Below are 72089 nucleotides of genomic sequence, written 5' to 3' on the forward strand. Positions count from 1 at the left end.
ATCAACCCGTCGGGCGGGTTCAGGGACAATGGGGAGCGCTCTCCCTCATCGCCGTGCAAGCAGCGTGGCGGCTGCGGTGGCAATGTCGGCCCACTCGAGAGGGGCGCGGGCATGCAACTCTGTGACAAGAACTCAATCATATGAGGGCGTCGCCGCAGCTCACAGTGATACTAGGGCGTACTTCCATAGCACCCCTTGGAAAACAAGAGATGATGAGGTGACAACGCCCAAGTGATGACAACTCAAGAGTGAATATAGATGAGCCAATGAACTTTGAGACGTGCAGGGGGTTAAAATATAGGTCTTCACTCTTAGAAAAATTTACACCCTTTGGGGCTTGTCTTGTCCCACAACAATAATCATCTGGCTTGCCCGCGTTTCCTTTCTTTAACGCTGCGAGCCCGGTACTTCCCAGTCACGAACGGCATGCGCGTTATCAGTGTGACGCAGCATTCTCGACAGGAAATTAGCGAGTGCCGAGTTTTCAGGAAAGGAAACGCAAGCAAGGCAGATAACGATTATTGTTGTGGGATAAATATACACCCCAAAGGGTGCAACCGTTTTAAGAACGTTGATGCACTCTTAAGCAAAATTACACCCCTTTGCCCCAATGATAATCGTCATGTCTTGTCTGCATTTCCTTTCTTTAACAAGGCGAGCCCGGTACTTTCCAGTAACGAACGGCATGCGCGTTATTAGCATGACATAGCATTCCTGACAAGAAAGTAGCGGGCGCTCCATTTTCAAGGAAGAAAACGCAAGGAAGGCAGATGACGATTATCGCTGTGTGGCAGAGACACCCCCCAAAGGGTTACCTTTGGCTAAGAGTGTACCAATAGCTCAATCATCTGAGAGCGACCCGCAGCTCACAGTGATCTGGAGCTTTGCCAAACTCGGGCGTGCTTGCATTGTTTGTGATTAGAGCTTGTAGGTACTATCAGCGTGAAATGAAACGTGAATAGCGGAGCGCGTGGCCGAAGCATAAGTGAAGGTGTAGTGCGCGCCGTCCGATCACCACGAATGACAGACGCGCACATCCGATTTGGCCGCAAGTCAAACAAATGGCCGAACGCGCTCGGCACACCAATGCCGGCCACCGTCGCGGCTGCCAGCGATACCGTGCTGTGCAAGTTCGCCGATTGAAAGAACGATGTGGCGCAGAAGCGGAAACCACATGAGCGACTCTATAATGATGACGGTGCAAACTGCTCCACGCGCACCGCTTTTCGCGTCGGCGAACTGTGCGACAATACTCGCCGTAAACCGCAAACTTTAGCTTCTGTTGTCTTTTATTCTTATTTCCCATCTTTCAAATGTAAGAACCACATGATAGGCGAAAATATTTCACTATAGGGGGATAGCGCGGTGCGGCCAAATCGTCAAATGCGTTCTTGTCAATGGTGATGACTGGATGACACACACCACACCTTTACTTATGCTTGGACCACGCGCTCCGCAGTTCACATTTGATTTGACTCTGATAGTACGTCGTCATGAAAGCGTACAGTGGGACAGAACTACACATAAACGCAAAGGGAGAACAAAACACACACACAAGCCTATAGCTATTTACATTTTGGGCCCGTATTCACAGAAAGCTCTTACGCTAGAATTTTTTCCCTCTTTCTAATCCCAATCCCCCCCCCCCCCCCCCCATACCCACTAAAGCGTAACACACCGGAATCTAGTTTCTGGTTCACCTCCCTGCCTTTTCTCCCTCTGTCTTTCTCTATGCTAGAAATGTTCATAAGAGAAAGCTCCAGGTGATCCTGATGCTTCGAAAAGTAGGAGGAGGAGGATGAAAAGAAAGGAAGAAAAGGTAAGGAGGTCAACCAGACGCACCTCCAGTTTGCTACCCTACACAGGGAAAGGGGTTTAAGGGAAGGGAATAAAAAGAAAGAAAAAGGAAGAAACAAAGTGCCCAATCTTGCTGAATAATATTGAGGAAGCTTTAGCTCAGGGGCTCTGATCCAAACGTACGGGAAAGGAGAAATAGCTTTTCTCGGCAACCACTGCTTGTAAACTGCCTTAAGGTGCTTATAAGCTACAATAAAGAGCGTAGTATAAATACATCAGTAACATTTATTTGTGACTTACATGGACCGCAGCGCTAAGCATATTTTGGTTGTAGTTATATGTGACACTATGTTACATTTGTGTTATGATGTAATCATCAGTGTGGTGATCACCTACTTAGCGACTTCGCAGTTCAGGCATCAACGTAGGCCACTCAAAGCACGTCCTTCCTGCCCTCACCCCCCCCCCCCCCCCTCCAAAACATATATATATATACATACGGAGAGATAGAAATGAGCATGTTAGACGAAAGGACACAAGCTAGACGAAAAGGCAGCACAAACAGGCGCAGTCTATGCCGAATGGTTATTGAGTCTCGTAGCGCACTACGTCTTTCCTTGGTACCAGTGCCTGAATTTTAATGACAGGGCTATTTACTCGTGGCAGCAATGTGGCAGTTACAAAACGAAAAATACGGTGCACCAGTTTCCCAATTCTCTTGCAGCCTTTCCTTCGGCAGCATATGTTTCTGCTGCGCGTCTTCTATTTCTATAGTCATTGCATACAAGTTTATTGTAGGCTTCTTATTTCTTTTTCTCTTCCTTCTTTAGGCAAGTGCTTTGAGTAGTCCACGTTGACGCGTGAACTACAAAGCACGGCGGAGTAACGTAAACAGGGACGCCGACGCGCCTGATGAGGCGTTCAGCTTGTGTCCCGGTGAACCAGCCGCTCTGCGGCGCAGTTAATTGATGGCACGGAGATTTGTCACTAGCACTCCGAACTGGACTCGGGAAGCCAACTGGTGACCCTATAACCGGCCTGGCGAGCCGCGGAACCCAGTGGGGCCCTGCCAGAAGGTGCCACCCGGCATTTCACCACACACAGAATCTAGTATCTATAAAGTTTCTACACCCACATACAGAGTTGCGTCGCTATCAGCGGCGCAAGCGAGGAGTCGTGTACAGTGTGCTTTCTCTTAGCTGAATAGCTCTTTTGTTGCCGAGATATGCGCGCATCGGCGCTGTTGCCCGCGTGACGCTGTGTGTGTGTAAGCTAACGAGTGCAGCTGTTTCCCGCCGAAATTCGCTGGATGATGCGTTGCTTTCACACGCATGAAAATCTACTGCTGTATCCGCCATAATGCCCTCCGCCCCTCCCCTCTATAGTAGTGGCTGGTAAACCATGCGATTCCGTACGTCGGTATGATATTACTAGTTACATTGTTTACCAAAAATGCTGAAATGAAAACTGTAAGCTGCCTTGCGCCTACGTACATTCAGCACATCTCTGAGACACAATCTGATGTATGGCTTTGCATGTTTGGGCCTGTTTTCTATCTTGTCTGTTCATGAAGTTAAATTTACGGCATGTTACGGCCAGGGTCGTTGCATGCCTCAGTCGGCATGTCACCAGGAAAACATCCAGAGTAAAAACTGAAGCTTTTAGGTGTGTTTACCATACACCGCAAGCTAGCTAGTTCGTCGACTGGTGGCGGCAGTGCCCTCACTTTGTTAAGAGCACATCGCAAGGCCTCAGGGACACCAGCATACATTTATTTTACGCTGAATCCCTGTTCCAAACAAATCCACTTTTACTCAAGTTATGGTCGTTAATTAGGTAGCAGGCTGGCACACTCGCACAATGTATTTCATATTGTTTTCTAGTTATGGTAGCTGAATGCCCGCTAACACCCTCACAAGCCAATATTCCGCTATTGCGACGTTCCCACAGGGCGCTGGTATTTGCCAGGTTTAGAATATTGTTTTCCGCCTTAACTACGTTATGCGCAAGCTCTTTTGCGGAACGTTGCGGTTAAACTCCCTTCTATACATTTAGTTTATGGTACGGCACCATGAACATAAGCAAGACGTTAAAAACAGAGCGCCGCCTGGTGCCTCGTGCCAAACGTACCCAAGCGAAGACAACCAACCCATTAGCAACCATCCTATTGTTAATATGCGGACGCGTCTCGATAGGCTTACGGACGCCCGAATCGCTGAACAATCTCAGAAACTGGACGCCTTAGGTGCTTATAACTAACGTTTCAGGTGAGCTTAGCTGATTTCAATAGCTACTGGTGACAAACGAGAATGAGAGCGTAGCCATTACGAGAATTCACGCTAAAGCGAGAGTCATGGGTGCCGTTATGTTCGACAACGCGGTTTCTTAGCGTGCGCAAACATTAAGAACGTTAAACTCGCCAAATAACGTTTGTTGTTATAGCTCACGTAAACCACTAAAACCGAATAAGGTACTGAGCATGCGCAGTGAGGATAACCTTATTTCTTTACGTAGGTAATGACTTACGTTTGGTTGCAAATTCTTTTCTAAAACTGCCTATTGCTTTTACCTCCCTAATATAACAGTGGTGTGTAACTTCGGTCACAGCATACCTTTTCACTCTTTGAAATTTGCTGATCATATCTTTACTCGCTGCAATCGGAATCGAAAAATGCACATCAACGATATACCGCTACAAGTTGTGACCACATCGAAAGCGCGCCATTTGGACGCTTATTGTTTTTATAGCTGAAAGGGTTCTTCTCCTAACGATTGGTTCTCGACTTGACAGCCGCACGTTGCGAATATTTGGCTCGGACATCTAGGGAAAGAATACAGGGAAAGGAGTACCTAGGAAGACAACGAAGAAGAAAGCAGGTGAAGGGGGAGAAAGAGCCCGGTGGAATACTGGGTGCCTGTTATTGCTGGCACATTAGTTGGAACACGTTGGGACACTAGCTGGGAGACATTCTTAAGGAACGTACAGAAGCAAATGCCGCCAGTATATAGACTGCAATTGCTTTTGTACGTTACTTAAAAACATGATCGAACAGTATGGGGATGATCGACTGTACCAGAGAAGGTTCAAACAGTAGCTCACTTTTATTCGCCTAGAATTAAGGACTCAAGATACACGACTAAACAAAACATATATGTTTACATGAAAGAAAAGTACTATGACCAGCACACAGTCTCAATATAGAACATTTGCGAAACCTTTTAATAGAATCTTTGCAGCTTTCACACTTAACAGCTTTACTATGTTCACCGTAAGACACGGGCACTCCTACGGTTTAATGATACGCTATAGCACATCAGCTGAGGCAATTGTGCAAGCACAGAGACGAAAAATAACTGCTCGCGTAGCTGTCGAATTGATGGACCTGAGAATTTAAAACATTCGCGGCCAAGCCGTATAACATCGCGGCATCACTTTCATTTCCGTGTGTGATGTGGAGCCCTCCTGTATATCTTTTTTTTCTGAAAGTTATCCCCACGACACACTGGTGGCGATGGTTGACAGACGGCGCCATATTATAGACATGTTGACTACTATGAGAACTTCGCTAAGAGTTTAAATCTTCGTTACTAGTTTAAACTTCGGTTAAAATAAGGTTCGAATACTTTTGTAATGTTGCCGCGCACGTTTCTTTGTACTCGTGATAAAAATACGCGTACACTGTTCACGCCAGCACGCTTAGTTTTATGCATATATGACGCACCGTTGTATAAGACGCACCGACGAAAATTTCGGGGGGAAAACGCACGTTATAAACAGGAAAATGCAGTATATGACTGCAGCATTGGCTCCTTGGCATGTAGCTGGAGCTCTGAATAGCTGGAATTGTTTATTTAGGCATTCATCGACTACAACCATTTCATGCTCCATCGAAAGTAAACGTACTAAAAAAACCATTTGCTTAAGTTTTAGGAATTAGTTAGCAGGTAATTCTGTGTTCGTGGTAGTTCATTACCGTTATTCATGGCAGTACTATGGTCAAAATGAAAGCTAGTAATTACTTGTTTGTTCTTTTCCTCTGTTACCATGGTAAAAATTGGTCGTGTGTATTTCTGACCCTGCAGTTCTCAAAATATACCCTGAGGAGATATTGCAGCTTCTTATATTGTAGTTTTCTTGCTAGTGAAAACAAAGCCTTAGGAAGGACCTGGAATGCATGAAGTTTAGCCATAAAACAGCGCTTGAAAAATGCCGTGTGACAGCTTTATATATTAAAAAAAAAATGCTTTTACAGCGCAGCTCTTATTGGGACTGGCAGAAACTTTATATGCAAGTTTTTACGGTTTTCTTAGAAAACTAAATCACTCACGAACTTTATATTTCGAGAAAATGTAGGGAATGTTACTAGCAAAATACAAGCACAATTTTGAAGTGTATGTTTTGTTTCGGAGTTAAAGAAAATTGATAAACACTCGTTTTGGCCTATATAAAGGTGTTATATCAAACATTTATAAAGTTTTACCCCTTTCCCTGGGAGGACAAAACCAAGAAAGGAAAGCGCCAGAAAATTCATATTTTGTACAAATGGGGCCACTCTATGGGGGAAGTGTAACGAAAGATTGAAGTGTGGAGGTAATTTATGTGCTTTGAAAAGCATTACCGTACAGTCGCCCTAACCCAATTTTTATGCGTTGTACAAGGCATGCAGTTACTCTTTCGCCAGCCTCCTAGGTAAGCACTGTGAGGCGAGGTGTTTATATTTCATTGGAATAGGAATTCACAAGTGTATAAAACAAGCAGATTGCGAATCCAAAGAAAACACTCGATGAGTTATTTGTAGTCTTTAATTGAAAAGTCCGAATGATAAATTAAAAGGCAATAAAAGTGGAAGGAAAATGAACTTGGCGGAAGTGGTGGCCGATCCCACATCCACTACATTACTTTTGCGATGCACTAGTAAATATGCTACGGTGGCGTCTATTCCAATGTCCGGACTCTAGTGTATTTATCTTTGTGTAATTTTGGAAGTGTTAGGCAACGCCACTCAGGCTATCGTGGCGGTCGTGGAACACCCTTAGACCAAAGGAACCACGTATTACGCGAACTTTGTGAGAAGGCATCTGACCCATAAACCCTGGTATGCTACCTGAAGGTGTCAAGTCCGCCGGACTTGAGACCCTCGCTATGAAATGAATGAGAAGGGGGGAACTGAGCGGCCCAATTTTTGTTATTAACACCAAAGCTCATAAGGCAGAAAATCTGGCGTTGGCGACGCGTCCACACGACGTTACAAAAAGGCTACGAACCAACCGCCTTTGGGGGGAGTCGAACCCATGACCTATGGTGTTAATAAGGGCGAAGTTGATTAGGGCACAGTTAATTAAGATATAGTTAATTAGGGTACTCGAATCCACGACTATTGGTGGGAGTCAAACTCACGATCTGTGGTAATAGCTAAGGCCAAGAAATCAAGGCACAGTTCATTAGATTAAATCAATTAAGGCACTCGAACCCATGACCTTTGGTGTTAATTAGGTCGAAGTTGATTAAGGAACTGTTAATTTGTATAGAGTTAGGACACTAGAACCCACGACCATGGGTGGGAGTCGGGCCCTCGAATTTAGGTGGGAGTCGAACCCACGGCGTTTTGTGTTAAGGAACATTAGGGCACAGTGAATTAAGGTATAGAGTTAAGGCACACGAAACCATAACCTTCATTGGGAGTCGAGCCGCCGACCTTTGGAGGGAGTCTAACCCATGACCTTACATTGTGGCGTAATGTCTAAGCATCACGTTATGGTCCCGTTGCTTTCGCATTCATCCACGTGGGGATAAGTACGTGCCCCTTGACTTTTTGCGAAAGCCATATAGATGCAAGATATTATGAATCCAAGGAAAGCATCAAGTAAGTTATTTGTAGTTCTTATTTGAAAATTACAAATGATATAGAAAGGGAAGTAAAAGTGGTAGGAAAAAGAATTTGCCACTGGCTTGACAGAACCGACCATCTCCTCATTAGGCGTGGTACACACTATCAATAGCTAAAGGAAAGATTAACACCAGCCCGTATTAGCACGATACAAAACGAACAAACAAACCCACCCTGGTTTCTCAGAAACAAAGCCCCGTAGTTCAAGATAAATTCGTCCTGCAAGGTCCGGAATTTTTCTTGAACTACGAGGCTTTATTTCTGAGAAACCCATGCGTGTTTCCTTTGAAGATTCTCGCTACATAGGGGTGGATGTCAATTTTTCCTTTCATCAACCTTTCCTCGTCTTGCGGCAAGTGTGATGCCTTCACATAGCATGCGAGGGTTCATTGGTCACCCGCCTGCTCATAAAGTCCGCCTAACTACATGATGTCATTGGTCAAAAGAATGTTCGCGTGCGTCACCATAGCCTGAGTGACGCTGGTTAACATTCGCATGGACACAAACACATAAATGCTCAAGTATGTATACGTTCGAACAGCCGCCACCGCAGCATAATTGGTAACGCATCACAGGCGTAATGCGAAGGTTATGGGTTCGGCGTCACGTTTCTTTTTCGTCCATTTCCATTTCCCTTGATCATTTCTACTTCTTTCTACTTTTCATTTCTATCAAATAAGATAACAAACAACTTCCCTTATGCATGCCATGGCTTCACTTTCTGTTAGCTTTATATAGTTGCGAATAACGAAAGATGGGCTCCTCGGTTCCCTCCCCCTTCTTTCTTTCCCTTTGTTTAAGTAGGAAACCTGTTGTGAGTAACGAACGGTAAATGTTTACTCTGTGCAGGCTATTGACAGTCTTTGTAGAAAGTTACATATTCATGCGTTGGAGAGTTTCATATTGTCGTTATCACCAATATCTCCCAGAGACCCAAAACAAAAGCGCAAGAAAACCACTTGAAATTGGTCAAAAAAGAGGGAAATCGCAAGTATGAAACATGGCCAGAATTTCACATTTCTGGCTTAAACAGGCGCGCTAAAAATTATTCAACGCATGCTGTTGTTTTTTTCTGTGCATGATGTGATAATTGTATTTAGTTTCTCAGGGACACTCGGGGAACTATGCAAGTCACTTTTTTATATTCGAGGAACCGAAGGGGAAGGTTATGGGCAACGCGTACACAAGGTTCGAAGTCTGTTGGTTAATTACGGCCCCTGATAGGGATTACGTATGCAAGTGATCCTGAGTGTTAAGAGCTTATGGGGGTAGCCACATGGGCTCGTTGGTATGGCACTCTTGGCAACCACATATCACTGTGTCGTTCTCTAATGTGACTTTCTCTGTCTCTGTCGTTCTGACTGCGAACATAAATGGAACACTCTAGAAAATCTCTTTCTGAGGTTAAATGCAGTTGCATAAAATACAGTTTTTGCAAAAAACGGTTCATCAAGTGTTAGAAAGTCTCATATGACTGCTATCAGCTATGTTTCCCAGTCTTCTGGTATAACTGGAGGCTACAAGCTTATACTTCGTGAAAACAGGGATCGTAATGATTGAAATGGACGGCAAAATTGCCCAGTTCTGGCATACTTAGGTGCATTACAAATAACTACTAAGACTTCGTTTTGTTTTTCTGTGCGTGGTATAACGTTCGCCTGGTGACGTCAATGAACTAAATGAGTCAGCTACTTTGTGTTTGGTGACATTATGGGACAAAGAGTGGGTGACGTGTACGTAAAGCTTGAAGTGAAAATGTTAATTGGCACCTCGGCGAAAAAATACATATTCCCGAATTTAAAATAAATTATGGGGTTTTACGTGCCAAAACCACTTTCTGATTATGAGGCACGCCAGGACAGGACTCCGCAATTTTCGACCACCTGGGGTTCTTTAACGTGCCCCTAAATCTAAGCACATGGGTGCTTTAGCATTTCGTCCCCATCGAAATGCGGCCGCCGCAGCCGCGCTTCGATCCCGCGACCTCGTGCTCAGCAGCATATTCACGAATTCAGAAGTAATGAGTGTTCTTTGCGAGTGGCGCACAATTTACCCTATTGCCCTGACAGAACTTCAAATTCCACCAAAATCAAATTTATGGAAAGTTGGTGGAACGCTATTGAATGTCACTGTGCGAAGTTATACACCTGTTGATCAAATACAGCGTTTGTTAAATATTTCGTAATCTTCAGTTAGAAAGTGCCATACGACCACAAATCAGCTGTGGTTCCCAATGTCCCGACATAACTATACGATACAGCAGGTTTACACTTCGTGGAACTGGCAGTCATGGTACGTGCTATGTGAATTGTCACGTTCCCTGCCCTGTAGCAAATGATTATCGAAACTTTATTTTATTAATTTTTCTTCTGTCATACAAAGTTCGGTTTTCTTGGTCTTTAAACGAGGTGAACTAAATAAGGCACGTTGTTTACATTCGCAGAAATAGGGGGTACGTTATGGGTAATGTGTAGACAAAGTTCGAAACTATGGGGAGTAATTACGGCCTTTATTTATTTTATTTCTACTCGAGCGGTTCTCCAGATCATCAAGGCGTGCAACTAACTCGGAAAGCTGGTGACCAGTCCCCCCCAGTGTTAGTTTGAAGTGTTTCGAGTTCGGTTCGCAGGGTGGCTGAGACACTCGCATTGGGTTTTGAGGTCAGTTATTCCTTTGCTTAGGGCAGATATTGTTGTAGCTGTTGCTACAAGCTGATGTTTGAGGCTTTGGACTTCAGAGATAAGCGTTGACTGTCCAGCGGTGAACTTTTGCAGCTTGGTCAAAACAGCATCAGAATCAGGTGGTCCCGGATTCGTTTCAACGTCACCCGACAGTAGCAGCAGAGCGCGAACGACATTGAAACATTCAACAGCAAGACACAAGCAGCGCTGCGGGCTCGGCAGCTGTACCAGGCAATAATTACTAGTTTCTTTAGCTAAAAGGGTGTATCGACCACCAATCTGCAGGACGAAGAGAAACTGATTCAATGCCGGCAGAAGAAGCGCCGCGAAGCACTGCCGCAGAGCACACAGTGGGCCGAAGGTGGGTGTCGTTCTTTTGTGGCTGACTTGTGCGGTGCTGCCGGTGACGAAGGGGCTACCGAAGCAACGTCTTTGGCCCGGAATTCAAGAGGTAGATCCCGTTTGTCGGTGGTGACCGGGTGACGAGCATACAATTCGCCTTCTTGATGTAGCGCTCAGAAGTCTACCGCCTTGCCGGGAGTCTTGCACGTCAAAACCAGCAGGAGAGCAAAAGTGACGATTTGCGCAAGGAACTGCATGACGAAAACAAACGTATTAACGGTCCGTGCAGTGGTACAGCCGCAGAGCCCGTCTACCTCATGCATTAGTAAAATTTACTTCAAATGTACGCGCCGTGGTTGCTCGCTGGCTTCGGTATTGCGCTGCTAAGCTCGAGGTCGCGTAATCAAATGCCGGCCACGGAGACCGCGTTTCGATGGGGGCGAAATACAAAAACAATTGTCTACTTAGATTTAGGTGCACGTTAAACAACCCCAGGTGGTCAAAATTAAGCCACAGTCCCCACTACTGCGTGTCTCATAATCGGATCATGCTTTTCGCACGTAAAACACCATAACTTAATTGTCATTTAGTTCAAATGTACACCTTTATGCAACCTTAATTTCATAGTTATTTGTCCAGAGGCTTACGATATCTTTTTCTTCTATGTAGTGCGACTTCTCAATATGTTTAAACATACGAGTCAAGCAATTACGGCGCCTTATACTTGTTTTCGTCTCTTACGTGTGTTATACTGATGACGTTGCCTAGTGGTCAGTGTAATCAGGCTCGGGAAGTTGTATAAACCACCACATACAGTAATGTAGCCTGGGGTACCAGAACGGTTTCTTATATCGTAGGGTTGCACAGGTGGAAAAAATAAAGGTATTCGCATTGTTGAAATCGTCCCATTCATTACTCATACAAGCCCCTTTTTCAGGGAACTGAAACAGTACCTGATGATGATGATGAGGTGATGCTGTGTTGAAGGTTGACACCTTCGGGCCCGATTGGTCGTCTCGAAGGCCCAGGCTTGGAATTTTCCTGCTTCCCAAGCAAAAGCTCCTACAACTGATGTCGAGAGCGAAATGATGCAGTGCAAACTATGAGATTTCAGTGACAGTTTGAGTACAGTTGCAGCATTGTCATATTGCGTATAATCGGCGACTGTGAATCCTGTGGGCGACTATGTAATGAATTATGCGGCGTCGTCGTTAAAACGTAGTTGCTGTCGTCGACGCCGTCGGTAATTCGACATTGTTTTCCACCAACCGACTGATCCTTGGTGCTTCCTTCATAGCAGGTATGTGCCATGTTTGAGACTGATTACTGTTGCCGTTTACGCTTCTCTTATGCATTAACACTGTTTAAGGCGAAAGACTTAAGTGGTTCATAGCCCCGAGTGTCTCGAAAACGTGGCGTGCGGTACAGAAAGTCATGTGAGCTTGCCTGGCGCAGACACGTGCTCGTGCCACAGCTCGCGCGTTCGTCGTCGTCGTCGTCTTCTTCCACAGCTGGCTCCGATGCCGCTCACCATGTCAAAAAAGGGAAAGTTAATCAAGATAGAGTTAATTCAGGCACTCGAACACACGACCTTCGGTGGGATTCAAATGCTTGGGCTTATGCGGAAGTCGAACCCACGACCTTTGCTGTTAAGGCAAAGGTAATTAGGGCAGAGATAATTAACCTACAGTCAATTAGGGCACTTGAACCCACAACTTTCGGTGTTAATAATGGAGAAGTTAATCAAGGTACAACTAATTAAGGTAGCATCAGCTAATATACTCGAATCCAGGACCTTTGATGGGAGAAAACAATAAGAGGCTACAACGCATTCGAATGAGAATGTCAAGTATGTTAATGAATTTCTCTTAGTGGCGCAGGCTTTCACATTTACCCTCTTTAACGTATGCTTAAGTTTCTGTCATTTTATCACAACGAGAAGAAAAATTTTAATCCTACACCCCACCATCGTGTCAAGAACAACTTGTATGCGATGCTCCACATGATGTGAGCTTCGTCCGCTACAGCATTACTTGTTCTGAGAGTCGGCACGGAGCACAAAGCCTCGCAACCGCGCGCTTGAGCTCTAAATGCGCATTTCTGTGGTGATGTGGGCGCGAGTTTCAGAGGGGCTGGTTGTGAAAAAGGTTGTGTTTATTTGCATATATGGGCGACCGTTAAGCTAGAAGTGACGAGGCGGCGTGATGACAACAAAATGACATCGTAATATTGCCAATTTGCGTAACGGAATGAACGAACGGAGGCACAAAGCAAACCCAGGTCCCCGCAGAGAACTCCTGTCGCAGTAAAGAAACGCATTCGTACACCTGCGATAGTTAATTAGGGGAAACAATAAAAGAATATTTAGACATGTGCACTGCTGATGTAACGTGCTCTCTGAACACACTGAATGCAACCATCTCTGGCGCGTGCGGCCTCAGCTCAAGGAACAGTGTGCTACGAACTGCAACGTTGGTATTCACAATCATGTTACAGCAACGAAATATCGCGTCAGAAATTCAGAAAGGCTTGCCGAGGCATGCCCGCCGTCTGCAGACACGCTCCAGAGCCGAGCTCAACTCAAATAACTAAAGCTGTATGATAAGATGTGGCGTGAGAGCTCGAAGAGAACCTTCATGGTTTCCGATGTCAACTCTCCTATCATGCATTTATACTGACGTTAGCGTCTCTTGATTTGCATTTTTTTACTTATTCTGTAAAGTCATCGTCCACGTGAAGACCATATCTTAAATGTTTGCGCCCGGCGGCGCCCGGCATAAATTCGAGACTCTAGCGCGATTGCAGCATTAGTGTAGGACGGCACCAGCGGCGGTAGCAGCTCTCCTGGGAACATAGAGAATCTGTAAGCATTTTACTGCAAAACCTTGCATGGCTATTTGTCATCGGAGTTGTACTTAGCTGGGTTTTGTGCATGGCTAAAGTGTTCGAGCATGATGTGTATGCGTTAATCTGAACTCCTCTTCTACTACTCACGTAATGGTTCTGCGGAAACCCGCAAGGTGGAGAGAAGTAATAAAAAAATTGAAAATGAGACACACACGCAATTTTAAAGATTGGTACGAAGGAAACCCATATGGTTTCCTCGAAATAAAAGCCTTGCCGTTGAAGAAAAATTCGTCCTATCGTAGCAAGAGCTACGATCGGGTGTATGTGTCATTTTCACTTTATTAATTATTTTCCCTTCACCTTGCGGGTTCCCGCCGAACTATTAGGTGAAAACTCTCGCATTTGCTTCGAATTTTTGATAAAATTGACTTCGCTCATCCGCCTGCTAGTTGCGTCGTTAGGTCAGGTGGTAGAGTGCCTACACCGGGAAGGTGGTGGTGCCGCGTTGGAATCACGTACCAGTACGAATTTTTCTTCAACTGCGAGGTTTTTCTTTCGAGGAAACGATATGGGTTTTCTTTATAGCAATTGCTGCGATTTAGTGGATGTTTCATATTAATTTTATTAACGTCTTCTAATACGTCTTGGTCCAATTTAGTGGCAATAAACGCGTTACTCTTGTACTCATTGCAAATAACCGTCTAATGAAGAAACACGGCATGGGAGAATCCATATATATTAAATATGAAGAATTATTCAATAATTATATTAAACCTTACGTGTTTGCCCATAAGGCCAGAAGTACGAGTCGTGTGACACTTTGGAGTAGCTTAAAGCAATTCGCACTTAGCGGAAGTTGACAGAACAGTAACAGAGCTTTTCTATGCCCGCTTCTTTTGTATACCAAACCACAAAAGGTAAACGTGTACCACCAGCACTCTCATGATGCCTTCGTAAGTTGCATGTGACAAAACTTTATGATACGACTGGTGCATGTCCCTTGTGTGAAATAGGATAGAAGTTTGGTTTTTTTTTTCTTCTGAGTGTGTGTGTGTGTGTGTGTTTGTGTGTGTGTGTGTGTGTGTGTGTGAGAGAGAGAGAGAGAGAGAGAGAGAGAGAGAGAGAGAGAGAGAGGTGATTAGAAGCACGCAGTCCGTGGCACGGACGTCAATAAATTTTGTGTTTGCCACGTAGAGTTGAATGGACTTTCACTAAATCTACATCGCACATAGACTGTACAGAAAATACACCAACACTGGTGTACTGCTAGCTGTCTCCGTTCCACTCCCTGTATGTTGTAGTTTTCCCGTATATTACCGGCTAGACCAGGTATCACCATCTATCTTTCCAGCTCCTCTCACATGAACGTTGCGATGGCGTCAAGGTTCTCGGCCATCATCTTGCTCATGTGTGCTAGCTTATTAAGCTGCATCGCGGCGAGAATCCCATCAAGCTGCGGAGGTCTGTTCGTGCCGCCCGAGAAACTCGTCGACCTGTCGTACAGCTTCAACAACAGGACAATCTTCTGGTCTGATGACGCCGAATTTCGCCTGAATATCTCACGCAAGGGAAGTACGCCTGAAGACTGGTACGTAAAGTGTAACAGTGCTCTCTGCACGAACGTAATTTGTTCAAACATTTACGAACAACTAAAGGCGAATACGGTAAAGAATTGGTATTTTTATTCAGGCAACAGTTAAAAAGAAAAGTGCAGCTTTTCAAACATTACGAAGCTGTGCGAAGTACGGACATGCTAACGGCGTAATTTTTGCCCTAATATTGCGCAGGTACATTGGTAGTCGCATATAGGTCGGTCCTCTGATTGCAATAGAGATGAGCAACACAAATTTGGACATTCAATGTAACGCACCTAGCGGTGCTATTGTCCTAACGTGAACCAATTGTTCTAGCAACGAACGTGTTGTGCTAGAGCTTTGATACAATATCAGTCCAGGGTTCTCTGTATGTTTTACAGCGTATAGAAGCAGCTCAATTAAGCACCTAGCGAATTCTCAAAGCTTCACAGAGCTTTGTTGGCAAGAGAACCACCAACATATACATATAATATGACAGATAAAATTGAATTCAATTTGAATTTTTATTAGTAGGCGCTCTTTGTCATTGGCAAGCCGCTATCGCTATTCAAGTCCCGCTTCCGAACTGGCTAGCAGCTGCTCTTACGAGCAGTAGTAGAGCAATAGATTTCTTATGAATAGAGGCTCTGATCCGAAGTGCATGTATTCAGTTAAGGCTAGATTTTCCGAAAACTAACGGAACTAGCTAGAAGAGGTCTAACAGCGTCAACTGGTAACAAAAGTGCTTGATTTGCGTTGTTTTTACGCGTTTTCTGCTTGGCACGAAGTCATGCACTCAACGCAGGATTACATTATAGCCATGAACATTTCCTTCCTGTTTTCTTGTAATTTTTTTTTTTACACCACTGCAAATTTTTCACATCCGAACCACTACTACCATGGGCATTGGTATAGTGGGGCCCCTTGTTTTTTATGATGCAGGCCTGTATGGCGAAAATTGCGGCAGAAGCCCTTACTATGGATGTCAACGTTATTGCGATTGGCGCTGAAGCCAATTAAGCTTGCGACTCACCGTATTGCTATGGTAGAGACGCGTCATGTATAAGGCGAGTATGCAGCCGGGCTGCTCTCTCGCGCTTCCTCTGGACACGCAGCGTCATTCAGAAGCGCCGCCGCAATGTCCTCAGGTGAAGCTTGTGTGAGTACACACTGAGACAAGTTTGTCTGATTACTATGACGCGGATTAAATGCCACCTAGCACCAGAGAAACTCTGCATTTATGTTCTAATTGAAGAGCTGCACATACTAAGCGGCTCATAAATAACTGAGTTGGCGGGAAAAAGGTTCACTGAAGAACAATGCATACCGAGCAGCACTTACACGGTGACCCATCTTTGCGTCGCACAGGTACATTGAAGAGTGGCGCACACGTAGTGCTCCATACAATGTGACCCAAGTTGATGCAGCAGTTCGTTCTAAATACGGGTCCCTCCGCACAGCAACCCAATCCTCTATTAGAGCATCCATTACCCAGTGACCCAAGCTGGTGGAAAAACAGGCAGACCCAGGAAAGTGCGTGAAGCACCCTAAGAATGCTAATCGCTTTAAATATCTTTCAAGCTTGGATAACTGACGCTGGCTTTTTTGGACATATTTACAAATATGCTGGAAAAGTTGTGACAAAGTGTAGTGCGGCAATAGTGAACTTAGAAGAAAATTATCAAATCTTTAATCCCTCCCTTTAGGCTTGGTGTACTTGTACTGCACAGACATTCACAGTTTCTAATTCCCTCTTGACATTGAGAATAGAAGGTCGGTGGACCTAGCTAGCCTAACATATTCGCGATTTTAATAGATGTTGGCGAGCCGCCACCTGGATTTAATCAACCGGCATAGGACTCTAACGGTAATTGAGAGGAGTGCTCCTGCAGATGCATCAAGCGTTAGGAACGAATCGTAATGCAGCCACAACCAGCCCAACTTCTCTAGTAAGACGCATAACACTGTTGGGCCAAATAAGTACGGACAATCGAAACGGTGTCCAGGTTATCTTTTTTTTTTTCATTTAACGAGGATTTGACACAACGCATATGAGGAATATTTGAAAACTAAAGAAAAAAAAGCTTGCAACTTTGTCAGTTCCTGCACAATGTCTCTACATACATAGTGTTTGACTATGGTGTTAGGCTGCTCAGCACGAGGTCGCGGGATCGAATCCCGGCGACGGCGGCCGCATCTAGATGGGGGCGAAATGCGAAAACACCCGTGTACTTAGATTTAGTGCACGTTCAAGAACCCCAGGTGGTCGAAATTTCCGGAGCCCTCCACTACGGCGTGCCTCATAATCAGAAAGTGGTTTTGGCACGTAAAACCCCATAATTTAACATAGTGTTCATGCCAGTTTGGCGAAGCGAGTTTTTTTTTTCTGTATAATACAGATGCGCCCTTGTTTGTTCTGTTTTTACAATGAACCTCTATGTTAGCCGCCTTCAGCTCGATCGTGTCTATTTTCTGTTTTTAACTCGAACCACCCTTGCTTCCTTCGTGCCCATTTTAGCCTTCGTTGACACCATAAGAGCATGAAGAGACAGTTAATTTCAGCAACTGCTACTTGAACAATCGGTCGCGCTCACGTCCCGATCGAGGAGTGAAGCCACAGTGGCACCTTTTTTGCGTGCTTCACGTATAATGAGCACTGCGGTGCAGTCGATGTGCGTCGCCGCAGTGTGCTGCAGCGCGCGATGAAGTCCCACACCAGCCAGGCTGAGCAGGAAGTTGCGAGATGTCGCCAACCTCCTTTTTTAATGTAGACAAATGAGAAGAATGATGTAATAGAAAAATGAAAAAGAACATATGAGAGAGCATGGCCCACCACGTGAGACAGTTGCGTGGCACGTAGGACACGCGGATTCCGCAAAAGTACTTTCATGCAGGCATAAACACAGCATTTATTTGGACAAGCTGCACAAGTACAACGTGTCTACAGCCAGGCACTTAAGTCTATCGCCTTCTGAAATGGCAGGCCTCGTGTAAGTTTTTCGGCTCATGAGCTGTGCGGAAGAGCTCTTAGGATCTTTGCCCCATTAAACGCCAATCGTCCGGGCTATTGACGACACTGCAAATTGTGTCGTTGCTTGTCGAACAGGAGCAGTTGCAGAGGATGTAATTGACAGTCTCTTCAGCTTATGGACAGCTAATGGTCTTGTAGTTTCGTGTCCCCCTTTCGTCTTCATTTTTTCCACTGGAGCAATTATTAGACTCTTCACCTTGTCATTCAGCTCACGTAGGTGAATACCGGTGGTTAGTTTTTTGCCAGCGCTTTATAGCACTGGCGTGTTATATCGGAGGTATCGAACAAATATGGTTTCCTTGTATAGAAGTAGAGACGTCACGGATGTGCCCCAGGTTTTACCGGGGGGAAACCTTTGTATGTGGGCGATCGCTAAGCCTCAATTGGTTAAGCCCACATGGAGATGTGGAGACTTACTGAAACGTCTCTGTCGATAATAACGAAAGAAGGTCGTCAATATTTTAACGCGACAGCGGTACTATGCAATTTTTATATGAAACCATTTCCTGGTCACTTGAAACAGGGTATCAGTTCATGGGCTTGTGAGTAAAAACCACTAAAGCTTACTTTTTAAGAGACGTGGAGACTTACTGAAAGGTCTCTGTCGATAATAACGAAATAAAGTCGTCACGATTTTTTATATGAAACCATTTCGTGGTCACTTGAAACAGGGTATCAGTTCATGGGCTTGCGAGTAAAAACCACCAAAGCTTACTTCTTAAGAGACGGGCAGACTTACTGAAAGGTCTCTGTCGATACCAAAATAACGTCGTCAAGATTTTTTTATATGAAACCATTTCGTGGTCACTTGAAACAGGGTATCAGTTCATGGGCATGTGAGTAAAAACCACTAAAGCTTACTTTTTTGTCAAAATGCTGAGGCCTTGAACGCTGAGGTATATGTGGACGTCCGTTTTTCTTTGAAACCGTTGACGCGCCAGGGGTTCCACTATTGCTGAAGCCCGGATGTATATATGTCACCAGCATACTGCAAGCTTCACGTTCTGCAGTAAAATCTCAACATCTCCAGTGATCGTAAGGTTCAGCAAGACGGCTCTGAGAACTCCGCCCGGCGGAACGGCACGGCAGCTGAAACTATTAATGGTTTGGCGTCTGTATTTAGTGCAAATAAGGATAATTTCAAACGCACTCAAACATTGTGCCAATAATTTCAATACCCAATAGGATATCAAGAATTACTTCTTGCGCCACATCATCATATGCACGCTTCACGTTGCGAAAAGGCGCCAAATGATATACGTTAGAGATGTATTTCTTGTTGCTGGAGGCCTCGAATTTAAGCAGGCCTCTTTGAAACCTACCCAATTTATTTAGGTATATGTTGCAGCGCTCAAGATACCATGCGAGGCGTGCAATGACTATTCTTTCACCAGCTTCTGACAAAGCTGAGCAGTGGAGTGGGTCGGTAGGAGCGGCGACTTTTCATGGTTCAGAAGTGGTATCAATTGGCTGGGGTTTAATCATTTAGGAACAAGGCCGCCATTTCATGATTATAGCATTTAAAACCTGGACCATGGCCATCTTTGCTTCGGTGGCATAAAGCGGCGTATGCGATTCTGTCCAGCGCAGGCCACAATGTATCCTTGCTGGTGGATGGAGTGCCTCTCTCGAGATACGTCCCTCTCTCTCTCTCGAGGACACATTCATTTCAGGGATGGGTGTAGCAGTAACTTCGCTCAAAATTTATTTATTGACGATGATCACAGTGTCCGCAATGTTCGAGCAGAAATTTTCGGCTGCGTTTATAGGCGTAATTACCGGGTGGTTGGAGGGGGGGCATAGAGGGGCAAAGTATACCATCTCTTCCCCCACTTTTGATAGCGGCAACATTCAGCTGCACGCAGGAAAATTCAACAAAACTATAGAAAAAAAATACACATCTCGTAAAATGATCGTCATCGCCCGACGACGCTTGATGCTTTTCTTCCCGTTTACTAATAGGTCTCTTTAAAAGCAAGAAGCTCTTTAGCACTATTCAGTAAGGTGTGCGTGGTGTGTAGAATTATCAGAAATATGAGAAATGTAGAATATACCACATGTTTCGATATCTCGTAGAATTCAGCTCCCGCGGAAGAAAAGTGATCTTCATTCTTGCAGGTACCAGGCCGACGTCATCGAGCTAGCCACTCATAGCGGCACGCATCTGGACGCGCCACTTCACTTTGCTCCCGACAAGTGGAGTGTGAGCCAAATACCACTCGAACGGCTCATGTTCGTCCCAATCGCACTCGTTGATGTCGAGGCACAGGCGAGCGATAACCCCGTGTACGAGTTGTCGGTTGAAGACATCGAACGCTGGGAAGGAAAGCATGGCCACATTCCTCGCGGTGCTCTTCTTATCGAGAGGACCGGACGCTCTAAGGTGAGGCGACAAAGAATGCGCGAGCAGAACGAAAAGCCTAAAGGAGACAATACGCCGATGCAACTCGAGTAGCCGACGACTTTTAAGTCTGAGACGGTACACGCTGCGAATAAATGAATTTTGGACGACTCGGAAGCTATTGTCTCAAAGGCAGATCCTATTCTCAACGAAAAGCTTTCAGGTCCGTAGAGACGTAAATAATTCTTCATCATAATCAGCCTGGTTACGCCCACTGCAGGGCAAAGGCCTCTTCCATACTTTTCCAACTACCCCGGTCATGTACTAATTGTGGCCATGTTGTCCCTGCAAACTTCTAGATCTCATTCGCCCACCTAACTTTCTGCCACCCGCTGCTACGCTTCCCTCCCTTTGGAATGCAGTCCGTAACCCTTAATGACCATCGGTTACCTTCCCTCCTCATTACATGTCCTGCCCATGCCCATTTCTTTTTCTTGATTTCGACTAAGATGTCATTAACTCGCGTGTGTTCCCTCACCCAATCTGGTCATTTCTTATCCCTTAACGTTACACCCATCATTCTTCTTTCCATAGCTCGTTGCGTCGTCCTCAATTTAAGTAGAACCCTTTTCGTAAGCATCCAGGTTCCTGCCCCACACGTGAGTACTGGTAAGACAAAACCAGCGCGTCATAAATAATTAAGAATTGTTTATTCACTGACATAATGGCCACATTACCGGACTTACGTGGTATCGCACTAAGAGTGGGAGAGGGCGACGACATTTCGCAGCGGTTATGAAACGGTGTCAACCTGTTGCAGCTCGTTTATTTGCTTAACATTTCTGACACTTCTTTAAACACTATTGTAAGCCTACCGCTGGAAAAGCACTTGCTATTTCTTTACTTTTAGCTCGTCACTTTCCTCCTTTTTGGTCCCGTGGAAGCTGCAAAGAAAGGGTAGAGACGGCTAGCAGCGTGAGGCCGATACCCTTGCTTGACGAGCGAAGCAAAATACTTGGTTGTCAGCGGTGGGTGACTATCACGGTGACGGCCCAGAATGCGTAAACGCCGTATTCATCATGCACTGCGCGCACCCTCCCCACTGTGGGAACCTTTTTCTAAGACCGTGGCCAATTGACCGTAGTGGGAAACCTTTTCTCCGCAAGTATTTACTCGGTAAATGTGCGCGAGCCTAAAGTGCCACGTTGGCAGATTTCGTTGATGAATGGCGCGCGAATACTACGCTATCAATTTTACGAAAGATAGTACAAAGTTAAGGCTAACTCACACTAAGCCGACCCGACACCGATATTGGTCTGCCGTCTGTCGGTGAAAGCGTTTTTTCCTTTGTGTAGGCGCCTATGTGACACTGTACAGGTGAAGTCGGCGTCGTGTTGGCCTAGTGTGAGTGAGGCTTTACGAGAGTGGTACAGGGAGATGCTGCATGTCAATCACCCTTGCGCTTTGGTTTGCAGGGCCTTACTGCTTATTAGTTTTTAATTGTGCCCGTTGTGTTGGGCTCTGTTGCCTTGCGCGGTGACTGTCATGCGTTTGCAACTCTCTCACTTGTTGCGTTCTTTTTGTTTGTTGTTTTGAGGGAGAGAAGCAAGCACCTTAAACTGAGTATAAAGAAAGAGAGCGTAGACCAGGGTCAATGCTTGGTTAGTTGGGGGACTACCCGCATGGCAACGCTCCTACAGGATTAGTGTGCTGGCGGACCGCTCTCAAAGCCACTGGGTGGCGATCGGCTGTAAATGTTTGGAGTGGGTCACCGAGAGATAGCAAACGTGGTCCCGTTGCCCCGACCAAGCGCTTCGGATTAAACTTGTGGTGATGTGCACCATCGGTTCTGCCGATATAGGGTCATCCTATGTGTTCCAGTTCCACCTTGCCTTCCTATGTGTGTGTCTTGTAAAAAGTTATAAATACAAATTCTGTTCAAGCTTCGTCTGTGTCTGCTTCCTCGCATCCGAAGCATCCAGCGAACCTATCACCGCTATCCTTAGCACCTGTACTCTTCCTTTGCGGAGACCATCTCTGTCAGTGCGTCTCGGACGCCCAAGTGGAGAAGTACAACCCGTGCCCTCGTGAGGGAAGAAGCACAATTCGGATCATTGCCAGAATAAATTGTGTACTGTAATTGTGTAATATACCGTGTACTGGTATTGATAGGAAATGTCTATATTCGTTTTCTGGCTACATTTAATGCATCTAACCCTTTCTTCAGATTTCACCACTGATGGAAAGTCTGGGAATGAAAGGCTTCTAAGGAGTGGGTTAAGCAAATTGAGACAGGAGAGCCATAACAGTGATCCCCAATGAATTGTTCAAGGACGTGCCGTTGTTCGCAAATGACAAGCCAGAAGATGGTTTGCTAGAGAAATGTTACTGTGAACTCGCCATATGAATATGCTTCGAAATCACCATATGAATACGGAATGATGCATTTTCCTTCATATAAAGTCGTTTGCGTTCAGCGTCGAGCTGCTATAGTTCTCTAGAAAAAAAATTTTGGCGTTTCCTTTGATTTTGGTCAAGGGGAAGTTATTAGCTGTAGAAGGAAATTACACTGACAGTGTAGTGTATAAGCAATTTATGAGAAAATTGTGGTACCATGACTTCCTTTTTATTCACATTTGTACGCCATTATGGCATGTTATGGTCCCACAAATGCGCACGGGCCTACTTTGTGAAGAAGCGGCACACGTGGCCTGTGGAACTTGCAGACCGTAATTTTGTTTGTATTCTGTAAAATGGTCTCTCTGCATCGCAGCACGTCTAAGCACTTTCACCCTTGTGGCCTTTTGTCCCTGGACGTAGCCACTATCACAATTAGCACGTTTGCGTGTTTCCCGTTTTCCCGTGATGTGAAAACCGTCTCATCTTCAGACAAATTTACCGTGCTTCCAAGACATCTTTTCAGAATTCTTATTAGGATTGAAAATTTAGCAAGTGGGTGACAATTTATTTTCAACGAAACAACGCTTTTGGCAGGGACAAGCAAAAAGATCGAAAGGAACATTCGCTGACTACCAATTGAATTTATTACATGTATTGACGCCAATAATTTTAATCAGGTGGCACAACTGTTACTTTACATTTGTGCCATCTGACTCAAATTCTTGCCGTCTGATTTCTGGACGCAGGATGTTTGTGCCCTTGCACGGGTTGCAGGAGTCACGTGGTGGGCTATATTAGCTGCTGCTTAAATGTAACCGAATCAGTTGGTAGTCAGCGCATGCCCCCTCCGCTTCTTTCACTTGTCCCTGCCAAATGGGGTGATGTTGTACATGGTTTTCAAGACGCGTCATTTATCTCACTGCACACGCTCTGTTTGCCCAGCTGTGGCCGAACCGCAATGCTTACTTGGGGATCGACGACGATGGATGGCGGCGTTTTCCGACTGTGTCATCAGAGGCTGCGCGGTTCCTAGTTGAGCAGCGGCAAATATACGGCATCGGATTGGACTCTCCGTCCGCGGACCTGTTCAACTCTTCGGTGACGCACAGGATTATTTCTGCCAATAACGTGTACATCCTCGAAAACTTGGCCGACCTGTCGCGCCTCCCCGCCGTCGGAGCCACGGCTATCGTACTGCCCATCAAAATATGCCAAGCCAGTGGTGCCCCGGTGCGGGTGGTGGCCATCTTGCCGTGAATCGCTCATCACACGGGTGTTATGTGACGCGGCTTTGAGATTAAAGAGGTTCCATTGGAAAAATTCAGTGTGATAATTTCTGACGATGACTATAGGTGTGTGTGCGAATAGTAATTTTTGAGACCGGAGCAAACACAACTCGAATAGTGCCAGAAGTGATGCTAATACAAAATCGAGAACTTTTCTAATACTTTTCGTATAATAAACTGCGATTCCTACCGTCGATCTTCGCGACAAAATTTATTAAAAATGTTAGCAAGGTTCTGTCATTTTACACTGCGCGGTATGGTGCGTTGTTTAAATACACAGATGGAGCTTTAGGAGAAAACATGCAGTTTAGTCGCACAGTAAGGACTCATGGGTAAGTACGAATGATAACGGCTTAACATAAAAAACTTGGACATATAGGGCACTCCACTGCGTAGCTACTATGGCCGCCGATATGAAATTTATCGCCAAATGGGCGAGTTGAACTATCCGAAAAGTGAACAAGAAGTATTCCTATTTATAAACAGTGGGTAATTGATTTGATGACTCAAAACAGGGCAACATACAATTCGTCATGCGAAAATTTAGAATGTTCGCTAATCCATAAAACTAACATTCGTCAAATGTATCAAACGATTGCATGACCTTTAGTAAGTGTTCTTCAGAATATTCACACGGAAGTAATGCACATTCCGTAGCGATTGTGCGCACCGTCTACCGGAATATTACCCGAAACTGGTGCAACGCACAGGAACTGAGAGGAGGAAACGTTAAGGGAGTGACTGTGTCACGCCCCTGTCACCGATGACAGCCGTGTGCACGATTTTTACCGAATATTTATGGCTGTGACATAGGACCAGGTTGTAGGCGCCGTTCTGAGACGCGAAGCACCTTGTTTGGATGCACAGCTACAATATTGTTTATTATCGGCGCAGTTACATTGGTGTCCTGATATAGATGCCGACCACATGTGCTGGAAGGTTTCATTATTTCTTTTTTTTGTGTGGACAGATGACGCGTATAGTCTAGCACCCACTTTTAACTTGAAAGGGTGGCGCTACTACTCTTGTCCAAAGTCGAGATAGGGGCCGACAGATGGAAATGCAGTGTGGAAAAAATGTGCATGCACCGGAGTATACTGCCTTGACAAGCTGGCATATAACCACAGACACACTTATCTTTGTCAAGGATGGCTTTGGCAAGTTAGTTTTAACGCGTTAGTATAGGGACGTCCATGGCGCAGCTGTCAATGGCAGCTATTTTTAAAGGAAGAAACTCAAAAGAAAATGCCTGTCTGAAGAACTTTACCTTTGCCTACACTAGTTTTATTCCACCTTGAATTGACGGACTGACAGACTGGCATGAACTTATTACAAGAATCTAGCCTATAGATGTGAGAAAAGTCATGTAATCTGTTCATACTGGTCTCCTTGAATTGCAATCCATACACGGTGCTATCAACTATGTTAGTCCAGTACTCAACATCACAACTATGCAAGTTTACACTGACTCACTTATTGCACTGAAGCACCCCCAAGTGACTTACCATAATGCTAAAAATTTGTCATGGAATTCGTGGACTCCACAGGTCCTTTCTTCCCAGTATTGAGGTGCAGTGGGTACAAGAGCTTGACCAGAATCTAATACGATGGCAGGCCAAGTGGCTCGAGCACCTGCCTCATGTTGGACACCAGCATACCTTCCGACCGATACCCACCCTCTTCACTAAGCACTAAAATTTAATCTCCGAAGCCACACACGCGCCCTAATTCCCCCGTATGCTTGTTTCCTTACTCGTAACCTTAGGCGGGTGCAGGAAGTATCTCCTCAAATGCTTCGGACTGCAGTTAGCTGGGCTTCGTGACTGACGAAAGACGACCAAGGAAAGTGCCTCAAGTACTCGGCTCCTGTGGCGACATCAGATGCTCGCAAATGCTTTGGCTATCACCTGGAACCCAGATGACCAGACTTAAGATCTTAATAAACGTTGACCTACCCGAAAACTACACCTGTTGGCAGACGGGCAGTAAGTTGGTGGAGACGTTGATGCAGTGATTTTTGCTTCGAAAGCCCGGGAATTCGTGTACTTCTTTTACAGGGAAGCTGTGAGCCTCTCGTTGGTCGGAATTTGTCTTGCCGGTGTCCATGCGCAAAAAAATGTGGGCTGATGCACCCAATCTGCACGATGCGGATTGGGAAGCCTTTATTTTATTTTATTTTAGTCCTCTTATACTGTGCAGGAAATCTGCGCCAAAAAAAAAAAAGAATGTAGACGCAAATTATATTACGGCCAAGCAATGTGCCGGAAAACGTACCCCATTTTATGCAATTTAACACTTTGGCAAGTAATTGAGCGGAGGCTTTCCAGAGCTTCGCGATCCCCTAGAAGAATTTGAGACTTAAAGATTATTTGAGATGTACGAATCCGAACTATAGCTCAACTGTCAACTCCCTTTCTGATATGAATCGCTTTATTACCAACAAATGGGCAAAATAAATCACCAGTAACCACATTGCGGGGCCAACCTGTCAATGGCTGTCATGAAACGTCACAGCGGGATGTTACTGTGCTAAGCAGTTATGTGCTAGGTATTGAGATATCCCTGTATCATCACGGCTCCTTGTAACATCACTAGCAGGCCCTCGGAAGCAAATATGAAAAAAGAATGACTTGCCATCTCAGCCCTGCGAAAGTGGATGTCGGTTTAGAGTAATGGTAGCAACGGTAAGTTAGAGTAATGGTAGTAATGGGAGTAATGGTAATTTCTACAGCACGCTGCCGCAGGTCGCACTGCCGTTTCTTTTTCCGTTTGCCGCTGCTCGTATTGACGCTGCTCCTCGGTAGTCATACGTATGCGTTGCCTAGCCGTGCTGCAACAACAATGAAATCAGTTGCTAGGCTGGTTCTTTTATATAGCAAAGGTTAGTGACGTCACTCACTGCGTAGCAAGCTGCCGTCGCCACGACAGCTTTCGCAACAGTAATGTGTATCGGGAAACGTATGCGGGGAGAGCTACATGCTTCCCAATGATATCAGGAGCGCCTTACCATCTATTATGTGTTCGGATGCTTTGGTGCTTGTTCTTTATTGAAACGAATGCTGTTTTCTGTGATGTAGGTATGATTCCACAAAAAAAAAATGTATGCACTTTTCGCTTAACTATTCTCGGTTCTTGAAACCTGCTTCACCTCCGCCACGGGTCGGCCTAGTATTGCACCACTTCCTGCATCGGCCCACATTTTTTTGCGCACGGACACCGACAAGACAACTTCCGACCAAGGAGAAGCTGACAGCTTCGCTGTAAAAGAAGTACACGAATTCCCGGGCTTTCGAAGCAAAAATCCCCTTAACTCTGAAGAAGTGCTCTACCAACACTCTAAAGCCGCATACCATTACAGCGAAGCTGGTAGCCTCGCGATGGTCGGCATTTTTCGGCTTAAGGTGAAGGCCGCGTACAGTCGTTATTTAGGTAGAGATGTGTGGACTTTGTAAAACAAAAAACTAAAACTTTTGGAAAAAAAATGGATATTTTTTTTCTGGGAATAAAAGGAAAGAAAAAGGAAAAGTAGACAAAGTGCCCAATTTCGCTTAATAATATTAAGCGGAAGCTTTAGCTCAGGAGCTCTGATCTAAATGTATGGGAAAGGAGAAATAGTTTTTCTCGGCAGCCACTACTTGTAAACAACCATAAAGTTGTGATAAGCTACAATAAAGGGCGTAATGTAAGCACATCAGTAACCTTTATTTATGACTTACATGGACCGGTAATTCGCTTGGTGGAATGATAAAGAAATCAGTGACGTTCCACTCTGTGAAGAAGGATGACCAGCGATGCTGTGTATGTGGGCCCCTTAATGGCGAACTGAACTTCCGCCACGGGTCGGCCTTGCATTGCACTATGTTCGCGATCGGCCCACGTATACGGAGTGCTTGACACCTGCTTCACCTCCGCAGTGGGTCTACCCGGTATTGCACTATTTTCGGGATTCTGTGTCTACACACGTACAGTATCCTGGGGGACTAGCCCTTAGCAGTTTGGCTGCAAAAACTACTGACGGTTTCGCCACGTGACTCCTTTACGGCAGCCCTGAGGTGGCAACGCCCAAGTGATGACAACTCAAGAGGGAATATAAATGAGCCAAAGAACTTGGAGACGTGCAGAGGGTTCAAATTTAGGTCTTGATAGTAAGAGCTCAATCATCTGAGGGCGACGCCGCAGCTTACAGTGATCTGGAACTTTGCCAAACTCGGGCGTACTAGCATAGCACACTTTGGAAAACAAGAGGTGATGAGGTGACGACGCCCAAGTGATGAGAACTCAAGAGTGTATATCGATGAGCCAATGAACTTTGAGATGTGCAGGGGGTTTAAATATAGGTCTTCACTCTACGATAAATTTACGCCCTTTGGGGCTTATCTTGTCCCACAACAATAGTCGTCATCTGGCTTACCCGCGTTTCCTTTCTTTAACGCTGCGAGTCCGGTACTTCCCAGTCACGAACGGCATGCGCGTTATCAGTGTGACGCAGCATTCTCGACAGGAAAGTAGTGAGCGCCGAGTTTTCAGGAAAGAAAACGCAAGCAAGGCAGATAACGATTATTGTTGTGGGACAAATATACACCCCAAAGGGTGCAACCGTTTTAAGAGCGTTGATACACTCTTAAGCAAAATTACACCCTTTCGCCACAATGATAATCGTCACCTGTCTTGTCCTCATTTCCTTTCTTTAACAAGGCGAGCCCGATACTTTCCAGTAACGAACGGCATGCGCGTTATCAGAATGACATAGCATTCCCGACAGCAAAGTAGCGGGCGCTCCCTTTTCAAGAAAGAAAACGCAAGCAAGGCAGATGACGATTATCGCTGTGTGGCAGAGATACACCCCAAAGGGTGTACCTTTGCCTAAGAGTGTACCAATAGCTCATTCATCTGAGGGCGATCCCGCAGCTCACAGTGATCTGGAGCTTTGACAAACTCGGGCGTGCTTGCATAGTACCCCTTGTTTGTGATTAGAGCTTGTAGGTACTATCAGTGTGAAATGAAACGTGAACAGCGGAGCGCGTGGCCCAAGCATAAGTGAAGGTGTAGTGCGCACCGTCCGATCACCACGAATGACGGACGCGCACATCCGATTTGGCCGCAAGTCAAACAAATGGCCAAACGCGCTTGGCACACCAATGCCGGCCACCGTCGCGGCTGCCAGCGATACCGTGCTGTGCAAGTTCGCCGACTGAAAGAATGATGTGGCGCAGAAGCAGAAACTACATGAGCCAATCTATAATGATGACGGTGCAAACTGCTCCACGCTCACCGCTGTTCGCGTCAGCGAACTGTGGTACAATACTCGCCGTAAACTGCAAACTTTAGCTTCTGTTGTCTTTTATTCTTATTTTCCATCTTTCAAACGACGGCGGCCACATTTCGATGGGGGCGAAATGCAAAAACACCCGTGTACTTAGATTTAGCTGCACGTAAAAGAACCCCAGGTGGTCCAAATTTTCGGAGTTCTCCACTACGGCGTGCCTCATAATCAGGAAGTGGTTATGGCACGTAAAACCCACTAATTTAATTTTTTTTAATCTTTCAAATGTAAGAACTAGATCATAGGCGAAAATATTTCACTATATGGGGATAGCGCGGTGCGGCCAATTCGTCGAATGCGTTCTTGTCAATGGTGATGACTGGACGACACACACCATACCTTTACTTATGCTTGGGCCACGCGCTCCGCTGTTCACATTTCATTTGACTCTAATAGTACGTCGTCATGAAAGCGTACAGTGGAAGAGAACTACACATAAACGCAAAGAGAGAACAAAACACACACACACAAGCCTTTAGCTATCTACATTTTGGGCCCGTATTCACAGAAAGCTCTTACGCTAGAATTTTTGGCCCTCTTTCTAATCCCTATCGCCCCCTCCTCCCTTTCGCAGTGCCACGTAACACGCCGGAAACTCATTTCTGGTTCACCTCCCTGCCTTTTCTCCCTCTGTCTTTCTCTATGCTAGAAATGTTCATAAGAGAAAGTTCCAGGCGATCCTGATGCTTCGAAAAGTAGGAGGAGGAGGAGGAGGATGAAAAGAAAGGAAGAAAAAGTAGGGATGTCTACCAGACGCACTTCCAGTTTGCTACCCTACACAGGGAAAGGGGTTTAAGGGAAGGGAATAAAAAGAAAGGAAAGGGAAGGAACAATGTGCCCAATTTTACTGAATAATATTAAGAGGAAGCTTTCGCTGAGGGGCTCTGATCTAAATGTATGGGAAAGGAGAAATAGCTTTTCTCGGAAACCACTGCTTGTAAACTACCTTAAGGTGCTTATTAACTACAATAGAGAGATAGTATAATACATCACTAACATTTTTGTGACTTACATGGACCGCAGCGCTAAGCATATTTTGGTGGTAATTATAGGTGACACTACATTACACTTGTGTTATGATGTGATCATCAGTGTGGTGATCGCCTACTTAGCGACTTCGTAGTTCAGGCATCAACGTAGGCTACTCAAACCACGTCCTTCCTGCCCCCCCCCCCCCCAAAAAAAAAGAGAGATATATATATAGAGAGATAGAAATGAGCATGTTAGATGAAAAGACACAAGTTAGACGAAAATGCAGCATAAACAGATGCAGTGTATGCCGAATGGTTATCGAGTCTCGTAGCACTTTACGTCTTTCCTTGGTACCAGTGCCTGAATTTTAATCACAGGGCTATTCACTCGTGGCAGCAATGTGGTAGTTACAAAAAGAAAAATACGATTAACCAGTTTTACAATTCTCTTGCAGTATTTCCTTCGGCAGCATATGTTTCTGCTGCGCGTCTTCTAATTCTATAGTGACTGCATCCAAGTTTATTCTAAGCTTCTTATTTCTGTTTCTCTTACTTCTATAGGTAAGTGCTTTGAGTAGTCCACGTGGACGCGTGAGCTACGAAGCACGGTGGAGTAAAGTAAACAGGGACGCCGACGCGCTTGATGAGGCGTTCAGCTTGTTTCCCGGTGAACCAGCCGCTCTGCGGCGCAGTTAATTGATGGCGCGGAGATTTGTCACTAGCACTCCGAACTGGACTCGGGAAGCCAACTGGTGACCCTAGAACCGGCCTGGCGAGCCGCGGAACCCAGTGGGGCCCTGCCAGAAGGTGCCACCAGGCATTGCACCACACACAGAATCTAGTATCTATAAAGTTTCTACACCCACATACAGAGATGCGTCGCTGTCAGCGGCGCAAGCAAGGAGTCATGGACAGTGTGCTTCCTGTTAGCTGAATAGCTCTTTTGTTGCCGAGATATGCGCGCATCTACGTTAATGCCCGCGTGATGCTGTGTGTGTGTAACCTAAGGAGTGCCGCTGTTTCCCGCCGAAATTCGCTGGATGTTGCGTTGCTTTCATACGCATGCAGATCTACTGCTGTATCCGCCATAATGTCCCCAGCCCCTCCCCCCTATAGTAGCAGCTGGTAAACCATCCGATCCCGTACGTCGGTACGATATTACTAGTTACATTGTTTACCAGAAATGCTGAAATGAAAACTCTAAGCTGCCTTGCGTCTACGTACATTCCACAAATCTCTGAGACACAATCTGATGCATGGCTTTGCATATTTGGGCCTGTTTTCTATCTTGTCTGTTCATGAAGTTAAATTTAGGGCATGTCGCATGTCAGTCGGCATGTCACCAGGCAAACATACCGAGTAACAATTGAAGCTTTTAGGTGTGTTTACCACACACAGCAAGCTACCTAGTTCGTCGACTGGTGGCGGCAGTGCCCTCACCTTGTTAAGAGCACATCGCAAGGCCTCAGGGACACCAGGATACTTTTGTTTTACGCTGAATCCCTGTTCCAAACAAATCCAATTTTACTCAAGTTATGGTCGTGAATTAGGTAGCAGGCTGGCACACTCGTACAGTGTATTTCTTATTGTTTTCCAGTTATGGTAGCTGAATGCCCGCATACACCCTCACAAGCCAATATTCCGCTATTGCGACGTTCCCACAGGGCGCTGGTATTTGACAGTTTTAGAATATTGTTTTCCACCTTACCTACGTTATGCGCAAGCGCTTTTGCGGAACGTTGCGGTTAAACTCCCTTCAATACATTTAGTTTACGGTACGGCACCAAGAACATAAGCAAGACGTTCAAAACAGAGTGCCGCCTGGTGCCTCGTGCCAAACGTACCCAAGCGAAGACAACCAACCCATTAGCAACCATCCTGTTGTTAATATGCGGACGCGTCTCAATAGGCTTACGGACGCCCGAATCGCTGAACGATTTCAGAAACTGGACGCCTTAGGTACTTATAACTTACGTTTCAAGTGAGCTTAGCTGATTTCAATAGCTACTGGCGAGAAACGAGAATGAGAGCGTAGCCATTACGAGAATTCACGCTAAAGCGAGAGTCATGGGTGCGTTATGTTCGACAGCACGGTTTCTTAGCGTGCGTAAACATTAAGAACGTTAAACTCGCCAAATAACGTTTGTTGTTATAGCGCACGTAAACCACTTAAACCGAATAAGGTACTGAACATGCGCAGTGAGGATAACCTTATTTCTTTACGTAGGTAATGGCTTACGTTTGGTTGCAAATTCTTTTCTAAAACTGCCTATTGCTTTTACCTCACTAATATCACAGTGGTGTGTAACTTCGGTCACAGCATACCTTTTCACTCTTGGAAATTTGCTGATCATATCTTTACTCGCTGCAATCGGAATCGAAAAATGCACACCAACGATATACCGCTACAAGTTGTGACCACATCGAAAGCGCGCCATTTGGACGCGTATTGTTTCTATAGCTGAAAGGGTTCTTCTCCTAACGATTGGTTCTCGACTTGACAGCCACACGTTGCGAATGTTTGGCTTGAACATTTAGGGAAAGAATACAGGGAAAGGAGCACCTAGGAAAACAACGAAGGAGAAAGCAGGTGAATGGAGAGAAAGAGCCCGGTGGAATACTCGGTGCCTGTTATTGCTGGAACATTACTTGGAACACGTTGGGACACTAGCTGGGAGACATTCTTAAGGAACGTACAGGAGCAAATGCCGTCAGTGTATAGACTGCAATTGCTTTTGTAGGTTCTTCAACAACATGATCGAATACTATGGAGATGATCGACTGTACCAGAGACGTTTCAAACAGAAGTTCACTTTTATTCGATAGAATTAAGAACTCAATATAAACGACTAAACAAAACATATATGTTTACATGGAAGAAAAGTACTATGACCAGCACAGAATCTCAATATAGGACATTTGCGAAACCTTTTAACAGAGTCTTTGCAGCTTTCACACTTAACAGCTTTACTATGTTCACCGTAAGATAGGGACACTCCTACGGTTTAATGATACGCTATAGCATATCAGCTGAGGCCATGTGCAAGCACAGAGACGAAAAATAATTGCTTGCGTAGCTGTCGAATTGATGGACCTAAGAAATTCAAAGATTCGCGCCAAGCCGTATAACGTCTAGCGTCACTTTCATTTCCGGGTGTGATGTGGAGCCCTCCTGTATTTTTAAATTTTTTTGGCGAAGGTTGTCCCCACGACACACGATGGCGATGGTTGACAGACGGCGCCACTTTATAGGCATGTTAACTCCTATGAGAACTTCGCGAACTGTTTAAACCTTGGTTACTAGTTTAAACTACGGTTAAAATAAGATTCAAATACTTTTATATAATGTTGCCGCGCACATTCTTTTGTACTCGTGATAAAAATACGCCTATAGTGTTCGCGCCAGCACGCTTAGTTTTATGCATATATGACGCACCGTTGTATAAGACGCACCGACGAAAATTCCCGGGGGAAAACACACATTACAAACAGAACAATACAGTATATGGCTGCAGCATTGGCTCCTTGGCATGTAGCCGGAAGCCTGACTGGTACCCTTATGCCCTGTGCAGTAGGCAAGTGATAGAAAATAATGTGGTGGCACTCTTCTGCGAACTCATCCTTCTGGCATGTATGTTGATGACGCTATATAAGAGAGGGACGACACGAGATATCAGAGAAAAATAGTGTATTTGAAACAAAGCGTGACCGGTGAGACGTTATTTCCTCTTTAATGGCAACGCGGAGGTAAAGACTCCATAGTTGAAGGCGTTCCACAAAGGGCTCGCTGTATGCGCATTGACATTATTGGAGCTGACTCGTTTTGCATTGACACAGCATAGTCATCATGATGCACCAAAAGAATTATAAACGCTGCTTCTCCTCGATGGGAAACTAACTTCTAGACTTAACATATTGCTCACTGCGCTGGGCAGTCAAAACGACACAAGTCTTCGAACAAATCAGTCAGTCGGCGTACGGACTCCTCTTGGCGGTCGTAGTCGAAATCCTCTCGCGTGCCACCAAATTCTGCTGGTACCATTTCACGGGGACAGATCTCCCAAAGCTTAGAGACGTCTTCCCCAACGAAGTGAATCTGCAAAGCATCACCTGATTAGCGCAGCAAAGAAAACGCCGATGACGGAGGCCTTCGAAATCCGGAGAGGTTCATCAACTTATGTTCACCCCTTCTTGTCGCTCAATACTTGCTGGATGTGCTCGTACAGAAACTAGGCCGTACTTACGAAGCGGTTTTTACGGCTGACACGATTAAGTACAAGATACTAGCGTCAGCCAACATGTTATTAGAGAAGAGAAACAGCTCTCACAAGCAAAAAGCATCGGGATTCGGCCCCGCTTTGACCACCCGAATAAAACTCCCTTTATTTGTGATATTACCAACTGAAACTGGAACACAAATGAAATAATTGCGCATAAAAAAACAAGGATTTCTGCAATCCAGGTATGGCTTTATATTGAATATACAGCAGTTATGCATTTATTGTTCACGGAACATACACATTGCTTCACTAAAGACATTAGACACTTCGGCCTGTATTCTCAAAACTGTTCTTAGGCTATAACTCTGAGTAAGAGCAAATGCTAGACAGTCATAATGCTGAACATACTGTCAGTGAAGGCCGCCAAGCAATGGTAACGAGTACTTACGAACTCAAACATGCTTGAATTTTGCACCAAAGCGAGTGAAACTCTCCAACCTTAGGGCGATCAGCGCTAAATTATTGCGAACACTATTTTCAGGAGTCCATTTGTCGACGTACTGAACAGCATTTTCGACAATACGTTTAAACATTGAATACAATCATTTTATTCAGCTTAGGTAGATTTAAAGGTAGTTAAAGACAAGAATTCACCAATGCTGTTCATACAAAGTAGCAGATAATCGAGGTCCGTAATCGCAAAATAGTACTTAACCTTGAATTATTTATTTGACTATGCAGTAGCTAATCCTGATGTCGGATATGTTATTAGCAAAGGTGGCTAGCTAATCGTAAACAACACGTACGAACAAAATAAATGCTTCTGCGTAATTCACCAATTTGCATTAGCAAGTGCTCTTTGGCATTTGCAGGCGGCCTCAGCTAATAATGCGTCCCTTATAGGGATTTCGGAAATTTTAGCCTAAAAATTTCACCGACGATTATGATACTTCTTAATGCGAAATTTGAGCCAAGCTCTATACGGGTTTTCAATCCGCGATATATTGAAGCATCGCACCGATCAACGTACCGACTGGCAGAGCCGCGATGCGCGGCGTTATATATAGACCGGTCACATAGTTGCCGCTTCCCGGCAACTGCAGCTTATGCAACCACGATTTTTACCGGGAAACGCTTGCGACGAACGCTATACGCGAAGGCGAGCTTTCAGGATGTATGGATGGATGGAAGGATGTTATGAGCATCCCTTTTGGAACGGGGCGGTGGGTTGCGCCACCAAGCTCTTGCTATTATACTGCTTAATGTCCTACCTAGGTTAAAAAAAGATATAGAGATAAAAACCAATACGAACCCCCACAACCAAATTGTCTGACCACCTATTGAGAACTATGTTTTGTACGTCTCCGTTTTCGGTCGTTTCCCTGCTTTTCTTCCACCAATCTTCCAATCGCCTCTCACTAATCTCCATTGCGGACATGTTTACTTTTCCCCTGCTCTCGCTGAACCCAGGGTGCGAGGACGTGAGTGCCATCTGGTTGCGCTTCAAGGTGGCTTCGTCCGTTTTCCTCCTCGCACTCTCTTCGCTGTCGCCGACTTTCATCCGCTGCTGCGCTCCGCGTTAGCTCTTTCATCCTTCACCGTGCACGTTCGCTCGGTTACGCCCAGGGAGGACGAGGCACGCCGACGCTAAACGCATGAACGGGCGCCTAGGAGCTGCGCTATAAAATAATTCTACCCCAACAACTTTTTCTGAATAGGTGCCCTTCTGAGTAAAGGCCCAAGGGCTGTATTCACAAAAAGCTCTTGCGGTAGAATTGATCGCAATGAAAAAATACCAGCGAACCACGATGCTGGACACCTCACTAGTGAAGGCAGGGCCTACCAATGGCAAAGAGCATTTGAGAATTAAAAACTTTGTGAAATCAGCCCAATAATTTTTCTGCCTGTCAAGTTCATACAAAAAACATTCAGCCAATAGTGCCAGTTAACATTTAATTAGTGAGTGCGGTCGACAACTCGGAAAAGTTTGTTTCGAACGGAGGCCCGCTTGCACAAAAAGCTGTTGCGCTAGAATTGTTTGAAAGAGGGAATTTCTGCCCATCCTTACGCTGGGCACATTATTAGCGAAGGCAATCGACCAATGGCGAAAGGCCCTTACGAAATAATAGCTTTGTGAAATCGGTAGGAAAATGCATTGTGAATTCCGAATAAGGGCTTGTACTCACAAGAAATGTCACAGACCTCGTGCGCAGACCTGATGCGCGAGCCGCTTAAGCAGTTCACGATCTGGGTAGTGATGAGCGTGAGCTTAAAGGTAAAGTACGGTTTGTAACACAGGCCAAAGCGAACGAATCTGAACGCATATTTTTAGTGGGCGTGAAAAGTTGGCTTGCTTCCTACTAACCTTCCTTGTCTATCGGGGAACATTCGTCGTCTTTATCGTAACCTCGTGCAATCCCTAAGATGAAGCTAGAAGGAGGCGAACAAGTCTTCATAAGCTTGTGGACCCTAATCTGCTAGGCTTGTCGAAGTTCTCCCGCAAGTCGCTATCCGAGGTACTGAATGACGGGGAACACCACCGAAGATGACACAAAATTCTTGTAGTCCATTGCTCAGAAACGCCTAGAAGCATCCAGTAGGCTCCGACAGTCGTCACGAACAATCGTTAGAGCTCCCGCATTCTGAAAAAGCTTGGTGAAGGCTGCATGTATAGCGCTCTACAACTGAAGCTGCTATGCAATTGTGCAGCCTTAAGCTGCAATGTTCAAGACAAAAAAATGCGTCATACCCTTGTTAATAGCTTGTGCTTTATAAAAGGTTTCACGACTTCAAACAAGGCCTTGAACGGAGATGGGTAGTTGATTATGTACAAAGCCTTCAATCGTATCGGTGCACAGTCCTGCAAATGAAAAGTAGCGTGAACCTTTGGGAACTGAGGACGTGGTTGGCGTTCGTATTACGGCGAGTTGTAATCACAACTGACGGATGCTTTTCCTTTTTAGTTTTTCAGTAAAGCTACAGCTACACCGCGAAATCTTCCCTCACGGGGTTTTGGGCATATATAAGATCGAGCAAAATATTCGTCATGATATTTACCATACCGACAAACAAAAATCAACAGATCCATGTTAACGTGTTTAAGGTGAAGCCTGCAGGGGATGGAGGGGGGGGGGGGGGAGAGATAAGCAATGTCACCAGCTTCGCAAGAGTGCTTCGCTGAAACATTGCTTTCTTTTGAAATGACCAACCCCAGGCCACCTTGACTTATTTGAACAATCAATAATCATAATTGTTGATACTGGAGAACGCAAGGAACTATTACGGGGACGAACCAAGCCCATTGAACGATTTCGTTTACTTTTTTTCTCACCTATTTGTTCCTTTTTTTTTTTTTGCAAACGCGCAACTCCTTGAGACCGACTTGTTGTTCACATAAGGCCAGCATATGCCTTACGCAGGGAGATTGACGAAGACGCTTTCGCTCATATAAAAGGAATTTGTTAACATTTTACAGCATTTTCCTGAATACCAACATAACATGTTTCTGACGTAGCTGATACGTTTTTATTAGCTGCAGAAGGTCATCAAAAACAATACAGAGCGCATCAAGAATATTTCGCTAAGACCTACAAAACTAAGCCTAAACATAAGCTCGACAATCTTATTTTTATTTTTGCTTCCGCGCAACGATGCAGGGGTACTGCCGCTACATTACTGACCTCAACTAAGCAGCATATAAACCAATCAGTTAGTGAATACTTGCGTATATTACAAAATTAGTGGAAAAACGCACATGTTGATAAATATTATGAATAGCTGGATTACACACTAACAGCTGTGTAACCGTTCAGCTCAACCAATGTGAAACATACAAAGGAAAAATTGTCTCGCCATCCCGGCCCTGCTAAACTGGATCTCCAGCGAAGCTGTTGAAACCCACCACTACAAGTGACAAGGGGGGCAATCAGTGCTTTAAGGCTTTAGAGTAACCCGCTATTTTAGAGCAAGGGTAGTAATGGGACTAATGGTAACTTTGACAGCACACCGCAGGCCACAGCGGTGCTGCAACAACATTTAAATCAGTTGCTAGGCTGGTTACCTTATACACAAAAGACTAGGCACCTCGCTCCCCACGTCACAAGCTGCCGTAGTCGTGGCAGCTTGTGCAACAGTAATCTTTACCGGAAAACGCATGCGGGAAGCGCTAGGTGCTTCAAATTGTCATCAGGAGCACCTTATCATCTTATCTTTGGCTGGGATGGTTGTTTTGAGCTTGTTCATTGTTGAAACGTATGCTGTTTTATATGTTGTATGCGTGATTCAAACGATTGCGTGCACTGTTCGCTTAACTTTGCTGAGTGCTTGTAGCCTCTGCGCTAAGAGGGTATGAGCCATTGCTAACCTAACCTAACCTAACCTAACCCAACCTAACCTAACCTGAACTGCCACTGGGATAGGCCCACCATTTCTTTCTGTCGACGTTACGCCACGGAGAAATCCCGGGATCCTAGCCATAGACAGTTCCGCTGTAAAAGTAGGTTCCCTAAATGGTTCATTAATGCAGCGAACTTGTGGGTATGGCCGCCACAACCTTGACGCGTCTCCCATCGGGGGTACGTGCCATGTTTTAAAGAATCATCGTCAACATCAAATAACAAGCTCGTTTTCTCACCTGCGTGATGTGAGCCAGCTTAATCAGCAACGATGGAGTTAGTTGCTTGAAATGATGAAAACCAAGTCCCTCCAAGTCCACAATGCACGCTACTCCATAAATTTGTGAGATGTCTTCGTAAAAACAGCTGCTGGCCAAAATCATCGCGCCTCTAATTAAATCAGTGAACGAACACATGGTAGAATTCCAGGCACCTGTAAGAGCAATGAAGTGCATTGAGCTCTTTATATTATCCAAACGTATCAAATACGCAAACTTCTTTAAATACACACATAAAGAAAAATTATGTCGAGACAGCACCCAAATCGTTCATTATTCTTTCAAAACGCATTTTTCATTTTCTCAGGAAATTATTATTATTTTGTTTTGATTGGGGGATGAAACAAAGACAAAATTGGGGTTGGTCACCTTAACTTTGGTGGTGAGCAAACTTATACGGGCGTCACACGGCGCTCCTTTGATCGCGATCAAACCCGATCCGGATCGAATTTCTCGCTCGCGATCGGTTTCTTCGTGCAAGCTGCGACAAGGAGCCAATCGGGGTCGGATATTTCGGTCCGGATCGGGCTTGATCGCGATCGAAAGTGGCCGTGTGAAACCCGTAATAAACTTGGATTGGCCAAGTTGAAATCTGGGCTGGGCTAACGTAAATTTGGGTTTGGGCGAAATTATATAGGGGGGGGGCAACACAGTGTAAACTATGTGGGGGTGGGGACAACTTGAAATTTAGGTGTCGGCCAAGGTGTTGGCGAACTTGAGATTTTGGGTTGGCCCAATGTCCAATTGAACGCTGCGGAACGTCCTTCGCGTCATAAACACCTCGCGGGCAAGCGAGTGCGTTGAGACGCTTGGCACGTTTACGTTGGACCTTAACGAGGCGCAGTCAGAACGCAGGCCGAAGCTGGCGAGGACAAGGAAGGCGCGCATAACCAACGCCTCCTAGATAACACAAGGCCGGTGCACTCCGATTTGTGACATCATGCTACTTGGACCGAAATTTCCGTTGCCAAACCCAGCGTGACCAAGACGATGACGCCAAAACCACCGCGGCTCGATCGGGAGCGTCCCCATTAGACACTATGGCACTCGGGCAAGGTAGCATGACGTCACGGATCGAAGTGCACCGGCCTTGTGTTATCTAGGAGGCGTTGGCATAACAAAGGTTTGCGAGAGCGACCGCGAGGGTGACATGACCTGGCGGCGATGCACTCTCCCCTCGCGCAACACCTCACGCGCTACTACGGCAGCTGGTGTTCCCTTTCGACCGCTGTGCTACGTCGAGGTGCGCTCGCTCCCGGCGTTCCGGCTCAATTGTTGCGATTGCACTGAAAGAACCGGATGCAACGAGAAAATCTGACAATTGCCTACTAAAGCCTAAGCATTATTTGTCACCGGAAACGTCATGGGTAGACGAGCGTAAGCTAGGAAAAGCAAGTGAAAACGAAGTCACAGACGAGCCAAACAATGCTTACGCATTAGGTTGGCCAATTCTTAGAATCCTTGTAGCTTTCTTTAGGTTGACGTTCTCTGAAAGTATGTTGAACACAGCAGCGTGAACACACCTAACTTCAGGAGGGCAACACCTCTTCCAAGTGCGTCGCCGTCCGCAGAGGTCATCACCAGATAGTTCTCGTGGCAAATTTTCCTGAGTGGTACGTTTGCTGGCGTAAGGTCTCTGAAAAAGTCCGGTACGTCTCGACGGACGCGGACGTAGTTCTGAAACAGCTTGAAGGCTTCTTCAACTCTGTATTTTTTGACTCGAAGAAACATGACCAGGAGTTTTTCATCGTTGGGAACGTCCAGTGATGGCGTCTCTGAAAGGACAAGACATAACGGCAGAAAGCACATTCTATGCTTTAAACAGAGCTGACGGTAGGGACGTAAATGGTTTGGCTTTAAAAGAATAACTCTATGAGCGGCAGGTTCTTGCACAAATTGGCTTCGCTATGCATGGGCGTACCACAGACTCACCTCTGCGCAACGGAGTGCGCCGGGAATGCACCGAGTATGTACACGCTTCTCCTTGTCCGCCGACACCTTTGTGACTAGGGCTTGAGCTAACGTACAGTGCCTTTGCCCGTGTGGGGAACGCGTACTTTAATTGCGTTGGTCCTTTCCGGACGCTAAGCCGAAGAACAAGTGCCTTATAGTGCTCGCGTGAGGTCGTACCACGCCAAGCCGCACTTATCGGAGGCTCAAGCCGAAGGAGATTGCCCCAGTTCTCGCCAGTTGGCTCATTTGTTATCGCGAGAGCATATTATTTTTTACTAGTACCATAATATTACTTTTACGCTTAGCTTCTTTTCCGGTTTGGTTGTGTTCGCAGCCTGGGGCCGATGTTAAGCAGGAAACATTGCCACGCGTACACAGCATCACATTTTGCCGGTGAACGTTTTCAGCAGATTACCTCGATAGCATAAAGTGGTCGCTTGACGCAAGACTCGGCTATATAGTGAGACATTCCCGATCAGACTATATGCTCAACAAGAATCTAACTGAGCACCAGCGATTACACTGGATATGGTGACATATGTAGAAATACCGGACCGGCTTGAGCCCTATTGGTTTGACCCGACGGACAGTCGACAACCGCATTGCCCACTACGAACAGTGATTTGAACTCAACCTTGCTTAATAAATACATCCTTTATATTCTCTTTCTGGCAACCTTCTTGCATTTTTGCCGTCACTACATCTAGACTGTACTGCTTCGACAAATGAGAGGTGAGGACGCAGCAAGATGCCCAGCAGCGTCTATAAATGCGGTGTCGAGATTTAAGCAAGGGCGATACAGGGCTGGCGGAAGGAGTACCGCGATGTGGACCAAGCTCCTGACACAACGTGTAAAAACTTTACTCGTGTACAACTTTATCTCGCAACGAAAGGAAAGCTACGGGGGCGGAGCGTCAGCACATCCACTACTGCACCAAGCATGTTCCGCATAAATTTGACCACACTCTCAGTTTCCTGGAACTGCTCCTGAGGGAGTCAGCCGAGCTTCGACGTGCGACGGTTTCGCATTCACCTAGAGACGGAAGAGGAAGACCAGAAGAAAAAAAAGTCGACTCGTCGGTGTTTCTCTTACTTAGCTGTGGTACAAAACAATTTGATTTTCTTCTCTCCTCCAGCCTAACTAAGGCGGATGAGAATGGAGAACGTTTCTTTCAGTAGCGCTCTTATGCGCGATTGGCTTCCATAGCTTCGTTGCCACAGCAAGTGAACCGCTTGTATAAGTGAGCACTGCCGTCACAGAATTTGCACACCTTTCTTTGCCCTTTACATCAATAGGTATTCTGTTGAAGTAGGCACCTTACGCAGTTTCTTTCACAGTTTGTAGCAATTGGGTGCCCAGATAGTGCGAAACTCATAAAGCTACGTGGCTGCCAATTCCTTACGTAAGAAGGGCAATAAATCTTGGTATTTTTCAAGTAAAACGTCACCAGCGTTTTCTTTTTTTTTTGTATATGCAGCCTCTTGCGTTTCTGAACCTTCATTTTTATAGAAGAAGCAAAATGTCCGGAGACCGGAGGCCCGCAGCTGCCGCTCCGGCAGTCAATCGCTGCCTCGTAGGCAGCCATTATTCTCTTCGCGAAAGTAACTCCTTCAGAGATCACTTATGCAATTATTCAAGAACTTTAGATCTTAAAAACCCTGTCTTTTTTGTTGAAAATTCACCGTTTACAAAACCTATTATTAAGCCGGAAACTGGAAATCACATGGTTTATGAATCATTTGATACAAACAGCGCCTATTTTCACAAATAGCTATTACGCTAGAATTGTTTTCAAGCGAAAAGTGCAGCAATTCCTGATGTTTTACATTTGCTTTAGCGAACGCGACTTGCCAATGGCAATCATCTCCTACGAGCGACATCCTTTGTGAATTCAGATGCAGGTCTCGTATTCGCAAAAAGCTCTTACGATAGAATTGTTTGTAAGAGAAAATATTGTCCAATCCTTACGCTGGACATATTATTAGCGTTGGCGGTCGGCCAATATCAAAGAGTACTTTCTAACCAAAAGCTTTCTGAATATGGCCCCAAGCAGTTTCAAGCAATCTCGCTCGTACCTCAAGCAAGAAATTCTTAAACTCAATTTAAGCGCACAGTTTGCATGGGACATACCTCTTATCAGTTCACACAAACGTCCAAGAGATTCCGCTTTGATTTCTGGTGTTTCGCCGAGCTCGAGTCTTGCCGCTTCGTGGAGATCCATCATTTATGGCTTGCTGGTTTCGGTCACAGCTGGCTGCTTTATCGCAATAACAGTTGCAACCTGTCACAGGTAATGGTTTTGTTTAGGAAACAGCGGCCTCTTTCGCTACGCTTCCCACCTGCACACGACACATATTGAGTTAAGGCCTTTGAAGACGTCTCTGTAATTCCCAAATAATAGGCTTCATTCATTTCACCTTGAAAATGTTGGCCCATTTCTTTATGTGTCGTCCCAGTAGGTCCTTTGTGAATTCAAACTTATTACTGGCTGGTTCACTTGCAGCCAACTCACTTGAAAATTTTAGACACGTCAGTGGATTTGCTGGACACGCGCCCACAATAGTTTTCTCTGTTCTTGTATGACCATTCATGCATTGTGTTAGCCCGTAGAATACTTGTGGCCATAACGCTCACAGTATGACAAAGTCCTCGAGTAAGTTGACTTTTTTGGTAGTCTTAACTGAATTCCTGCCAGCTAGAGTTATGACCCACCAACTCCTCAATACATTGAGAGCCTCCCACGCCGCGTGATATCGACAGGAAACCATCAAAACTTTTGTAAGGCCTTCAGATAACTCCAGTGCCACTTGAACAATTCATGGAAATCCATGGGCAGCATGAACAGTTCGCTTTTTTTTTTCTAGCAGCTGCACTGCTGCACGCACACCACGTATAAAGTCGACCGATTATTTAACACTCCCGCGCGAGCGCCGACTGGCCAACTTGCCAGCGCCTTCTAACGGCACGAAGCGATGAGATCAGCAAGAGTAACGCATACGCACCACGTTCACTCGAAGCGCAAGTCTTGTATGCTATGCGCTTCCTACCAGCACGGCACAGCTGCTGGCACGTTAGCCGGGCGCAAGCTTCCCGGCTTATTGGAGATATTCCTTCTTTCTTTTTCTTCTTCTTTGAGCGTGTGCTTCTCTAGTGCGCATGCACAGAAAAATAATGAACAAAACGTGCAAATCTGCAAGGCAACTTGTTACAACTTTCTTTTTTTTTTGCGCGCTTTATTCTTTATATTACGGTGCACGTGGACTACAGCGGCGTATGTTTAAAAAAGACGCGTCCGGTTCCACGCGCACTTGCGGTCTCCGATAAGCAAGGAAGCCTTCACTGAATTAGTCACGACAGGATTAGTGTCATGCCTTTGGGACGAGCTTAGCAGACGAAGCTTGCGCTTCGAGAGAACTTTGTGCGCATGCGCTACTCTTGCTAATCTCGTCGCTTCGTGCGGTTAGAAGGCGCTAACCGGTCGGACAGACGACGCTCGCGCGGTACTGTTAAAAGATCGGCCCTAGATACACATTATCACGCTGGCCGAAATCAGATACATTTTAATAAATCATAGTGTTGGACTAATTACAGCGCAGCGGCGAGGACACCGAGAATAGAAACGACATGGACAGGCATCTAGAAATGGGCGCAGTCTTCTTTTGCTTCTACACTCTAAAAACAGTTGCACCCTTTGGGGTGTATATTTGTCCCACAACAATAATCGTCATCTGTCTTGCCCGCGTTTACTTTCTTTAACGCTGCGAGCCCGGTATTTCTCAGTCACGAATGGCATGCCCGTTATCGGTCTGACGCAGCATTCTCGACAGGAAAGTAGCAAGCGCCGAGTTTTCAAGGAAGGAAACGCAAGCAAGGCAGATGAAGATTATTGTTGTGGAACAAATATACACCCCAAAGGGTACAAACTGTTTTTAGAGTGTATATAAGGCGCCTTTACCGGCGTCAATTACTGCTTCACCTTCCCTATTGTGGCATCTGAAAGCGCAGTGACATTCTTAGAGGTCATGACTCTATTGGATCGCTTCGAATATTCATTCCTGACAGTCGCACAGTGCCCGAGGGGTGCTTCCAGTCAATGAGCCTTGCGTGTGCAGCATGTCGGGCCCTATAGGACTGTCAGGGACGGATAATTGAAGGGACCCGCTGTTAACAGCACAACCATTTTAGTGCACTGTACTCGAGGTAACACTTTCTTTCGCAACGAAGGAACAGCCACAGGGGCCGTCAGCTGCGCCATCGGCTACGGCGTCTTGCGACTCCTGCTGGCTCGATCGCCGGCTGTGATTGGAGTCGTCAGTCGACGTCGCGCCGTTGTGAAGTGCCTGTCGCTCGTGGTGACTGCTTTTATTGGCAAGGCTCCCCTAGATGCAGGGACACCTGCAAGGCCACCTGATCTGGGTGTACGCATCACTTGCTTGCTCACAGGCCAATCCCATATGTCTTGAATAGCTGAATGCCGGAAGCCGGACGGGCACACGTCGCATGACAAATGGCACGCTAAAACGTACCCAGAGTTCACTGTCTTCACTCTCCTGTAATCAGCAGCAGTATTCTGAACACATCGCCATTACGGGGCGTCGGTTGGGGGCACAGCAGCCTTTATGGAAGCAGAGAGGACACCGTAGCAGCCATATAATTTTCTTTGTTTCCTCACGCAGGGCCCCGAAAAGAATAGGTCAATTTCGTCTTTAACAGCGGTCAGAGTGAATGGACACGAGGGAAAAGTAGTAGAATTTGCTCGCGTCATTTTGCAGCGGAAGGTGCGTGCATGTTTTCATCTTCATCGCTGCTTGTAGCGCTGTCAATTTCCCACCCGCTGGCGCATTTACATTCGCATGCCCGTCCAGTAAATTGACCGCAGCGCACCCGCGCGTCACCAAAGGGAATTGCGAATGTAGGTACTTTCCGTCCTAGGTGTGCCTAGGTCGCGCGAATGTACTACTTAGCTCCGTTGAGCCCCCTAGTCGCCGCGCCCAGAGAATCATCGAACGCGTTGCCCCCATGGCGCAAGCTACGCCTGGCATTGTTTGGGATCAAACGAAGTGATACAAGGTGGAACAACGTGTTCGTGTAAATCTAGCTGTTTGTGTGACACGTTTCTAAGTGCAACGAGCACGACGACGAACAAAGCGATACAAAGTGGATCAACGGGTTTGTGTATATCGACGTGTGTGTGACGCGTTTTGGATCCCAGACACCACGACGACGACCACGTTGAGGACGATTATTTTCTAGTGCGGCCGTGTGAGCCGATTGTTGGGTTCTACAAGGGTATTCAACGTACGTTAACTAGGGAAATACATGATGGTGACGGGATCAGTAACTGTGTATACAACCGTCATCGTACGCATGTTTCCGTCATCTAGTCAAAGAACGACGATGGCATTTGTACTTCGGCGAAGAAGTCTTAAAACATCTTTGGTGAAGGTACTAGGTAACAATATACCTGTGCAAACAAGAAAACTAGAGAAAGAGACAACGAAAGCTGTTTGCTTAAAAAGTAACAGTGATCTGCAGAATTTCTCAAGCTAGAGAGCTATTGTTACCATTCACCAAAGGTGTTCTGGGAAACAGTGAAATTAACTAGTATATTTACACTAATTACGAGCATTGGCCAGAGCCAAGTGGATGTAAGGTGGCGGACCAATTTAACTCCAGTGCATCTCAGGCTTGCCATCTTCACGCGATGATGTCTTCTTTTCAGGTAGCGGATGAAGGCCATGTGCCAATGTGAAATGATCTTTGATGATACAGGCGAGTAGTGGAGGCCACGCTTCAGTTCCAATTAAAGTTAGGGCATCAACACTGAGCATATAGACTATGCGTAAGTCGGATCCAAGCTTTGGATTACCGATTTCAGTGTCCCTCTTTTCTGCATTGCGGAAGGTCGGTGTCAATGTTTCTTGTTTCCATTTCAATTTAGCATTGTTCTTATGTTTTTGTACTTTGCAAAACACAGCCAGAAGTTGCATGGTTTTGCAATGAAGGCTACTTTCTATGTTTCGCAATAAAATTATACCTATATTTTACCAAATTAGCAAAAAAAAAATGACTTTTACACGTGACCGGCCTTCTACTGCATCATGGCTGACGCATGGCCCCTTTACGCTTGAGAGGTTGGCGCACAGTGCTTCTTGCATGTTAAATAAATGATACCATCCATAATTGGTGTTGGTATGCTCCGTTAGCAACAAGTGCTCTCTGAAAGTGTAGCTGCTTTTTGTTACTCTTGCTAACGGTGTGTTTTAGAAACGTGATAACTACGACATGTGTGCATGTTCCATGTGAATGCAGGAATTGGAAAATTTACTTGGAGATCCTTTGCAAGAGATGCAAGTGCTTGTCCGTTTACTGAAAAAACTTTGTTCTCGTTATATACGCTGACTTGATTGCAAAAGTGTAGAGAGAGAGAGAGATTGGTCGGCATAGAAAAGGAAGGCCTGCTGACCACACTGTGACTGTATATCTCGTGGATGGGACCCATGTATCGGTCAGCAGTGTGAGGAAGGAGGAGAACAGATGGAAAGATGACAAAGATGGTCATGAAACATTGGTCAAAAAGAACGACGTAAAAATTGATGGCATTACGAAAAATTTAGATATTTTTGAAGGGAAATCTAATCCATTGAATGAAATAAGATTAATTTAAAGTATCAGATGGCATTACAAAGAGGAATGGGAGAGAAAAAGATACATATGCAATTTTTTCACTAAAGGCATCCTAAACAGCAGATTTCAATTTGTCAGAGTCCAAGATAAGAATAATGGTGGCAGGGAGATTGTTCCAGTCAGTTCAGGTCAATCATAGCTGCCTTTATGAAGTCTTAGGCATTGTTTCTGCATGGCATGGCTCTCTGGAATCACGACTTCATGAAGTAGATGATAGAATGCGACGTGAGAACCTGTTTTTACATGTTATGCTCGACTCATCTGAATCATGGGGGCAGTCTGAAGCATGTGTTAAGTCTGTTAAGATATTCCGTGAAACCCGCATGTGTTTCCTGTGCAGCATTTTGCTACGATCGGGTGGATGACTCATTTTCCATATCCTGATTACTTCACATCACCTTGCAGGTTTCCTCACGATGCTTTCATGATTACTGTTCAGATGAAGAAGTGGTTTTTGTTTGCTTCCCTATCAACAGCATAAACAAAATGGAGCCATGAGAAAACAAAGAAAAAGAGAATTTTAGGTGCTGAAAAGGCAATATAGGCACAAACCCCGAAAACGGCACTTATTTACGGCTTTCAAGTGCGTCCAATTAAACATGTAGTTCTAATTATTGCTCCAATACTGACCCATATTCTTAAAACGTGTTTGGAATTGGCAATTTTTCTCGGAAAAATGCTTTCTGCAAAAGTTACCAGTCTATATAAAAATGGAGATGGTAATGATTTGAGAAATTACAAGCCGGTATCTATTTTACCAAACTTTTGAAAGGTGTTTGAAAAAAGTTTGCATTCGAGCGTTACAAGGTTTATTTAAGAATGCAACCTGGTACTACCACACCAATATGGCTTTCATAAGAACAAATCAGTCCATTAGCATTAGTAGAGCAGAAAGAATATATATTAACAGAGTTTGAAAACAAAGGTATAGTTGTTGGTACTTTCGTAGACTTTTCTAAGACCTTTGATTTAGTTGATGATAACATTTGACTGGAGAAATCAAACTATTATGGAATAGGACAGGGCTTATGTGGTGTCATCTCCAACTTATCTAATAGAACAAAAATTGTGAATATAGACACCTTTACTTCTAAGGCTAGAGATGTCCATTGTGGAGTGCCTCAGGGAACTGTTCTAGAGTCTCTACTATTTCATATTTATCTGAATGATGTCGTCAATGCTAACTCTCAAGCAATATTTATTATTCCTGCGGACTACACGAGTACTTTTTTTCATCGCTAATGATATCCATGTTCTTATGGAACAATGTAAGACTAATGAAGATAAACGCCAACAAAACGAAAGCTGTTATATTCAGACCGAAAAACAAGCACATACATCCCCATGAAGACACTGTATTAAACTCACAAAGTATTGAAATAGTCCGGAATTTTAAATGTCTGGGTGTCATCTTTTTAGCAAACAAGTCATGGGACAAACATGTTAAATACGTTATAAGCAAAATAAATAGAATACCGAGTGTAGTAGGCCGTATAAGATACATTTTTTCCAAACGCATTAGACTCTTGCTGTAAAATTCACTGTTTGAATTGCATTTAAAATATTGCCAATCCACCAATCTAGAACCTATTCATCTGTTGCAAAAGCAGTATCTCCGCCACGCATATAACGCTTCCTACACAGCATCGACCACTTTCTTTAGTAATTCTAGTTTGATACCAGCTCACAATCTCTATAGATATCGCTCGAGTCATGTATACGAACTGGAAATCCATCGATATATTAGAAACCAACATAACCTTACCAACTTCAAGGAAAAGCTCAAAATTTCTTTACAAGACACTTTGAGGTTCGGCTAGTGCCAACACCACGTTCAAACTATGAGAAACAATGTCTTAATTACATATTGCAAAATATAATAAATTATTATAATTCGGTCCAACTTAATCTTTTTACGTCGCCATCCAAGAAACTCAAACTCATGTATACGGTTTCAATGTAATATGTAGTTGTGTTATGGGCTTGTTCATTTGCATGTTTCATTGACGCTGTGAGGAAAGTGCGAGTGAGAAATATGTTGGTGAATCATATTGTTACGGAGAAACTAAGAGTGGCACCTGTCAGAACACGATGATTTGACGTGTAGAGATGGAATCGATCTCAACAGCCATCTTATTTATGCATTGTTGTCTCGCTTGTAAGTATTGTAAATACATCTTTATATGGGACTTATGCAAAGTAACAAATTGGTGGAGGAACGGGGTAACCACGAGAAACAACAAGCGAGCTCCGCAGTGGTCGTCACCTCGGAGTGGACAACATGACGGACGAAACAGGAGCCGACATGGGGCGGCCCACATCATCGCCTACGACCCCGACGGTTGTGCTGGCTCAGCCGTGGGATCGAGGAACCTTCCGCGGCAACGACCTCCTCTACATGTAAGACTTGATCGCCCACGTATGCATATCTGCATACTGCTGTATAAGTTTGCTCATGTGTGTATATGTATGTACGCCTGTATGATACCACCTCCCTGCTGAAACGAGGGACAGCAGACATGTCAAGCTGTTCAAGGACAGAGTTTTCAAAAGTCCCGACATCTGTAAATGTACAGGATGGCAAATGAACAACTTAAATTTAAATTTCATAGGCATGGTAAATGCAAGATTACCTTGTTTACATGCCCATAGTTTGCGCTCATAAAGTAGGCACAATAAGGGTGCCAGGAAAAAAATCGGCATTTTGCCTAAGGCTCCTCGCAAGTTATGAAACCATTTTCAACAACGACAACTGAATAGAAAAAGCATGTGGTCCTGATGAATGAACATCTGAATACCTTCTCCCAGCTGCAATGCATCATTTGCGTGAGATATCGAGGAACTTCCATCTCGAAGAGAAATCCACGATCAATAAACGGCGCAGGAAGTCACTTTAACAGTTTTAATTGACAGTGAGTTGGCCTTATAGGAAAGTTTGTGGTGCATGCATGCATTCTGTTTGTCTCTTCAATAAAATTGCTTATTCTTTATTGCTCGTTGGGACATGTCTACCTGCGCGTATGTCTGCACCGTATAGTGGTTGATTAGCGACAACGGGATGCTCACCTGTCTCTTTGAGAGGCATCATCGCTTATTTATCTGTACAATAAACTCAACACAGATACTGAATAGCGCATAGTCCCATTTATGGCTGTGGGGCGCAATTGTGCTGTGAAAATACAGTGTTAGGAATGTGGAAATATAACACAGCCTTGAAAGCAGCTCCCTTTATCACAATATGTTAGGAATGGACTTCTCATTATTACGGTCCAGAGCATAGACACCTTGTGAAGAGCAGCTAGGCTTCTTATTTCTGAATTATGTGGAATAGGTTCATTACCTCTTGAAAACTGCTCCGCATGACACTCGTGCTCTTTCGTAAGTCTATCATGGTGCTGGCAAAAACAGAATAAGTGGGGTGCTTCAGATAAATGGTTTCTGTAAAGCCTAAATTTACAGCAACTAGAGGCACCTTAATTGCATTTTTTCTAGACGTTTGGACCAGTTCTCCTAAGCTGAAGCATTAGTGTATCTGAAAGATGCCAATAGAACTACAACTGTTCAAGCTGAGAACGAATAAATAACTAAGATTGAAGCGATTGAAAACAATCTGAGTGAGATCAGAGATCTCGCTTCAAAACAACCTACTAGTAAAGAAGAACTTCTCTACCAGTACGCGCCAACTACCTTCTTGTTTTTCCCTCGGCGCTTCGTCCAGAACTACAGCAAGCCCTGCATGATGATCCAACCGCTGGGCACCTCGGATTCTCCCGGACGCTATCGAGGATACAGGAAAGTTATTACTGGCCACGCCTGATCACCGACGTTGCCCGTTACGTCAAGACATGTCGAGGCTGTTAGCGACTCAAGACACCACCAACAAGGCCAGCGGGATTACTACAGCCAATCGAGCCTCCTTTACGACCATTTCAGCAGATCGGGATGGATTTGTTGGGACTCTTCCCGACGTCAACAACCGGAAATAAGTGGATCGTAGTGCTGACGGACTACCTCACCTGCTTCGCTGAAACGAAAGCTCTGCCGAAAGGCAGCGCAGCCAAAGTGGCGAAATGCTTCGTCGAGAACATCCTGCTGCGACATGGCGCGCCATATGTCCTCTTCACGGACAGAGGAAGGGCCTTTGCAGCGGAGCTCACCCAAGCCATTCTGCAGTACACTCAGACAAGGCACCGGAGGACAACTGCCTACCACCCACAGACGAATGGTCTTACGGAGCGCCTGAATGAGACCCTCGCTGACATGCTAGATATTTACGTCAACGTCGAACACAAGACCTGGGATGCCGTCCTGCCGTACGCAACCTTCGTTTACAACATGGCGGTGCAAGAAAATACACAGATCACCCCGTTCAAGCTGGTTTACGGCAGAAACCCAACGATGACTCTCGACGCCATGCTGCCCCACGTCATTGAAGAGAATCTTAACGTCACCACCTATCTCCAGCGCGCCGTTCAGTACATATGTAGAACCCAACAACCGGTTCGCTCGGCCGCAGTAACGTGGTCAACGTGGTCGTCCTCATGCTGTTTGGGCAGAAAAGGTGTCACACACACACACACACACACACACACACACACACACACACACACACACACACACACACACACACACACACACACACACACACACACACACACGCACACACACACACGCACACGCACGCACGCACATGCACACGCACACGCACACACACACACACGCACGCACGCACGCACGCACACGCACACACACACACACGCACGCACGCACGCACACGCACGCACGCATGCACGCACACATACACACGCACGCACGCACGCACGCACGCACGCACACATACACACACACACAAACACACACAAGTCGATTTTCACCAACACGTTGTTCCACCTTGCACCACTTCGTTGGTCATCGTGCTGTTTGCGCACAAAAACGCGTAACACGCACAACTCGATTTATACAAACTCTGCAGGTTTCTTTCTGTAATTATTAAGCACAGATAAACTCATCAAAGCATAAAATTCATAAGCAAAACATTGCTGTCACTGGCTCTTTAAGTTAAACCAAGTGGCTAACACACTCATGTTACAAGTGGTACATCCTACGTAACTGATTAACACCGGTCCTTACAGCCGAAAGTTGCGTGAAAAACCTTGACGAAACTTCCGAATATTTATGTGGATGCTTTATTAAAAAACGATGGTACGTCTGCTCGGAGACAGTGAAATTCCCCTTACTGCACGGCTCTTCGGATTAAATGCTGCTGATATCGTAGAAACGCACTATTTGCTCTATTCAGCCAGCAAATTTCACGGCTTTTGAGGTGATACGAGGACGCAATGTTCACTGAGCGCCTGTTTACTGCTGCGTGCACGCACAGTTGTGAGCACAGACTGCTGCTTGCGCAGCGTCATAAAATAAAACAGATATCCGAGTCTTTGTTCGTGGTTACATGCTACGCGGCTGTAAGGTCTACGAACCTCAGTGAGAACAAGGAAATGCGACTGGTGCAGTGACACACAAATGTTCAACTTCTATCTGATGAGTAATGAAGCTACTCCTAAACAACGCAGATCGCAATAGGTACCAAAGGCCACATGCTCGCATAACGGCATTTCGTTCACTCAGAGTCACGTAGTGTACGTATCCGCGACGGCACTTCTACCAACTCACCGGCGGCGGACCAGACAAGACCGGCGGCAACGACTATATCCGTCTGCGCACGGCGACTTCTCGCGTCGCAGTGGTAGACAATTTCTCCCCTTGCCACTGATTCAAATCATCGGCAAACCCAGCCTTCGTAGATTATACCGCGATGTGACGTCAGTACGCTCGTGTGCAGGCTTGCGCGCTGGTCATTAGGCTCTTCCCTTTTCTACCTCAAGATTAATTTACCCCTGCCATTCGCAGTACAGGAGAGCCAAAGGTGCCATGAGACACCTTACTAAATAAACATACAATGACTTCAATATTGTAGAACGTTGCCTCACGAATTGCCAACCCTTATATTTTTTTTAATCATTCAAATACGAGCGTGGTTCACCGCCGAGCGGCTTTCTCTTTCATAAGTAGCGCTAGCGCACTGATGCACGGCTTTCTCGTTTCGTCTCTGCTAGCTTGACGGAAGCTACACAAGGAGAGGTGGGGAGGAGGCGCAGGGAGATTGGGAGAGAGCACCAGCCCCGATAGTTACGTCACTGTGCCTCGTGGCCTTGGGCATTTTTACTTGTTTCTTTTTTTCCTTTGCGATGTACTGGCCGCTACTTCGTGTTCAGGCGTGAGCGGAGCTTGCTTGACGGGACTACGCGATAAGCACTCGTACATGCAGCAGATGGAGTTTTTTTCTACTTATTTTTGCCGGAAGGGGCCCTCTGTGCGCGACTCTTGGAACAGTTGACGAGCCACGCGACGCCGACGGGGCGTTTCGCCTTGTAGAGGAAAGGGGCGGCTGCCTACAGCAGTCCTTCAGGTAGGGCGCAACTTGCTGCATTGCGCTTGAACTAGGATTGTCAGTTCTGGAGTGGACGACGTCGGGACGGTGAGGCGACTGGCGCCGACGGACCCTGTCAGCGACAGGATATACTAGGGTGTGCATGAAGTTGGTGGCACATATTTAACTACCATGTCGGTATTTACAACAATAAAGGTTCAGAACTTGCCTGGCTAACAAGGCTAGCCATACAGTTGCAGGCACTATGAACAGTTGTGGCCTGTAGCAAAGCTAGAAAACTGGCAAAGCGAAACCACTATTGTGTTTGTGACACTGCAGCAGAAGGCGAAATAGAAGAACGTGCATCCAATCTGTCGGGCATTACAAAAAGAAAATCTGGCTTTTTCATAGTTATGCGCTTTCAGAACTGCAATAGTTGGGACATTTGGCATTCCGAGTATGCCATCCGACGGACATTTGGCCGTCCCCCACTACAGAACTCGACAACAATCCAGCACTTATATGACAATGCAGTCATTTAAATAATATATTTCGTAGGAATATATATATATATATATATATATATATATATATATGTGTGTGTGTGTGTGTGTGTGTGTGTGTGTGTGTGTGTGTGTGTGTGTACAGGGTGTGCCAGCTAACTTGGACCAAGGTTTTGAAAAAACCTATGCGTTCTTCAGAACAGAAATCGCGTGGATGTTGTTAGCGTTTATCTAAACTTACAGTACCACTTTTTGCTGGTATTTTTGAGTAATTAGCCTAGATAAATTAATTAACTTTTTAAATATAGCTTGAAACGTTCAGGCTTGAATAGGAAAGTTCCGGAGCTCCACAAATATTGCCCAACCCATGCACTTCCAACGAGATAGACTTAACGTGGCCGTTTTTATTCGGGAAAAAGGAAAGCCCGCGGAGTTTAAAAAATAGCACGTGACTGCGCGCTCTGTCAACATCCTCTAGAGAACTTAAGGCCTTCTGTCTGTACCCTCTCCCCTCGAACTACGTCACGCAAAAGAGGCTCGCATAAAAGTTCCGTGGAGCGTGCTACGAAGCTATGAGCGGCGCACCTGTGTTTAAAATGAGACGTGGAAGACCGAGTGGGCGACGACCGCGATAACAATTCAATTAGTTCCAGAAACCCTGCCGCTCCTTGGATAGCTTCGGGGTTAGAAAAGTCCTGGCATGCTGCGACATGCTTCCGAGCGCACTTTTTTTCTGGACGTGAACTATGCATGTAGTTTAGTAAAGCAATGAAGGGGGCTAGTTGGTGAACGTTCATGGTTGTTTTGCGCTCAGTTTTACACAGACGATATTAAGGAAGGACAGGACGTGCACGGACGTAGCGCAATTGCGCAATTGCGCTACGTCCGTCCACGTCATGTCCTTCCTTAATATCGTCTGTGTAAAACTGAGCGCAAAACAACCATGAACGTGCATGTAGTGTCTGCGCTTGTGCTGTGATTGCGGTTGTGTGTCCGGCAAGCCTTCAGTGCCGCGGAATGTGGATGACATTCATCCCAGGATGTGCCTAATAAGTGCTGCGAGCCCAATTGCTGGGACAATTACAAATAGGTGCCGAAAAATTCTGGGTTCATGTTTCCGCAAGATGAATGACAGAATATTGGATGCCAATGCTAAGGCACAAGAGAAAAGCTGTTCTGTGGAATAAGGCAGCTATTTCTTTGTAAATAGTTGCACAAATGTTTTGTATCTCCATTGCTAAAGCCATTAGAGGTGTTGCAAATATGTGGACTGCGGTACTTATGTAATAATGCCTCGAAAGCGAAATTATTCGTTTAGAGCGTAATCTAGACTGAAATAAATACATGTGTCCCGAATGTGAAGAAGGGCACACCAGTGAAGTCAAAAGATATGTGTTATGGTGCAGTGCTAACATTTTGTCGAAGAACTTTTGTGGTCGCATGGACAGCAAAATCTTTGACGCCGACGATAAATCAAGGCAAAGAAGCTACTCTGAGAAAGAGGGCAGCACTGTGACTTTTCAGTATAAGCCATGCTCCGTGTCATCATTTACACGAAATTTGCTCTCAATCCTAAGGTTGACCCATTTCATTTCTTTATGGGCGGGATTTTTAATATTGCAGCGTGTAAATAGTATTGCATAAATAAAACAATCTTGGAACACCCTCTTTTCTCTGCGGGCCGCCTAAAGAAAACAATAACTGCGCTCTGGTTAACGTCGCTCATAAGGGCGCGATCACTTCATTCAACCCGTATCCCCGAGCACGCCGCCGGCCTCTTCTCCGTCACGCCACTCACCGAGCGCTCAGGCCTTCTGTTGTCTAGGTGGTGTTGGCTCTGTGCGCCCGAATGCGCCACGATTACAGCGCTCTCAACCGTGCTTCGTAAAAAAAACATCACTTGCTTCGCGCCTTTCGTGCTGGCCACGGCAGAGATTCGCGTTGTGCTTGGTTCCGAGATTAATGCCAGTGGGTTCGGCTGGCAGTTCAAATACAACGCGGCTCCCGTTTCTGCGGCGATAATTGCACTCTCACACAAGCGGAATGCATGCGGAGGAAAAATGACAAGCTCATGAGTTCGAATTTGGAAGCTAGACCTCAACAAGCAAACACGCATTATAAGAAGCTTGATGCAGGTCTCGTATTCGCAAAAAGCTCTTACGATAGAATTGTTTGTAAGAGAAAATATTGTCCAATCCTTACGCTGGACATATTATTAGCGTTGGCGGTCGGCCAATATCAAAGAGTACTTTCTAACCAAAAGCTTTCTGAATATGGCCCCAAGCAGTTTCAAGCAATCTCGCTCGTACCTCAAGCAAGAAATTCTTAAACTCAATTTAAGCGCACAGTTTGCATGGGACATACCTCTTATCAGTTCACACAAACGTCCAAGAGATTCCGCTTTGATTTCTGGTGTTTCGCCGAGCTCGAGTCTTGCCGCTTCGTGGAGATCCATCATTTATGGCTTGCTGGTTTCGGTCACAGCTGGCTGCTTTATCGCAATAACAGTTGCAACCTGTCACAGGTAATGGTTTTGTTTAGGAAACAGTGGCCTCTTTCGCTACGCTTCCCACCTGCACACGACACATATTGAGTTAAGGCCTTTGAAGACGTCTCTGTAATTCCCAAATAATAGGCTTCATTCATTTCACCTTGAAAATGTTGGCCCATTTCTTTATGTGTCGTCCCAGTAGGTCCTTTGTGAATTCAAACTTATTACTGGCTGGTTCACTTGCAGCCAACTCACTTGAAAATTTTAGACACGTCAGTGGATTTGCTGGACACGCGCCCACAATAGTTTTCTCTGTTCTTGTATGACCATTCATGCATTGTGTTAGCCCGTAGAATACTTGTGGCCATAACGCTCACAGTATGACAAAGTCCTCGAGTAAGTTGACTTTTTTGGTAGTCTTAACTGAATTCCTGCCAGCTAGAGTTATGACCCACCAACTCCTCAATACATTGAGAGCCTCCCACGCCACGTGATATCGACAGGAAACCATCAAAACTTTTGTAAGGCCTTCAGATAACTCCAGTGCCACTTGAACAATTCATGGAAATCCATGGGCAGCATGAACAGTTCGCTTTTTTTTTCTAGCAGCTGCACTGCTGCACGCACACCACGTATAAAGTCGACCGATTATTTAACACTCCCGCGCGAGCGCCGACTGGCCAACTTGCCAGCGCCTTCTAACGGCACGAAGCGATGAGATCAGCAAGAGTAACGCATACGCACCATGTTCACTCGAAGCGCAAGTCTTGTATGCTATGCGCTTCCTACCAGCACGACACAGCTGCTGGCACGTTAGCCGAGCGCAAGCTTCCCGGCTTATTGGAGATATTCCTTCTTTCTTTTTCTTCTTCTATGAGCGTGTGCTTCTCTAGTGCGCATGCACAGAAAAATAATGAACAAAACGTGCAAATCTGCAAGGCAACTTGTTACAACTTTCTTTTTTTTTTGCGTGCTTTATTCTTTATATTACGGTGCACGTGGACTACAGCGGCGTATGTTTAAAAAAGACGCGTCCGGTTCCACGCGCACTTGCGGTCTCCGATAAGCAAGGAAGCCTTCACTGAATTAGTCACGACAGGATTAGTGTCATGCCTTTGGGACGAGCTTAGCAGACGAAGCTTGCGCTTCGAGAGAACTTTGTGCGCATGCGCTACTCTTGCTAATCTCGTCGCTTCGTGCGGTTAGAAGGCGCTAACCGGTCGGACAGACGACGCTCGCGCGGTACTGTTAAAAGATCGGCCCTAGATACACATTATCACGCTGGCCGAAATCAGATACATTTTAATAAATCATAGTGTTGGACTAATTACAGCGCAGCGGCGAGGACACCGAGAATAGAAACGACATGGACAGGCATCTAGAAATGGGCGCAGTCTTCTTTTGCTTCTACACTCTAAAAACAGTTGCACCCTTTGGGGTGTATATTTGTCCCACAACAATAATCGTCATCTGTCTTGCCCGCGTTTACTTTCTTTAACGCTGCGAGCCCGGTATTTCTCAGTCACGAATGGCATGCCCGTTATCAGTCTGACGCAGCATTCTCGACAGGAAAGTAGCAAGCGCCGAGTTTTCAAGGAAGGAAACGCAAGCAAGGCAGATGAAGATTATTGTTGTGGAACAAATATACACCCCAAAGGGTACAAACTGTTTTTAGAGTGTATATAAGGCGCCTTTACCGGCGTCAATTACTGCTTCACCTTCCCTATTGTGGCATCTGAAAGCGCAGTGACATTCTTAGAGGTCATGACTCTATTGGATCGCTTCGAATATTCATTCCTGACAGTCGCACAGTGCCCGAGGGGTGCTTCCAGTCAATGAGCCTTGCGTGTGCAGCATGTCGGGCCCTATAGGACTGTCAGGGACGGATAATTGAAGGGACCCGCTGTTAACAGCACAACCATTTTAGTGCACTGTACTCGAGGTAACACTTTCTTTCGCAACGAAGGAACAGCCACAGGGGCCGTCAGCTGCGCCATCGGCTACGGCGTCTTGCGACTCCTGCTGGCTCGATCGCCGGCTGTGATTGGAGTCGTCAGTCGACGTCGCGCCGTTGTGAAGTGCCTGTCGCTCGTGGTGACTGCTTTTATTGGCAAGGCTCCCCTAGATGCAGGGACACCTGCAAGGCCACCTGATCTGGGTGTACGCATCACTTGCTTGCTCACAGGCCAATCCCATATGTCTTGAATAGCTGAATGCCGGAAGCCGGACGGGCACACGTCGCATGACAAATGGCACGCTAAAACGTACCCAGAGTTCACTGTCTTCACTCTCCTGTAATCAGCAGCAGTATTCTGAACACATCGCCATTACGGGGCGTCGGTTGGGGGCACAGCAGCCTTTATGGAAGCAGAGAGGACACCGTAGCAGCCATATAATTTTCTTTGTTTCCTCACGCAGGGCCCCGAAAAGAATAGGTCAATTTCGTCTTTAACAGCGGTCAGAGTGAATGGACACGAGGGAAAAGTAGTAGAATTTGCTCGCGTCATTTTGCAGCGGAAGGTGCGTGCATGTTTTCATCTTCATCGCTGCTTGTAGCGCTGTCAATTTCCCACCCGCTGGCGCATTTACATTCGCATGCCCGTCCAGTAAATTGACCGCAGCGCACCCGCGCGTCACCAAAGGGAATTGCGAATGTAGGTACTTTCCGTCCTAGGTGTGCCTAGGTCGCGCGAATGTACTACTTAGCTCCGTTGAGCCCCCTAGTCGCCGCGCCCAGAGAATCATCGAACGCGTTGCCCCCATGGCGCAAGCTACGCCTGGCATTGTTTGGGATCAAACGAAGTGATACAAGGTGGAACAACGTGTTCGTGTAAATCTAGCTGTTTGTGTGACACGTTTCTAAGTGCAACGAGCACGACGACGAACAAAGCGATACAAAGTGGATCAACGGGTTTGTGTATATCGACGTGTGTGTGACGCGTTTTGGATCCCAGACACCACGACGACGACCACGTTGAGGACGATTATTTTCTAGTGCGGCCGTGTGAGCCGATTGTTGGGTTCTACAAGGGTATTCAACGTACGTTAACTAGGGAAATACATGATGGTGACGGGATCAGTAACTGTGTATACAACCGTCATCGTACGCATGTTTCCGTCATCTAGTCAAAGAACGACGATGGCATTTGTACTTCGGCGAAGAAGTCTTAAAACATCTTTGGTGAAGGTACTAGGTAACAATATACCTGTGCAAACAAGAAAACTAGAGAAAGAGACAACGAAAGCTGTTTGCTTAAAAAGTAACAGTGATCTGCAGAATTTCTCAAGCTAGAGAGCTATTGTTACCATTCACCAAAGGTGTTCTGGGAAACAGTGAAATTAACTAGTATATTTACACTAATTACGAGCATTGGCCAGAGCCAAGTGGATGTAAGGTGGCGGACCAATTTAACTCCAGTGCATCTCAGGCTTGCCATCTTCACGCGATGATGTCTTCTTTTCAGGTAGCGGATGAAGGCCATGTGCCAATGTGAAATGATCTTTGATGATACAGGCGAGTAGTGGAGGCCACGCTTCAGTTCCAGTTAAAGTTAGGGCATCAACACTGAGCATATAGACTATGCGTAAGTCGGATCCAAGCTTTGGATTACCGATTTCAGTGTCCCTCTTTTCTGCATTGCGGAAGGTCGGTGTCAATGTTTCTTGTTTCCATTTCAATTTAGCATTGTTCTTATGTTTTTGTACTTTGCAAAACACAGCCAGAAGTTGCATGGTTTTGCAATGAAGGCTACTTTCTATGTTTCGCAATAAAATTATACCTATATTTTACCAAATTAGCAAAAAAAAAATGACTTTTACACGTGACCGGCCTTCTACTGCATCATGGCTGACGCATGGCCCCTTTACGCTTGAGAGGTTGGCGCACAGTGCTTCTTGCATGTTAAATAAATGATACCATCCATAATTGGTGTTGGTATGCTCCGTTAGCAACAAGTGCTCTCTGAAAGTGTAGCTGCTTTTTGTTACTCTTGCTAACGGTGTGTTTTAGAAACGTGATAACTACGACATGTGTGCATGTTCCATGTGAATGCAGGAATTGGAAAATTTACTTGGAGATCCTTTGCAAGAGATGCAAGTGCTTGTCCGTTTACTGAAAAAACTTTGTTCTCGTTATATACGCTGACTTGATTGCAAAAGTGTAGAGAGAGAGAGAGATTGGTCGGCATAGAAAAGGAAGGCCTGCTGACCACACTGTGACTGTATATCTCGTGGATGGGACCCATGTATCGGTCAGCAGTGTGAGGAAGGAGGAGAACAGATGGAAAGATGACAAAGATGGTCATGAAACATTGGTCAAAAAGAACGACGTAAAAATTGATGGCATTACGAAAAATTTAGATATTTTTGAAGGGAAATCTAATCCATTGAATGAAATAAGATTAATTTAAAGTATCAGATGGCATTACAAAGAGGAATGGGAGAGAAAAAGATACATATGCAATTTTTTCACTAAAGGCATCCTAAACAGCAGATTTCAATTTGTCAGAGTCCAAGATAAGAATAATGGTGGCAGGGAGATTGTTCCAGTCAGTTCAGGTCAATCATAGCTGCCTTTATGAAGTCTTAGGCATTGTTTCTGCATGGCATGGCTCTCTGGAATCACGACTTCATGAAGTAGATGATAGAATGCGACGTGAGAACCTGTTTTTACATGTTATGCTCGACTCATCTGAATCATGGGGGCAGTCTGAAGCATGTGTTAAGTCTGTTAAGATATTCCGTGAAACCCGCATGTGTTTCCTGTGCAGCATTTTGCTACGATCGGGTGGATGACTCATTTTCCATATCCTGATTACTTCACATCACCTTGCAGGTTTCCTCACGATGCTTTCATGATTACTGTTCAGATGAAGAAGTGGTTTTTGTTTGCTTCCCTATCAACAGCATAAACAAAATGGAGCCATGAGAAAACAAAGAAAAAGAGAATTTTAGGTGCTGAAAAGGCAATATAGGCACAAACCCCGAAAACGGCACTTATTTACGGCTTTCAAGTGCGTCCAATTAAACATGTAGTTCTAATTATTGCTCCAATACTGACCCATATTCTTAAAACGTGTTTGGAATTGGCAATTTTTCTCGGAAAAATGCTTTCTGCAAAAGTTACCAGTCTATATAAAAATGGAGATGGTAATGATTTGAGAAATTACAAGCCGGTATCTATTTTACCAAACTTTTGAAAGGTGTTTGAAAAAAGTTTGCATTCGAGCGTTACAAGGTTTATTTAAGAATGCAACCTGGTACTACCACACCAATATGGCTTTCATAAGAACAAATCAGTCCATTAGCATTAGTAGAGCAGAAAGAATATATATTAACAGAGTTTGAAAACAAAGGTATAGTTGTTGGTACTTTCGTAGACTTTTCTAAGACCTTTGATTTAGTTGATGATAACATTTGACTGGAGAAATCAAACTATTATGGAATAGGACAGGGCTTATGTGGTGTCATCTCCAACTTATCTAATAGAACAAAAATTGTGAATATAGACACCTTTACTTCTAAGGCTAGAGATGTCCATTGTGGAGTGCCTCAGGGAACTGTTCTAGAGTCTCTACTATTTCATATTTATCTGAATGATGTCGTCAATGCTAACTCTCAAGCAATATTTATTATTCCTGCGGACTACACGAGTACTTTTTTTCATCGCTAATGATATCCATGTTCTTATGGAACAATGTAAGACTAATGAAGATAAACGCCAACAAAACGAAAGCTGTTATATTCAGACCGAAAAACAAGCACATACATCCCCATGAAGACACTGTATTAAACTCACAAAGTATTGAAATAGTCCGGAATTTTAAATGTCTGGGTGTCATCTTTTTAGCAAACAAGTCATGGGACAAACATGTTAAATACGTTATAAGCAAAATAAATAGAATACCGAGTGTAGTAGGCCGTATAAGATACATTTTTTCCAAACGCATTAGACTCTTGCTGTAAAATTCACTGTTTGAATTGCATTTAAAATATTGCCAATCCACCAATCTAGAACCTATTCATCTGTTGCAAAAGCAGTATCTCCGCCACGCATATAACGCTTCCTACACAGCATCGACCACTTTCTTTAGTAATTCTAGTTTGATACCAGCTCACAATCTCTATAGATATCGCTCGAGTCATGTATACGAACTGGAAATCCATCGATATATTAGAAACCAACATAACCTTACCAACTTCAAGGAAAAGCTCAAAATTTCTTTACAAGACACTTTGAGGTTCGGCTAGTGCCAACACCACGTTCAAACTATGAGAAACAATGTCTTAATTACATATTGCAAAATATAATAAATTATTATAATTCGGTCCAACTTAATCTTTTTACGTCGCCATCCAAGAAACTCAAACTCATGTATACGGTTTCAATGTAATATGTAGTTGTGTTATGGGCTTGTTCATTTGCATGTTTCATTGACGCTGTGAGGAAAGTGCGAGTGAGAAATATGTTGGTGAATCATATTGTTACGGAGAAACTAAGAGTGGCACCTGTCAGAACACGATGATTTGACGTGTAGAGATGGAATCGATCTCAACAGCCATCTTATTTATGCATTGTTGTCTCGCTTGTAAGTATTGTAAATACATCTTTATATGGGACTTATGCAAAGTAACAAATTGGTGGAGGAACGGGGTAACCACGAGAAACAACAAGCGAGCTCCGCAGTGGTCGTCACCTCGGAGTGGACAACATGACGGACGAAACAGGAGCCGACATGGGGCGGCCCACATCATCGCCTACGACCCCGACGGTTGTGCTGGCTCAGCCGTGGGATCGAGGAACCTTCCGCGGCAACGACCTCCTCTACATGTAAGACTTGATCGCCCACGTATGCATATCTGCATACTGCTGTATAAGTTTGCTCATGTGTGTATATGTATGTACGCCTGTATGATACCACCTCCCTGCTGAAACGAGGGACAGCAGACATGTCAAGCTGTTCAAGGACAGAGTTTTCAAAAGTCCCGACATCTGTAAATGTACAGGATGGCAAATGAACAACTTAAATTTAAATTTCATAGGCATGGTAAATGCAAGATTACCTTGTTTACATGCCCATAGTTTGCGCTCATAAAGTAGGCACAATAAGGGTGCCAGGAAAAAAATCGGCATTTTGCCTAAGGCTCCTCGCAAGTTATGAAACCATTTTCAACAACGACAACTGAATAGAAAAAGCATGTGGTCCTGATGAATGAACATCTGAATACCTTCTCCCAGCTGCAATGCATCATTTGCGTGAGATATCGAGGAACTTCCATCTCGAAGAGAAATCCACGATCAATAAACGGCGCAGGAAGTCACTTTAACAGTTTTAATTGACAGTGAGTTGGCCTTATAGGAAAGTTTGTGGTGCATGCATGCATTCTGTTTGTCTCTTCAATAAAATTGCTTATTCTTTATTGCTCGTTGGGACATGTCTACCTGCGCGTATGTCTGCACCGTATAGTGGTTGATTAGCGACAACGGGATGCTCACCTGTCTCTTTGAGAGGCATCATCGCTTATTTATCTGTACAATAAACTCAACACAGATACTGAATAGCGCATAGTCCCATTTATGGCTGTGGGGCGCAATTGTGCTGTGAAAATACAGTGTTAGGAATGTGGAAATATAACACAGCCTTGAAAGCAGCTCCCTTTATCACAATATGTTAGGAATGGACTTCTCATTATTACGGTCCAGAGCATAGACACCTTGTGAAGAGCAGCTAGGCTTCTTATTTCTGAATTATGTGGAATAGGTTCATTACCTCTTGAAAACTGCTCCGCATGACACTCGTGCTCTTTCGTAAGTCTATCATGGTGCTGGCAAAAACAGAATAAGTGGGGTGCTTCAGATAAATGGTTTCTGTAAAGCCTAAATTTACAGCAACTAGAGGCACCTTAATTGCATTTTTTCTAGACGTTTGGACCAGTTCTCCTAAGCTGAAGCATTAGTGTATCTGAAAGATGCCAATAGAACTACAACTGTTCAAGCTGAGAACGAATAAATAACTAAGATTGAAGCGATTGAAAACAATCTGAGTGAGATCAGAGATCTCGCTTCAAAACAACCTACTAGTAAAGAAGAACTTCTCTACCAGTACGCGCCAACTACCTTCTTGTTTTTCCCTCGGCGCTTCGTCCAGAACTACAGCAAGCCCTGCATGATGATCCAACCGCTGGGCACCTCGGATTCTCCCGGACGCTATCGAGGATACAGGAAAGTTATTACTGGCCACGCCTGATCACCGACGTTGCCCGTTACGTCAAGACATGTCGAGGCTGTTAGCGACTCAAGACACCACCAACAAGGCCAGCGGGATTACTACAGCCAATCGAGCCTCCTTTACGACCATTTCAGCAGATCGGGATGGATTTGTTGGGACTCTTCCCGACGTCAACAACCGGAAATAAGTGGATCGTAGTGCTGACGGACTACCTCACCTGCTTCGCTGAAACGAAAGCTCTGCCGAAAGGCAGCGCAGCCAAAGTGGCGAAATGCTTCGTCGAGAACATCCTGCTGCGACATGGCGCGCCATATGTCCTCTTCACGGACAGAGGAAGGGCCTTTGCAGCGGAGCTCACCCAAGCCATTCTGCAGTACACTCAGACAAGGCACCGGAGGACAACTGCCTACCACCCACAGACGAATGGTCTTACGGAGCGCCTGAATGAGACCCTCGCTGACATGCTAGATATTTACGTCAACGTCGAACACAAGACCTGGGATGCCGTCCTGCCGTACGCAACCTTCGTTTACAACATGGCGGTGCAAGAAAATACACAGATCACCCCGTTCAAGCTGGTTTACGGCAGAAACCCAACGATGACTCTCGACGCCATGCTGCCCCACGTCATTGAAGAGAATCTTAACGTCACCACCTATCTCCAGCGCGCCGTTCAGTACATATGTAGAACCCAACAACCGGTTCGCTCGGCCGCAGTAACGTGGTCAACGTGGTCGTCCTCATGCTGTTTGGGCAGAAAAGGTGTCACACACACACACACACACACACACACACACACACACACACACACACACACACACACACACACACACACACACACACACACACACACACACACACACACACACACACACACACACACACACGCACACACACACACGCACACGCACGCACGCACATGCACACGCACACGCACACACACACACACGCACGCACGCACGCACGCACACGCACACACACACACACGCACGCACGCACGCACACGCACGCACGCATGCACGCACACATACACACGCACGCACGCACGCACGCACGCACGCACACATACACACACACACAAACACACACAAGTCGATTTTCACCAACACGTTGTTCCACCTTGCACCACTTCGTTGGTCATCGTGCTGTTTGCGCACAAAAACGCGTAACACGCACAACTCGATTTATACAAACTCTGCAGGTTTCTTTCTGTAATTATTAAGCACAGATAAACTCATCAAAGCATAAAATTCATAAGCAAAACATTGCTGTCACTGGCTCTTTAAGTTAAACCAAGTGGCTAACACACTCATGTTACAAGTGGTACATCCTACGTAACTGATTAACACCGGTCCTTACAGCCGAAAGTTGCGTGAAAAACCTTGACGAAACTTCCGAATATTTATGTGGATGCTTTATTAAAAAACGATGGTACGTCTGCTCGGAGACAGTGAAATTCCCCTTACTGCACGGCTCTTCGGATTAAATGCTGCTGATATCGTAGAAACGCACTATTTGCTCTATTCAGCCAGCAAATTTCACGGCTTTTGAGGTGATACGAGGACGCAATGTTCACTGAGCGCCTGTTTACTGCTGCGTGCACGCACAGTTGTGAGCACAGACTGCTGCTTGCGCAGCGTCATAAAATAAAACAGATATCCGAGTCTTTGTTCGTGGTTACATGCTACGCGGCTGTAAGGTCTACGAACCTCAGTGAGAACAAGGAAATGCGACTGGTGCAGTGACACACAAATGTTCAACTTCTATCTGATGAGTAATGAAGCTACTCCTAAACAACGCAGATCGCAATAGGTACCAAAGGCCACATGCTCGCATAACGGCATTTCGTTCACTCAGAGTCACGTAGTGTACGTATCCGCGACGGCACTTCTACCAACTCACCGGCGGCGGACCAGACAAGACCGGCGGCAACGACTATATCCGTCTGCGCACGGCGACTTCTCGCGTCGCAGTGGTAGACAATTTCTCCCCTTGCCACTGATTCAAATCATCGGCAAACCCAGCCTTCGTAGATTATACCGCGATGTGACGTCAGTACGCTCGTGTGCAGGCTTGCGCGCTGGTCATTAGGCTCTTCCCTTTTCTACCTCAAGATTAATTTACCCCTGCCATTCGCAGTACAGGAGAGCCAAAGGTGCCATGAGACACCTTACTAAATAAACATACAATGACTTCAATATTGTAGAACGTTGCCTCACGAATTGCCAACCCTTATATTTTTTTTAATCATTCAAATACGAGCGTGGTTCACCGCCGAGCGGCTTTCTCTTTCATAAGTAGCGCTAGCGCACTGATGCACGGCTTTCTCGTTTCGTCTCTGCTAGCTTGACGGAAGCTACACAAGGAGAGGTGGGGAGGAGGCGCAGGGAGATTGGGAGAGAGCACCAGCCCCGATAGTTACGTCACTGTGCCTCGTGGCCTTGGGCATTTTTACTTGTTTCTTTTTTTCCTTTGCGATGTACTGGCCGCTACTTCGTGTTCAGGCGTGAGCGGAGCTTGCTTGACGGGACTACGCGATAAGCACTCGTACATGCAGCAGATGGAGTTTTTTTCTACTTATTTTTGCCGGAAGGGGCCCTCTGTGCGCGACTCTTGGAACAGTTGACGAGCCACGCGACGCCGACGGGGCGTTTCGCCTTGTAGAGGAAAGGGGCGGCTGCCTACAGCAGTCCTTCAGGTAGGGCGCAACTTGCTGCATTGCGCTTGAACTAGGATTGTCAGTTCTGGAGTGGACGACGTCGGGACGGTGAGGCGACTGGCGCCGACGGACCCTGTCAGCGACAGGATATACTAGGGTGTGCATGAAGTTGGTGGCACATATTTAACTACCATGTCGGTATTTACAACAATAAAGGTTCAGAACTTGCCTGGCTAACAAGGCTAGCCATACAGTTGCAGGCACTATGAACAGTTGTGGCCTGTAGCAAAGCTAGAAAACTGGCAAAGCGAAACCACTATTGTGTTTGTGACACTGCAGCAGAAGGCGAAATAGAAGAACGTGCATCCAATCTGTCGGGCATTACAAAAAGAAAATCTGGCTTTTTCATAGTTATGCGCTTTCAGAACTGCAATAGTTGGGACATTTGGCATTCCGAGTATGCCATCCGACGGACATTTGGCCGTCCCCCACTACAGAACTCGACAACAATCCAGCACTTATATGACAATGCAGTCATTTAAATAATATATTTCGTAGGAATATATATATATATATATATATATATATATATATATGTGTGTGTGTGTGTGTGTGTGTGTGTGTGTGTGTGTGTGTGTGTGTGTGTGTGTACAGGGTGTGCCAGCTAACTTGGACCAAGGTTTTGAAAAAACCTATGCGTTCTTCAGAACAGAAATCGCGTGGATGTTGTTAGCGTTTATCTAAACTTACAGTACCACTTTTTGCTGGTATTTTTGAGTAATTAGCCTAGATAAATTAATTAACTTTTTAAATATAGCTTGAAACGTTCAGGCTTGAATAGGAAAGTTCCGGAGCTCCACAAATATTGCCCAACCCATGCACTTCCAACGAGATAGACTTAACGTGGCCGTTTTTATTCGGGAAAAAGGAAAGCCCGCGGAGTTTAAAAAATAGCACGTGACTGCGCGCTCTGTCAACATCCTCTAGAGAACTTAAGGCCTTCTGTCTGTACCCTCTCCCCTCGAACTACGTCACGCAAAAGAGGCTCGCATAAAAGTTCCGTGGAGCGTGCTACGAAGCTATGAGCGGCGCACCTGTGTTTAAAATGAGACGTGGAAGACCGAGTGGGCGACGACCGCGATAACAATTCAATTAGTTCCAGAAACCCTGCCGCTCCTTGGATAGCTTCGGGGTTAGAAAAGTCCTGGCATGCTGCGACATGCTTCCGAGCGCACTTTTTTTCTGGACGTGAACTATGCATGTAGTTTAGTAAAGCAATGAAGGGGGCTAGTTGGTGAACGTTCATGGTTGTTTTGCGCTCAGTTTTACACAGACGATATTAAGGAAGGACAGGACGTGCACGGACGTAGCGCAATTGCGCAATTGCGCTACGTCCGTCCACGTCATGTCCTTCCTTAATATCGTCTGTGTAAAACTGAGCGCAAAACAACCATGAACGTGCATGTAGTGTCTGCGCTTGTGCTGTGATTGCGGTTGTGTGTCCGGCAAGCCTTCAGTGCCGCGGAATGTGGATGACATTCATCCCAGGATGTGCCTAATAAGTGCTGCGAGCCCAATTGCTGGGACAATTACAAATAGGTGCCGAAAAATTCTGGGTTCATGTTTCCGCAAGATGAATGACAGAATATTGGATGCCAATGCTAAGGCACAAGAGAAAAGCTGTTCTGTGGAATAAGGCAGCTATTTCTTTGTAAATAGTTGCACAAATGTTTTGTATCTCCATTGCTAAAGCCATTAGAGGTGTTGCAAATATGTGGACTGCGGTACTTATGTAATAATGCCTCGAAAGCGAAATTATTCGTTTAGAGCGTAATCTAGACTGAAATAAATACATGTGTCCCGAATGTGAAGAAGGGCACACCAGTGAAGTCAAAAGATATGTGTTATGGTGCAGTGCTAACATTTTGTCGAAGAACTTTTGTGGTCGCATGGACAGCAAAATCTTTGACGCCGACGATAAATCAAGGCAAAGAAGCTACTCTGAGAAAGAGGGCAGCACTGTGACTTTTCAGTATAAGCCATGCTCCGTGTCATCATTTACACGAAATTTGCTCTCAATCCTAAGGTTGACCCATTTCATTTCTTTATGGGCGGGATTTTTAATATTGCAGCGTGTAAATAGTATTGCATAAATAAAACAATCTTGGAACACCCTCTTTTCTCTGCGGGCCGCCTAAAGAAAACAATAACTGCGCTCTGGTTAACGTCGCTCATAAGGGCGCGATCACTTCATTCAACCCGTATCCCCGAGCACGCCGCCGGCCTCTTCTCCGTCACGCCACTCACCGAGCGCTCAGGCCTTCTGTTGTCTAGGTGGTGTTGGCTCTGTGCGCCCGAATGCGCCACGATTACAGCGCTCTCAACCGTGCTTCGTAAAAAAAACATCACTTGCTTCGCGCCTTTCGTGCTGGCCACGGCAGAGATTCGCGTTGTGCTTGGTTCCGAGATTAATGCCAGTGGGTTCGGCTGGCAGTTCAAATACAACGCGGCTCCCGTTTCTGCGGCGATAATTGCACTCTCACACAAGCGGAATGCATGCGGAGGAAAAATGACAAGCTCATGAGTTCGAATTTGGAAGCTAGACCTCAACAAGCAAACACGCATTATAAGAAGCTTGATAACGTCGTGTGAATTACGCTGGTTGTCACAAAAGTAAGAATTGTAAACTGACACGGAAAGTTGCTTTTTAGCTTCCTGTCCATTCCTCGTCGGCAGAGAATTTGTAATTTCATATTACCCACGTGCCTTTTCCACGTCGTACAAAGTTGTTTCACACAGGTGGCTCTTTTCATGGATAACGGTTGCAGAGATTTATACGTTGTGATGTCTGTCTAAAGAATGTGTTCAAACAAGTCGCCCTCTGCCGTATTGCAGTATTTCACCTTCTCAGCACGTCCGATGTAACTTTTTTGATGACGCAAGACGGTATCTCACTGCAGGCCTCAGCAATCTCTGCCTTTAGCATTTCTGGTGTAGTTGTAGGTTTGCGGTACATTCGGTCTTTCACACGTACCCATAAGAAGAAGTCAAGTGGTGCCAAGTCCGGTGACCTTGCAGGCCATGCCACTGGTCCATGCCGCCCGGCCCGCTGGCGTTTGAAGGCTTCGTCAAGCCAGGCTTGAGGAAGATTGCTGCTGTGACCTGTTACACAGTCGTGCTGATACCAAGCTCGCTTTAAAAATGCAAGAGGAAGATCACAGAGAAAACCTTCGACTGGGCTTTCCAAGATGTCGGTCATGTACCGCTGAGCAGAGAGCATGTGGCCAAAAAATATGGGGCCAATAATTCTTCCGTCAAGATACCGCAGCACACACGAATGACCATTGGGACTGGTGTCTGGTCTTTGCCACCCGATGGGGGTTCATATCGCTCCAGTGATGCGCATTATGGATGTCGACTTGAGAATTTCTGGAGAAGGTTGCCTCACCTATCCAGAACGCTTTGCAAACAAATTCCGGTATTTCGTCACTGTTCACGAGAATCCAATTTGAGAAATCAAGCTGCCATTGTAAGTCTCTTTCTTGCAGCTTTTAATGCAGTTGGAGGTGATACGGATGCATTATAGCCTTCCTAATAACTCTTAACGCTGAAGACTTTGAAATGCCGACGTCACCACTCACATCACGCACGCTGGAATGAGGGTTTGCCGTCTTGAAAGCCAAAATATCTCCTTCAGCCTTTTCACTGATGGTCCCCTTTCTGTGCCGCGTCTTCTTGAAGATACCTGTTTCTTTCAGTGTCAA

General features: G+C 45.4%; 2 protein-coding genes across 4 annotated transcripts; one reads left to right on the forward strand and one right to left on the reverse strand.

The window, feature by feature from the left end:
* Positions 1-13510: 13510 nt before the first annotated feature.
* LOC126537534 (isatin hydrolase-like) lies at positions 13511-24237 on the forward strand. Its single transcript, XM_050184627.3, has 4 exons — positions 13511-13571; positions 14907-15143; positions 20279-20543; positions 23844-24237. The coding sequence occupies exons 2-4, from the start codon at positions 14917-14919 to the stop codon at positions 24156-24158; spliced, it is 807 nt and encodes a 268-aa protein (XP_050040584.1). The 5' UTR covers positions 13511-13571; positions 14907-14916; the 3' UTR covers positions 24159-24237.
* Positions 24238-34154: 9917 nt separating this feature from the next.
* Positions 34155-53793, reverse strand: LOC126537533 (alpha-tocopherol transfer protein-like). 3 transcript variants are annotated; one of them, XR_011893904.1, is made up of 6 exons: positions 53688-53793; positions 43458-43608; positions 40807-41148; positions 39335-39528; positions 37451-37561; positions 34155-34577 (listed from the first exon to the last, which is right to left on the reverse strand). XR_011893904.1 is itself a non-coding variant. In XM_050184621.2 (6 exons), the coding sequence occupies exons 2-6, from the start codon at positions 43549-43551 to the stop codon at positions 34401-34403; spliced, it is 828 nt and encodes a 275-aa protein (XP_050040578.1). In that variant the 5' UTR covers positions 43552-43608; positions 53688-53791; the 3' UTR covers positions 34155-34400. The 3 variants fall into 3 exon arrangements, 2 of the variants coding, with proteins under 2 accessions (XP_050040578.1, XP_054930315.1); XM_050184621.2 differs by having other exon boundaries at positions 40897-41148; positions 53688-53791; XM_055074340.1 differs by lacking the exon at positions 37451-37561 and having other exon boundaries at positions 40897-41148; positions 53688-53791.
* Between the last annotated feature and the right edge of the window lie 18296 nt (positions 53794-72089).

The sequence above is a fragment of the Dermacentor andersoni genome, chromosome 4 (assembly GCF_023375885.2).
Source record: "Dermacentor andersoni chromosome 4, qqDerAnde1_hic_scaffold, whole genome shotgun sequence".
Classification (NCBI taxonomy): domain Eukaryota; kingdom Metazoa; phylum Arthropoda; class Arachnida; order Ixodida; family Ixodidae; genus Dermacentor; species Dermacentor andersoni.

Excerpts from the sequence above, each read along its gene's own strand:
- LOC126537534 (XM_050184627.3), top strand. The coding sequence starts at position 14,917 with ATGAACGTTGCGATGGCGTCAAGGTTCTCGGCCATCATCTTGCTCATG. Across the intron at positions 15,144-20,278 it reads GGAAGTACGCCTGAAGACTG|GTACCAGGCCGACGTCATCG; the intron begins GTACGTAAAGTG and ends TCATTCTTGCAG. Across the intron at positions 20,544-23,843 it reads AGAGGACCGGACGCTCTAAG|CTGTGGCCGAACCGCAATGC; the intron begins GTGAGGCGACAA and ends CTGTTTGCCCAG.
- LOC126537533 (XM_050184621.2), bottom strand. The coding sequence starts at position 43,551 with ATGATGGATCTCCACGAAGCGGCAAGACTCGAGCTCGGCGAAACACCA. Across the intron at positions 41,149-43,457 it reads TTTGTGTGAACTGATAAGAG|AGACGCCATCACTGGACGTT; the intron begins GTATGTCCCATG and ends TTGTCCTTTCAG. Across the intron at positions 39,529-40,896 it reads TGTTGCCCTCCTGAAGTTAG|GTGCCTGGAATTCTACCATG; the intron begins GTGTGTTCACGC and ends TTGCTCTTACAG.